Here is a 72089-nt window from a genome sequence, read left to right as displayed (position 1 = left end):
ACAGGCTACGAAATCTAATGAAAAATGAGTATTTAAAGAATTTGCATGTGTGAATGCGTGCCCGCCTGTGGTATGCATGAACATACAAATACATGTTTTACCCCGGTTCTGAGATATTGGGGGGTGCTGGTGTTGCTGTGATTAAATGAATTATAGATCATTATTTTGTCTTCTAGCAAATTGCATTGTAACAGGATGAAGGGAAGCCGGGAGGAAGAGTTCAAAATCTACGACGTTAAAAAAGTAAGTTCATTGTAACGCATGAGGCTATCTGGGCCGCTCTGCAAAAGTTCCAGTGTGACACAGACTCACTGACATTTTAAATCACAAAGAAGAGCCCTTTGTATATTTTGACATGGTTCTGAGTGAATTGTTTTTTAGGTTAAAAGGTTCTTTTTTCCCCCATGTCTTTAATCGGGTGACTTTTGTAGCCCCATCTGCTGTTCATCAGTGGAATTGTTAAGGATTATGAAAAGCCTGACATTTTTTCTTCCTTTATTCCAGTAGCATTTTGGATTTATTCCGCAGAAATTCAACCTAGAGAAATCAGTGACTATGTGTTTTGATGACTATTCAAAAATATGCAACTATGATGGCAAATAGGATGAGAGAACTGCTTTTAAGAAGGAGAAACTTCGATGTCACCCAAGCCTGCCAAATATTTGGTATCACTCAACAAGAATTAGAGCCCTTCTTGGTTTCAGGCGATGGATCCAGGGGCAGACAATTCTTTTTCCCAGAGGCTATGACATCAGAATGAATCCTGAGCCCACGAAGATGTCCTGATTCTAGGTTAATCTTAGAGTTCATTTGGATAGAAAACGATGCTTGCCTCCCCCATGCAAAGGTAGGCTTTGGCAGGCTTGCCTCAGTGGCCCTCCCAGAGGGAATCAGGCTCTCAGTTGAGTATTTGGACCCTCCTCCTGGGTGGGGAGCTCCCAAGGGGAATCCCAGAATGCCTCAGAGCTCCATCCCCTGGCACCCTTTCATCACCACCTGCTGTTGTCGTGTAGGAGTTCTTCCAAGAGCGTCATGAATTGCCCGGCCCGTCAGGCCTCTGATCAAAGAATGCAGTGCCCCAGTTTGGCCAACGCCTGAGTCAAGATGATTCAGCCTGAATTGCCAAGTGTCTCTTCCTCTGGCAATATTTTAATAGACTGACGTTTAGGTCGACATCCTTTGGACAGCCTTCCTCTGGCCCTCATGTTACCAACCCATCTTGTGCTGTTCTCACCACTGAGTTGCACTTTACCAAGCAGATGACCTTCCTTGGACATCATAGAACTTGGTCATTTTGTGTTCGTACTGCAGAGCTGTGACCCCCGCTTTTTAAAATCAATTGGAGCGTAATAGCAATTCCTGAGCTGGAAGGCAGTTGATATATCCTTCAAAATATACATAAACATTGGGTCTCTGTCATGAAGAGAAAACCCAGCACTCAATTTGCTCTTTTCTTGTCCAATATGCACCACTATTGTAAGGACTAATGCCAGTTCAGAAAAAAACCTTAGCTGAAACTCTGCCTGCCCTGAGTCTCATGTCTTAAGAAGGATTCTTAAAGCCATACTCTAGGCGTGGAGTGGAGGTCTCTTTTGGAGAGGGGGTCCAGGACTAGAAATGCTCATCGCCAAAACACAGCTCTGGGAGGAATTATTTCATTTCATCTGTGTCAACTGATTGTTAAAGAATGATACACTTAAACTTCACACACAGATAAAAGTGTATATTTATTAAGGCTTCCTAGATACGCCCTAAATGAACCAACTGTATAACTCCCAATCTTTCCTGCACTGTTTGCACAGTTATGAAACCTAACAATGAATTTGTTTTCTTAACTAAATGCCACCTTGCATATCCAGACCGACATTCCATTTGAAATTCAGGTTTGTTTCTAAGTTTGGGGCCAAGGAACACTTCTCCCTCACCTTGTCTAGGGTGGGGCGGACCGGGAGAGTGCAGGGGTAGGTGTTGATGGTGGGTCTCCTGGGGACTCCCTCTGGCCGGAGCCAAGAGCAACTCTGGAGAAAGACCCAAGGCAGCCGGGCTGTGTCTTTATCCTGTGTCTCTGCAGTTCTCTTGAGATGGCAGAAAAACTTTGGGGTAATTGGATACTTAGAATTCATGTGCCCGGACCGTTTGCAGTGGTTTGTATTTTCCTCGTGTCCATCAGATTTCCCAGGTCTCTTTCGGTCCTGTGTTCCTAACCCTGCAGCATGTTCTTTCATCCGGTCGGTAAACAAGCAGTCCCTCCGGCTCCTGCACAAATGCCAGTGCATGGATTGGCCATTAAGAGAGCCTGTTATGGGAGCTGTCACCGCTCCTTCCGGGAAGGGAACACATCCCCAGGATGTTGTCCCCTGCTCCCCTACCCCAGAGTTGGGACTCTCCTGTCCCTGAGAAGCAGGTCTTTTGATTTTAGTGGTGTGTGTTATAGCTTCATCCATTGTGTTCAGTGATTTGTCTTTCAGTCTCCATTAATGCCTCTGATTTCATTTCACACTTAAGCAAATCGGACTCCTTGGTGGATCCACAAAAAGAAGGGGGTACACTTTGGGACTGTCACACTTTGACAACTGGAGCGGCCTTGAAGGCAAGGCCAGGCCGGTGATGGGCAGGTCCTGTCTGCCTGGAGCTGTTGTCCTAGTGGGTCTGCGAGCAGGGGACCCATGGCCTCCTGGGCCTCTCATGGGGGGAGATGGACGACTCAGCAGCCTCCGTGACGCGTGGACTGTCTGGCCCTGCATGACCCTGGTTGACCACAAACTTGACACTAAAGTTTCCAGAAAACAGTTGTCTGGTCCTATATTTTCCAAACTGTGTTTTCCGAGAAGAATGAAGTCAGATAGAAGGAAAGCTAGATCTACCTCACAGCTGGCTTTGAGAATTAGAAAGGAAGGAAAGGTGGAAAGAAGGAGGGAAAGAAAGAGAGAAAGAAGGAAGGAAGGGAGGAAAAAAGGAAGAGAGGGAGGAGGAAAGAAAGTGGGAAATAGGGAGACGAAATGAACTAAACTCACTAGAGCTAATTAATAATTTATATATAATACAGTATAACTTATATATAAATATTGTATATATTATATATAATAAATGTGCACACCATTTTTAGTAATAGCTACTATGGTTTAGATTTGTGCCTTAATTAAATTTGCAATTAAGTTAATAAGAACAAGCTGGGGTGAACTTGACATGACTTCCATTGTCTAAATTACACAGTCCTCATGTGTGAGGGTATCTAAATACACTTGATGCCAAGGCGGCAGCTACATATATTTCTCAAATCGTAATACTCAATGGTTTCTGTATTGGGGGACCCAGATAGTCAGTACCAAACGTGTGCTATCAGCACTCTTCCAGGTGAAGGCCCCTAGTACCTGGGCCACCTCCAGCATCCTTTGTGAGGCTACTTAGCAGGTCCCTTGTGCTCTGACAGCCTCTTGATTTCGCCTCTTCTGAGCATCCTCTAGATGAGGATTTGCCTTGGGTAAGTCACTGAACTCTCTAGACTTCAGTTTTTTTAATCTGCAAATGATATCGTACAAAACTGCTCAATAAATATAATCTATTTGGCTGGCCATCAACATGTATTGATGATCTGCTCTTAAATATTACCCTGGTTTGTTCACAGGTGGTTTTCACTTAGTTTTTTCTTTTTTTTTTAAATTTATTTTTGGCTGTGTTGGGTCTTCCTTACTGCACGCGGGCTTTCTCTAGTTGTGGCGAGCGGGGGCTACTCTTCGTTGCAGTGCACGGGCTTCTCATTGCGGTGGCTTCTCTTGCTGCAGAGCATGGGCTCTAAGGTGAGCGGGCCTCAGTAGTTGTGGCTCGCGGGCTTATTTGCTTCATGGCATGTGGAATCTTCTTGGATCAGGGCTCCAACCCATGTCCCCTGCATTGGCAGGTGGATTCTTAACCACTATGCCACCAGGGAAGTCCCTTCACTTAGTTTTAATTGGTTTTATTTTTGTATGAGATGCTGTTAAGAAGCCTTAAAATAATATGGCATTCCTAATAATTTCCAAACAAACTGAAGTGCAGTGAGATTCTAGAAAAGTCCCAGATTATTAAAATAATTTTAATGATTTTTTTCTATGCGACTGATTCAAGAGCATATAAATAAATGCATGAATTCATTTTGGCATAATTTTTTATGAAACAATGAACTTAATTAAAAGTATCACTGGTCAAAAAGTTAATTAACATTTCGAGGTTTCTCCAACAAGGTAGAATGAATCAACAGCAAGGACAAAAACCTCTAACATAGCAAGAGAAAAAAAATTTGTTTACAGCAAAAGAAATCTGTGGTATTAGTTATAATTCATATTTTTAGGTAAATTTATTGCCAATCCTCATAAACATCTTGATGAGGAAACACCCCGCAGACAGTATCAGAAATGAAGACTGAATTTCCACTGGCTGGTTTACGAACCAATGACACCTGTGTGGTTAAGGGCTATAAAGACCAGTTCTAGGGGCTTCCCTGGGGGTCCAGTGGTCAACACTCTGTGCTTCCACTGCAGGGGGCGTGGGTTTGATCCCTGGTGGAGGAACTAAAACCCTGCCTGCTGTGCAGTGTGGCCAAAAATAAAATGATGTAAAAAAAAAAAAAACAAAAAAAAACGGTTCTAATCCCGTGATACCTCAAACACTTGGCTTTTTGCAATTTTCTTTTTCTTTTTTATTGAGATGTGATTGACATACACATTACGTAAGGTGTACAATGTGTTGATTTCATACATTTGTGTGTTTCAATCAATACGATTAGCACCTGACCGTTGGCAACCCTTTTATCACCTCTCATAATTATATTTGTCTGTTGTGTGTGTGCCAGGGTGGTGAGACAATTTGAGATCTATCTTCACAACTTTGAGGTATATATTACAGTGCTGTCGACTGTAATCACTGTGCTGTGCGTTAGATCTCTGGGACTTATTCATCTTCTAATTCTGCAGTTTTATCTTGGCAGGGACACTTTAGTACTTTGTGCAGAAAAATGCATTTCCATTTTATGTTAGAAAAGCTCCAAGGAGACAACACCAATCAAGGTGTGGACTGGATCTGAGGTGATACTGAGGCTCCCTGCACAAGAGGAGGCTGCATCCCTGGCATCCTTCACTCCCCCAGCATTTGCTCTCCACGTGCCGTGGACTGGCACAATGCCAGGTGCTGGGAATCCCAAAGTGAGCACGAAAACACCTAACCCGCCCTCGTGGAGCTTCAGGTTGAAAATTTCTTCACCTGAATGTTAAAGAAGTATGAAAATGGTGCACTTTAGACAAACCCCCCCTTATTCCTTCTAAAAATACAATAGAGAAATGATTGATAATAAAGTTGTGTAAAGTACAGAAATCACATCCCATCATCAAGGATTCCATCTCCCCAACAAGGCTTCTCTTTAAGGGTTTCCACTAGGTATTGAAAGCTGGTGTAAAGATCAGTGGATGGGAAGGAATGTATCAATGAGTAAAATTCAATGCAAATTCAGAGTAACCGGACTGCACCTGCCTTATTAGAAAATAGGTCTTTCTCATAGAGTTTGTATAAAAGTTGGCCAAAGGTCTGACCTTGCATTCTTCATACTCTATTTTGTTTCTGGAAGAAATGAAAATATAGATGCTATCGGGGCTCAACAGAGGTTATCAGCATGCCAGGTTTCATCGTTTTGTTCTGGAGGTTAATTTAAAAAAGGAACTGCTGGGGCTATCTCAGCTCCACAGGCAGACAGGCTTCACGTCATGAGTATTACCCGGATTTTCAGTCGCTGTGTCGGGTCCATGGTCACCCATGAATGTCCATCAGGCACTTATCACATAAGGTCCCAGACTCCCATGAGCACCCAGGAGGACTCCCATGAGCACCCAGGAGTCCTCCCAAAATAGGTGTGACACCTGGTCTTGGCCACCCTCTTTCTAAGAGGGTACACTCAAGACTTTTTGGATTTTGTCATATCTTACATGCCGTGTCACTCTTTTCTTGTTTACCGAGTTGAAAGGGACCATCATTTGGAGCTTGGAAACTCGGGGATCTGAGCGGAAGTCTTTGAGTAAACAACGCTGACGGCCAGCATGATGATATGTTCAGAAATCTATTTCTCATTTATTACTGGTGACTTAAAATAGTAGCACGACGCAAAGTCGCTGCTGTGTTTTGGACGCTGCACACCAGAGGATAATCAGGTGACGATCGACTGAGTCTCTTATACAGCAGTGACTTTTAATATTTATCTGTTGATCAAATCCACATTTTGGGGGGTATCTTCTCTTGCCTTTTCCCAAACTGAGGTGTTTAAGAATTTCTGTCATCAATTCTCTTCAGAGGACAAACAACTGCATTTTCTTCCCAATGGTCCTTATCACCGCAAGAGAAATATTTCCCGAGCAGACATACCTTATGCCTACATCTGTATATCCGTATATCTCTCTGTATATAGATATATGTGGGTACAAACACATATATATGTGCACATACACATATAAATAAATAAGTAATGCCCATAGAGGACACTAGGAGAGCCCCTCGAAAGGGATTGACTTTCTTTTTAACATTTTTGAAGACTGCTTCGTGGTCCTGTTGACCTGCTATTAGTGAAAGCTTAGCTTTCAGCAAAGGTAATTAAATTATAAAATCACTGCTGCAATCATCAAACTACTCATAAAATAAGAAATGAAAAAAAGAAACCCGAAATAAAAATCGTGTAGGCTTCTCTTCCTGTAATATTGCTCCCTGATGTTAATTACATTTAAATGGGCGAGGACTATTTTGGTATCATTCATCCGCCTCCAAAAGAACTTTCCAGTTTATCATACCTGTCAACCTCGGTGCATCACAGGCTAACACTTTATTAAGAAAAAAATCATTAGGGAGCCGCTGATCCCATTTAAGTACATTGGGCAGAATGTAAGACTAATTAAAAAGCATATTTTTACATTATTAATTTCTGAGTTTCACACTTAATGAATGTGAAATGACAGGGCTACTATTTTTACATTCAGGCACTCTGGGCTTTCCAGTCAGGGGAATTAAATTCTGGGGATTTTTGCAAAGATGTTGCTTGAGAGAGATACGTTTTCAAGGAAAGCTAAGCTTTTTAGCTCTGCCTTTTCCTGGGAAATTATCCTAGAGCACATAACAGCCGCTTAAAAAGAGTAGTTAAATAGATGTTATTTCTTTCATCCTACTGCTCTAAAAGTATTTTAGATAAGGTATAAAATATGGTTTTTAAATGATATTATGATTTGCAAACACTAAAAAATAATTGCAGTGCAGTTGAGAGAGAGAAAACATCTAATCTTTATTGTGTAAGACAATGTGATAAAATAGTTTACAGCCCAAAGCTCATTTTGCATCTGGAAAATTGTGTAAACGGATGGGGAAAATCTCATTAAAACGAAAGGTTAGTTTTTTAATATTCTCAGAACAAAGCAACACATTACCACCGCATTTTTCTTTTTTCCTCTTTATTGAATCAGTCATGCAAGTGTCTAACGTTCGATATAAATAAAGGCATAAAATGACAAGACCATCCATGTAGATGGACGAAGATGAATTATGTCAGGATGCAAGAGATCCATGTTAAGAAAGATGGTGGGGGTTCTGTAGGAGCTCATTAGCCGTAGGCAGACGATTAGGACTAGGTGTTGTGTTACTTAAAACTGCGCTGGCTGAACGCCGGCTTCCCTTTCTAAGCATCTGTACACACAGCCCATTTTTGTAGGGCTACGGGAGGAGGAGGGAAAAAATCCTTTCTTTTCTTTCCCCTTTCTTTTTCAAATGTGCTTACAATTACCTCTCTGTATTTTTATTGTCTTTTTACAAACCACAAAAGTCACACTGGAGGCAGAGCTTAACTGCTGAGGCTTTCCTCATGTAAATATTAGGAAATTACATTTGTACAAACTGCGGGGCTTTGTCAATGGGGGCTGGAGAACCTCCAACACAAATTAATCAGGATAAAGTTGCTCTGGGTTGAACATGACCAGAGTTTATTTTCTTAAAGTATTAATTTGTCAACAGCTTTCCTGCTCCGGCTTGACTCGTTTGGAGGGCAGAGGAGGAAGGCACATTTGCAGCCTTCCCGGCTCTTGCAGCGCATGGTTTGAGAAACCGACTGCAGTCAGTCAAACCAAGGGCGGGCTTAATTTTTCAGTATTAATTTTCATATAAACATCTGATATCACGGGACAGAGATGTGAATAGACGTGTAGGTGCTTCAAGAAGGTTTGTTTTCAGGGGGGGAAAATGAAACCGATTTAGTTTGATGCTGAATAATTGACATGATGTTGTGTGTTTGAAAGGATTTCCAAAAGAAATGCTTTCAGTCTTCATCTCTAATTTTCCGTTCCTTGTGAAATCCACTCCGTGGGCCCCCGGATCACACCGCAGCGTCAGAGTTACATTCACAGCCTCCTGCCTCCTCGGTTCCGAAGACATGGCGGTATTTTTAATTATATCTCGATTTTCTTAAAATATTTGTTCCTTGTTATGTCTCTGGCGTGGAGGAGTGTGGGTAATGACCTCTATTTCTCAGAGTTGCCAAAACAAATGAAGGACAATGTTCCACTCTCCCCTTGCCAAATGTTTTCATGCTCTTCCATGAAAGCAAGTCTTATTTGTAATGTGTATTAAACCTGAAGTAAATAATGCATCCCGTCAGAGGCAAATGCTATTGTGTCACAGTTAACCAATTTTGCCTTTGATGAAAATAGATCAGATGAAGGATTGTGTCATTTAAAGAACACATACATCCGTGTAGTCTGCGCAGGAGTCCAGCACGCCTATAAAATGTTCCACCCAGGTACAGTGAATTAATGACATCTCTTTGAACCACCTACTTATCAGCTAGTTCTTAAAAAAAAAGAAAAAAAAAGCCTCAAGTATTATGTTGACCAGGTGTCAGAGCTAATGCAAATGAACTCTCAAAAATCCCACTTTAATTTTCCCCACCTAGGATTAAGGTAGTATAACGATGGACTAGTTTCATGGTGATCCTACCCTTTCCTCCCCACCCTCTGCTCCACACGCAAGTGCAGAAGCAACAGGCCCAAGTTCAGAGCTGCCCAGACTGGGATGAGGGGCAGAGGTCTCCTCCCCGGAACTCAGGAAAGGACCTGGCAGGACCAAACGGCTTATTTTCCACAGGTCACCACATGTATTTTGAAGGAAGATCGCCCTTAAGAACAGTTCATAAGAGACGATCCGGTACGTGAGGATTAACTGGCTTCCACCGCCCCTTAGGTCTTCCTGGGTTGTTTATGTTAACAAACATCTTCAAATATTACTGACACTCCCCGTGTTTTACGAGTTTGCATTTACCTTGTTCACCATTTTATTATTCAAGGTTTCCGTCGTCGTTGCCAGGCATTCATCAGTGTTTTACGCCGCTCCGACGGGCTAGCCGTACAGAACAGGGTGCCTCTAGGGTTAACACAGTCAAGAACGAGAAAAGTGTTTTAGACATGGATACAACATGTGGTTTACTATTGTCATGAAATGAGGTGAACTGAGACTCTATACATATGGATTTTGAATTGCATAAATTTTGATTGATATCATTTGAAGACCGAGGCTCTGAAAGCCTAGATTTTGTGAAAGACGATACGCAGACCAGCTATTACCACATACAATCATACCAGGAAAAGCATCTGAAATGAGCAAGACAGCTGGCTTTTAAATAGCTAAAACATAACATCAATACTTATTTTGAATAATGGAAAAAAGAGGTAAAAGACGTTGACCCCTGCCTGACAGAAACATGTTCCCAAAGTAGAACTGGCCCCCTGGGGGCAGCCCCTGCTCCACGGTAGCTGCCAATCCTCCTCTCTCTTTCTTTCTCCCTCTTTCTGCCACTTTCTCAGTCCCCTGCCCCACCTCCATCCTCTTTTCTTTCTCTCCCTCAAAAAAGAAAAAGAAAAAAAAAAAAGGTAAATATTTTTTGGAGCAGGAAGTCACTATGGACAAGCGGCTAGAAACAGAATTTTCACAAATTCAGGAAACACTTGAGAGGTAAAGCCAACATCCTGAGACAGAAGACAGGCCAGCTTCTGACACCAGGTTGGACCTGTGAGGCCTGAAACCTCCAGCCGGGAAGTGCTAGCCACTGGGTCAGGGCTCCAGAGGCCCTGGCCAAGGCAGGGGGACGGGAGCAGAACTTTCCATGCACCATCGAAACCAACAGGCCTCTTCATGGGAAATTGGCTGAAAATGTGCTGACCGGCGTAAAACTTTTATTAGAATCCGAGGACAGGCAGGCTGAATTTCCAGGGAATGATGGTTTGGCGAGGGCGCAGCCAGGACGGGGTGCTCCACGGCCCCCGCCCAGTCTTTCGGGGGTCCTCCCGCCCCCCACCCCGCGAGTCCTTGGCGGCCCCTGCGACCCCGGCGCAGCACACCGGGCCGGGCTCGATCGGGGCGCTGGGCCCCGACCCCAAAATCCTGCGCCCTGGGGGTCGGGGGCGCGCGAACCCTCCTGGCAGCTGAGCTGCCCGACCAGGGGGTGGTGCAGACTTTCTGGAGGGGGAAAGGGACATAAATCAGGGAATTAAAAAAAAAAAGTTTCTGCACATTTTCAAAACCCACGTTGCGCTCTCTGAGGTCCTTTTCATTTTAACCAAATCAGGGGGAACTTGTCCTCACAGCGGCGAGGCAGATGGAACAATAAATCACGGGCGCCGTTGCCGGCCTGCAGCGCTCTCTCCACAGCTGTCACTTTTTTGTCTCTTTGGTTTTAGCTGACACGGTTTGAGGTCCACGGTGAACCAATCTGGACCTTTTTTTTACAGTCATATCCATCAAAACGACCAGTGGCCATCAGCCCGCTGCGGACATCGATCCGGTGGCCCCTGCCTCTCCGACCGCCCCGCGCCACCGGGCTCCTAGGTGAGGCTGGGAAGCAGCACCTCGTTTTGGCGTTTTTTTTTTTTTTTCCTCTTCCCCCCCCCCCTTTGCCTCCAGCTACAGCTGTGATTTTGTGAGCAGCCTTGGCTAACGTTATTAAAGTTGCATCACGATAGATACAGAGCAAAGCAGAGCCGGGCTTCCGCGCTGGAGCAAGGAAGACCGGCTGCCTCGGTTGCAGTTGTTTTTTAAGTGCGCGGAGGCGCCGGCGATGCTCGGAGTTTCCAACTCGTTGCTTATTTTGCAAAGTAAACAAGCAAATGTTATGTGCATAACCTTAGCTGTCTCGCTAAAGGTCAGCGCGCCCCTGCTCATTTCCCGGGCCGCCTTTGGGGGGCACTCTGATGCCGAGGATTTCCTCGGGTGCTGGGGAAACAAGACGTGCTCGCCTAACAAAGACTCAATCTACAAAGACTGCAAAAACAAAACAGTGATTACATATGAACTGGAGCGCGGAAGTTTACTTCGGTGTATGAAATATCAGCCCCGTGAGCGCTAAATAGCGAGCAGGCTGGGCTGGGGGCCAGGGTGTCTGGTGTTCCCCCGGGCGCATTCCGTAGACTTTTCTTGGAGAGGGAGATGCCCCGTGGCGGGCTCCTACAATAGTTGCCCAGGACAGGATGCCACCGAAAATTCAGGAGATTGGAGGCTAGGTTAAAATAGTCCGTTCAAAGTTTCTTTTAGAATTGCATTTTCTTCCAAAATGGCATCTCCCCTTAAAATCTTTGAAAGCACTTTCATGTAAGCAGAGCTAATGTCACAAAGGTACACAAGTTTGAACTCAAGAAAGAACGAGCCAAAAAAAAAAAAAAAAGACCGTTTATATGCAGGCATAGGGAGCTCACAGATAGACAATTAAAAAAAAAGGGCTGCTTAAAAATCCCCAGTTAGGTCAGGTTAAATTTATTATATTCTTTTATAGCTGAACTCTATGGTTTTGACTTGAGGTGACAGCTGAAATGCACCAGAAACCTTTGGAATTTCAGTACTATATATTACTATAAGGAAGAAAATAGTTCTACCATTAGAAGGTAGGGGTTTGCCTTAAAACGTTCAAGGGAAAAAAAAAGATGTTAATTTTTTCCTGCAATTCTTTTTTTTCAAGTATGAAGTGAGTTACGTGAGCAGAACAGCCAACCAAGCATAATATAAACAACTATGAAACACTGCCCTTGCTCCGGATTAGAAATATTCGGGTGGCTATAATGCAAAAGGGAAGGATTGCTCCTATTTTTAAGTGAAAACACCTAATTGGGTTAATGTGTATATTTGTTCTTATGAAAAACATCTTCTGGGCAGGACCCTCAGCAGCTGTTCCTGTGCTCTGAGCACGACTGACCACAGATATCGTCCAAGAGGACAAAACATGAATCTTTTTATATGAGGCTGCCAATGGCTGTCCACAGTTCGATTCCAAATGAAATACAGAAAACTCTCTACATTTTAAGAGGAATCTATTCATACAGTTTCTTTTTTTTTTTTTTTTTAGCTTTCCTGTTAAAATCACTTCTGACTTCAGAAAAGAGATTAAATATGGAATCCATTCTTGAAATAATATCTGTGTCGGGTGGCAAATGCCTTGCCCTATGTCAGGTGTCTGCAGCGGATTTTGTACTCCATACCCTCCAGGCGATCGCAATAAAGAGAACCTCTTAAAGTACCCGGAAGGCCATGAGCAGATGCCAGGAAGAAGTTACCCGACTGTTGTCTTATGACTGGAAGTAAGAAGTCGCAAACTGAACGGTCCTAATGACATTGAGCTAGGCAATGTTGCTGCAGTCCGGCTGAAGGTCATAGGTACTGTTTTCCGTACCGTTTGTCAGGGGTTTTGTCTTCCAAGGGTACAGCCAACCTCCGGCCAAACTGTGTAGCTGTAGCATAAAGCAGTTTTATTTGGGCAACAATGGAGGAAAAGAAAGGCAAAACTAAAAAAAAAAAACATCAAGAACAAAAAAACTGAATGCAAGTCCTAATAAACTAAGGTCATATTTCCTTGTACTTTCTGATTTGTATTTGATGGAAATCTGGCAGAAATGGTCAGTTTTCAAACTCCAGAGGCAGAATCTTGAAGGGCCAGTGTCCAGAGCTGCAATGTGTGTGTGTATAAATGCAAGAAATTAATGTCCTCTTCCTGGGAAAGGCATGAGAGCAGGGTCTGTATTTTTCACTCTCGGAGTGCATTTGGCACAAAGAGTGGAAGAAATTCTCGAATTCTGCCCTAACCACAGAGTCACAGAGCTTTCCAGCTGCATTCCCAGCAGACAGGGGTGTGCTTGGTGGCAATTAAGGAATCTTCTTGGTTTGCACAACAGATTTTTCAAATCATACAAACCATTAAAAATAAACAAAACACCTTTGCCGCCAGTGCTGTCTGGTGCTCTGCTTTCGCCGCCATCCTTAAATCTGCATTCTAAGAGCTAAATAACCAGGTTGTCAGCTCAAGATGAGATTGTATTTTTCACTGTGGCCTGAAACACTCCCAGATGATACGGCTGAGGGACAAAGCCTCCCTGTGGTTGTGCTATTGTTTGATTTCTAGTTTTCACTTGACTCCAACCTCTACTGCAAAAGTACTGGGAAACCAGAGAGTCGCTGGGGCTTGATGTTTCTTGCATTTGTCATCCCGAGGAGAGGATTTTACTTGCTTCTTTAACCAAACAGTTTAGTGCCTTCTAGGGCTGCAGAGAAACTCCTCGAAGGGAATTCTGTTTATCGACAACACCACTTTTAGATATTCCACTGAATTTTGCAGTATCCCTTTTTCAGCTGGCTTTTTTTCCTTTGCATTTCTTTCTTGTGTTAAATGCACAACAGAAAAAAAGACATTATTTAAATCTCTGCACCTCCGTCTGTCAAGACCTAAGACTTGATAAGGACATATTTTTCTTATTTTAGGTCTTCAAAGGAGCAAAACGGAAAAAAATAACATGAATACTATATTTCCTCAAGCTTTTTTCTCATGTCACCTAAATCACTCACTATTTATTAAGTATAAATCCTGCCGTGGGCTTCTAAGAAAAATACCCAGGAATGGAAAAAAAAAAAAAAGGAATTTACAAATAAGTATTATCCAGGATGGGAGATTAAGGTTAACGGCCAAGATTATACTGATGTGTTGTAGGGTGATGTGCCCGGGTGACCAGCTGACCTGAGCAATCTGTCCCCTTTCAGGAATCACAGCCGGGCTTGGCCAACCCTACGGGTGGTTGGTGGTGGTATTTTTAAGTTATTCACATTTTATTGTCTATTTCTTTTCAAAGAGTATGACCAGCAGTGCTCAGTGATTGCCTATCTTTGTTCTAGAGGTTTTCTAAAGAGCACATGAATAGGTAGACATGTATTTGCAGAATCATCCCACCTCAACAAGGGAGTGGCTCCGTGGGCTGAGTCCTCTCCCCTGCAGACCTCACTGCTGTAGGAAGTGGAGGGTCTGTAGTGGCGAAGAGGACTGGCCTGAGCACAGAGCTGGCCTTTCTCCCCACACCATTTGAATGTCTTAAGTACAGAGCAGCTGTGAGCAGAACAAAACATGTCATGTGCCCGGGTGACATTTTGTAGCAAACAAGCAAATCACAATCCAGGAAGGGTTGTATTTTACGCCAACAACAACCTGACAGTTTTCTCTGTAAAGAAAACATGACACTTTTCCAAATATCAGAGGAGGCGTCCTCTGCTCAAGGGATTCCTGTCCTGTCACTGAGCTGGAAGGTCGCAGGCTGGCCTCGTGATTTCTGTGGCTTCACGAGGTGATGGTGGAGGGTTTGCACGCTAAATGCTGTAGGCTAAGGGAAATCTTTCCCTTCATCTCTGAAAGCAGTGACAGGAGGAAAAAGGTCCTTGGTTGACAGCAAGTAACCTCTAGGTGTAGAGGCTTTGCCCTAAGCAAGGGGAAGTAAAATCGCCCATGTTAATGTGTGGCCAGAGATGCCCCACATATGCGAGGGGCAGGGATGCCATGCATACTCCTCCCCGACCCAGGTGCTGCTGTGGACCTTGGCGGGAGGAATTCCTATTATGTGCAAAAAAACAAGAAAAATACCCCCAAACATGTTTTCATAACAGCCTGGGACTCCCAGTCCTTGCAACCTCCACTCTGTGCTGGAGTTGATCACACGGGCTCCCTCTGCCCTGTGTCCTGCACACAGCGGGGTGGGGAGCTCCCTGGATGGGGCCCCACACTGAGGTTCAAGGGAACTTGCTCCTAGGACACCTTCTCTGTTGAACTGCTTTGAGGTGTCTTCAAGTGCTAGTGGTTACTCTGTGATTTCCAAAAGGTGTGCACCAGGAGAGAGCCTCTGTGGGCGCGGGTACCGGGCAGGTGAGCGTGATGTAACAGGAACCGGAGAGCATCCTAGGAGGCACAGGAGACCAGGGGAAAGCAGCATTAACAAGAATACAAGGCTGACAGTGAAGACACACTTTGGTCCCTTTCACAGTCAGGAGACTCAACTTTGAACCCTGATAAACATTGATGCCCTGTTTTTATCTGGTCTCAGCTGTGTCGAGGATATAAAAAATTCTTTCAACCTATTTCTTTTAAGAGTGGGGTTCCATTTTCATCAGTAGAAAGGCAAAATGTCGCTTGCCATGTCAATACATAATTCTTTGAGTTAAAGGCAAACAGGCTCTGCCCACAACGAGAAAGGGAAAGAAATCCAATCCAATCCCAGGCTTGAAAGCAGAATGGAAACCAGTGTGCTCCCTGACCCCCACTGGCACACCACCCCTGCCCCCTGCCCTGCCCACACCTTCCACTGCTACTTATATACTTCCTGTTGCCCCTTTTATAAGCAATAAGAATTTAATAACTGAGGGCAACTCTATAGCAATATTTATATGGGTCAAGTGGCTTAAAAGTATGCAATAAATGTAAAGTTATGAACCACATTGCCCCTTTTTAAATAATGCAGTGAGCATGGAGATATTATGTTTCGTATTCTGGAAAAAGGTGTTTCGGGCTAAGCTCCTGGCGTACGGCAGACATGAAAAGTTACACGGAGCCCATAACAAAGTCACTGCCTCCTTAATAAGGCGTGTTATGTCAGTTCCTCAACCTAATCTCAGCCCACAGCAAGAAGGTCCCAGATGGTATCAGCAAAACCTCAGCTCTTCTCATTAGCAATCAGCAAATTCTCCTGGTGTCTGCAAGTTTCAAATCAAGGCAAGTGCCTCTACCCCTAGTGTGAAGCCCAGTAGGATAATAGAAATAATGTTGCCTGATCAGTGGGGTCCCACATTCATAACGGGCTGGAGTGAATTTGGTGAATTTCCATCGAGCAGCTTTCACAAGTTCCAGGGGCCCCAGGAACCCACGGGGCGCCGGGGGCAGGGGCAAGGCTGAGCACACACAGCCCCTGCTGTGGGACCTGGACGGCCCAGCCACTGTGACACCCTCCCGGGCAGTGGTGGGAGGGCAGCTTCATTGTTCAGAAGTTTGCGGAAGTTAGATTTCCCGAGATTCCCTCTCTAAACTGGAGTGAAGCAAGTTGCCTGGGCTCGGGTCTGTGGATGGAGGAGATGATGACTCTGTAGTTGGCTCTCCCTGGGGCTGCAATTCTGCCCTGATGCCTGGGTCTGACTGGTTCTGCCCTGGCTCTGTGAGGAACTTGACAGAAGCCAGCCAAGCAGGTGCTGGGCGTAGTGATCTCGCCCGGGTCAGGAGAATACCTGTGCTTTACCCTGAGGTCTGCGCCCCTGCACTCGGGTCTGCACAGCTGCCCTCGGCTCCAGGAAAGCAGTGCCTGCAGTGGTGAGACCTTTTCTTTTAGTGAAAAACAAAACGTCAAATCAAATCACAGTCTTCACCAGGACAGGCCTCATGTGGGCAGGCTTCAGGAGGGATAGACTTTTCCAGAGCTGGACGGGCAGGCCTCCCCGCCAGCAACCTGCACGCTGCCAGTACCCACCCAAGATCTATGGACACCAGGTCAGGAAGCAGATCAGAGGAGGGCCCCTCCCCCCACCCCACCCCCTGGCGCCAGTGGGCAGGTCAGTGTAGAGCAGGTGAGGTGCCCAGCTGTGCCTCAGTTTGGGGGGATGGGGTGTTGGAGCTCTGCTTGTTTGCCAGCCTCCCAGTCCTTGCTGCCAAGGTGACAGCCCAGGGTCCCTGCCTTCTGTTTGGAGAATGGGCATCTGTGTGTCTGCACCACTGGGCGCCTTCTCCATGGTCAACACGAGGATGCTCTGTACACGGATTAAACACGTGGTAGATTATCAGCGAAAACACTCTTCTTTCCCAACCAGCTCCTTTGCTACTTCGGCCCTAGTTAGCACCCCACACTCTGTGTTAACAGCAAGAGCGCTCATTTGAGAGAGTCTGAGCCGGGCAAAACTAGGAAGGTGGTGATGGTGACAAAAAAGCCATGGACTCGAGGTCCAAGCCTACCACGCATGCCACGTTGGTTTTCATTGTGCCTGGATTATGGGGTCGGGGTCGGGGGGACAAAGCTTCTCTCATGCAGATAGACTGCCTCCACTCTCTATGTGTACCACAGACATTTTATTACTCAACTTCCTCATAGCCTGAAAAAGGAAGGAGTTGGACGGACAGAGCACAGAGGGAGGGAGGGAAGGGCAGGGAAACTACATTAGCTGCTTACAATGTGACTCCGTACCAATATTTTCTTTCTTCATGTAGTTTGAAATCATTTCTATTTGTTCTGATGCAGCAGCTCTGTCCCAACCTACTTGCTTTTTCTTTTAAACAATAAGAGTTTGCCATACAGAATACATATCTACAATTTTTGTTGTTTGTTTTTAAGTCCCACATTTTCTTTCAGTAGGCAAAGGTAGGCAATGCCATGGGAGAGCTCTGGGCCCGCAGTACCTCTCCCCTCCCATTTCCTCCCCAGCAAATTAAGGTCACTGAACTTCTGAGAGCATCTGCAGTGGGATGAAGACTGAACTTCTAGAAACACCTACATCCTTCAAAGAGAACGGCTTAGCTCGAGTCCAGCTCATGACCCAGCATCTTTGCCATGTTATGAGGCATTTTTAGACCTCCCTGAGCGTGAATCAGTGGAGACCAAAGATACAATCCTTACTCTATGGACATAGATTTTTCAGGGCATCAGGAATGATACTTTTGGCTCTGCTTTTATATCCTGGCAACCCTAAGAGTTTATTTCCTCCACGAAATTATTGACCTCGATGCTTGGGAATTGAATTTAATTCTGAAGGGTGGCTCGATGGAGGTGAGTTGGAAGTAGCAGAAGAGGTTTCCACCCTGCAGATGCAACTGAGATGAGGGAGGACCCTCCAAGAGGGAGCAGTGCGTGCTCTCAGCGCTCACAACGGAACTGGATCCAGGGCGCTCGCAGAGGGTGTTAGATGCACGTGACCTGGGTCCAGTCCTATCTGATGGTAACTCACCTTTGGAACCTTGAACGTGTCACCACCTTCTGTAGAACCTCAGCTTCTCCTGGAAGTTGTAGACACTAGTAATCCTACATTAAGGGTTAGTTGAGCAAAGGTTTGCAGAGCACTCAGTATAATTCCTGCATGTATAATTATAACATGTATAACTCTATACATGTTCATTCTTTCTTTATTTAGTACCAGGGCCATACACTTTTTCTATAAAGGGCCAGAGAGTAAGCATTTTCAGCTTCCTGAGATATGATCTCTGTTGCAGCTATTCAACTCTGCCACTGTAGTGTGAAAGAAGCCGCAGACAATAGGTCAATGAATGGTGTGATTGTGTTTCAATAAAACTTTATTTACAGAAACAGAGAGAGGGCAGGATTTGCCTGCAGGCTGTACTTTGCTGACTCCTGATTTATATATTGTTACTTCTATCACCACCACTGCCCCCTTGATAGAAACTTGTGTGCTGTTTTCCAGTGGTCCCAGGCTGCTCTTGGCCAGCCCAAATCCTGCTGTTGGGGGAATTTCATTGTCCCTGGAAATCAGTGTCACATTGATCTTAAACACTTTCATTTTGTGTCTTACTCAACTCAGCTTTAAAAGCACAATTGTGAAAGGAAAACAGTTTTGTTACCACTAAAGATAGTGGTACTGATACAATAATGTCACTACTGCTTAAGATGATGGGCCAAGCTCTCTGTCTACATGACCTCATTGAAGTTTAAATTGAACCCTTGGTTGTCAGGCACACAATGAAGGAAAAAGTCACATTTCATATGTGGAGGAAGAATTTTTTTTTGTATCTATTTATTTTTTAAACATCTTTGCTGGAGTATAATTGCTTTACAATGGTGTGTTAGTTTCTGTTTTATAACAAAGTGAATCAGCTATACGTATACATATATCCCCATATCTCCTCCCTCTTGTGTCTTCCTCCCGCCCTTCCTATCCCACCCCTCTAGGTGGACACAAAGCGCAAAGCTGGTCTCCCTGTGCTATGCAGCTGCTTCCCACTAGCTATCTATTTTGCCTTTGGTAGTGCATATATGTCCATGCCACTCTCTCAGCTTATCAGCTTCATCCCAGCTTACCCTTTCCCCTCCCCGTGTCCTCAAGTCCATTCTCTATGTCTGCATCTTTATTCCTGTCCTGCCCCTAGGTTCTCCAGAACCATTTTTTTTAATATTCCATATATATGTGTTATAACACAGTATTTGTTTTTCTCTTTCTGACTTACTTCACTCTGTATGACAGACTCTAGGTCCATCCACCTCACTACAAATAACTCATTTCGTTTCTTTTTATGGCTGAGTAATATTCCATTGTATATATGTGCCACATCTTCTTTAACCATTCATCTGTTGATGGATACTTAGGTTGCTTCCGTGTCCTGGCTATTGTAAATAGAGCTTCAATGAACATTGTGGTACATGCCTCTTTTTGAATTATGGTTTTCTCAGGGTATGCCCAGCAGTGGGATTGCTGGGTTGTATGGTAGTTCTATTTTTAGTTTTTTAAGGAATCTCCATAGTGGCTGTATCAATTGACATTCCTACTAACAGTGCAAGGGGGTTCCCTTTTCTCCACACCCTCTCCAGCATATATTGTTTGTAGATTGTTTGATGATGGCCATTCTGGCTGGTGTGAGGTGATATCTCATTGCAGTTTTGATTTGCATTTCTCTAATAATTAGTGATGTTGAGCATCCTATCATGTGTTTGTTGGCAATCTGTATCTCTTCTTTGGAGAAATGTCTATTTAGGTCTTCTGCCCATTTTTGGATTGGGTTGTTTGCTTTTTTGATATTGAGTAGCATGAGTTGCTTGTAAATTTTGGAGATTAATCCTTTTTCAGTTGCTTTGTTTGCAAATATTTTCTCCCATTCTGAGGGTTGTCTTTTTGTCTTGTTTATGGTTTCCATTGCCGTGCAAAAGCTTTTAAGTTTCATTAGGTCCCATTTGTTTATTTTTGTTTTTATTTCCATTTCTCTAGGAGGTGCATCAAAACGATCTTTCTGTGATTTATGTCATAGAATGTTCTGCCTATGTTGTCCTCTAAGAGTTTTATAGTGTCTGGCCTTACCATTAGGTCTTTAATCCATTTTGAGTTTATTTTTGTGTGTGTGTATGGTGTTAGGGAATGTTCTAATTTCATTCTTTTACATGTAGCTGTCCAGTTTTCCCAGCACCACTTATTGAAGAGGCTGTGTTTTCTCCACTGTATATTCTTGCCTCCTTTATCAAAAATAAGGTGACCAATTGTGAGTGGGTTTTTCTGGGCTTTCTATCCTGCTCCATTGATCGATATTTCTGTTTTTGTGCCAGTGCCATACTGTCTTGGTTACTGTAGCTTTGTACTATAGTCTGAAGTCCAAGAGCCTGATTCCTCCAGCTCTGTTTTTCTTTCTCAAGATTGCTTTGGCTACTCGGGGTCTTTTGTGTTTCCGTACAGATTGTGAAATTTTTTGTTCTAGTTCTGTGAAAAATGCCATTGGTAGTTTGATAGGGATTGCATAGAATCTGAAGATTGCTTTGGGTAATATGGTCATTTTCACAATGTTGATTCTTCCAATCCAAGAACATGGTATATCTCTCCATCTGTTTGTATCATCTTTAATTTCTTTCTGCAGTGTCTTATAGTTTTCTGCATACAGGTCTTTTGTCTCCTTAGGTAGGTTTATTCCTAGGTATTTTATTCTTTCTGTTGCAGTAGTAAATGGGAGTGTTTTCTTAATTTCTCTTTCAGATATTTTATCATTAGTATATAGGAATGCAAGAGATGTCTGTGCATTAATTTTGTATCCTGCTACTTTACCAAATTCATTGATTAGCTCTAGTAGTTTTCTGGTAGCACCTTTAGGATTCTCTATGTATAGTATCATGTCATCAGCAAACAGTGACAGCTTTACTTCGTCTTTTCCAATTTGGATTCCTTTTTTTCTTTTTCTTCTCTGATTGCTGTGGCTAAAACTTCCAAAACTATGTTGAATAATAGTGGTGAGTGGACAACCTTGTCTTGTTCCTGATCTTAGAGGAAATAGTTTCAGTTTTTCACCATTGAGAATGATGTTGGCTGTGGGTTTGTCATATATGGCCTTTATTATGTTGAGTAAGTTCCCTCTATGCCTACTTTCTGGAGAGTTTTTTTTTTATCATAAATGGATGTTGAATTTTGTTGAAAGCTTTTTCTGCATCTATTGAGATAATCATGTGCTTTTTCTCCTTCAATTCGTTAATATGGTTTATCACATTGATTGATTTGCGTATATTGAAGAATCCTTGCATTCCTGGAATAAACCCCACTTGATCATGGTGTATGATCCTCTTAATGTGCTGTTGGATTCTCTTTGCTAGTATTTTGTTGAGAGTTTTTGCATCTATGTTCATCAGTGATATTGGCCTATAGTTTTCTTTCTTTGTGACATCTTTGTCTGGTTTTGGTATCAGGTTGATTGTGGCCTCGTAGAATGAGTTTGGGAGTGTTCCTCCCTCTGCTATATTTTGGAAGAGTTTGAGAAGGATAGGTGTTAGCTCTTCTCTAAATGTTTGTTAGAATTTGCCTGTGAAGCCATCTGGTCCTGGGCTTCTGTTTGTTAGAAGGTTTTTAATCACAGTCTCAGTTTCAGTGTTTGTGATTGGTCTTTTATAGTTTCTATTTCTTCCAGGTTCAGTCTCAAAAGGTTTTGCTTTTCTAAGAATTTGTCCATTTCTTCCAGATTGTCCATTTTATTGGCCTATAGTTGCTTGTAGTAATCTCTCATAATCCTTTATATTTCTGCAATGTCAGTTGTTGTTACTTCTCTTTCTTATTTCTAATTCTATTGATTTGAGTCTTCTCCCTTTTTTTCTTCATGAGTCTGGCTAATGATTTATCAATTTTGTTTATCTTCTCAAAGAACCAGTTTTTAGTTTTATTAATCTTTGCTATTGTTTCCATCATTTCTTTTTCATTTATTTCTGATCTGATCTTTATGATTTCTTTCCTTCTGCTAACTTTGGGGTTTTTTTTGTTCTTCTCTCTCTAATTGTTTTAGGTGTAAGGTTAAGTTGTTTATTTGAGAGCTTTCTTGTTTCTTGAGGTAGGATTGTATTGCTATAAATTTCCCTCTTTGAACTGCTTTTGCTGCATCCCATAGGTTCTGGGTCATCGTATTTTCATTGTCATTTGTTTCTAGGTATTTTTTAAATTTTCTCTTTGATTTCTTCACTGATCTCTTGGTAATTTAGTAGTGTATTGTTTAGCCTCCATGTGTTTGTATTTTTTACAGAGTTTTTCCTGTAATTGATATCTAGTCTCATAGTGTTGTGGTCAGAAAAGATACTTGATATGATTTCAATTTTCTTAAATTTACCAAGGCCTGATTTGTGACCCAAGATATGATCTATCCTGGAGAATGTTCCATGAGCACTTAAGAAGAAAGTGTACTCTGCTCGTTTTGGATGGGAAGTCCTATAAATATAAATTAAGTCCATCTTGTTTAATGTATCATTTAAAGTTTGTGCTTCCTTATATATTTTCATTTTGGATCACCTGTCCATTGGTGAGAGTGGGGTGTTAAAGTTCCCTACTATGAATGTGTTACTGTCGATTTCCCCTTTTATGGCTGTTGGCATTTGCCTTATATATTGAGGTGCTCCTACGTTGGATGCCTAAATATTTACAATTGTTATAGCTTCTTTTTGGATTGATCTCTTGATCATTATGTAGTGTCCTTCTTTGTCTCTTGCAATAGTCTTTATTTTAAAGTCAATTTTGTCTGATATGAGAATTGATACTCCAGCTTTCTTTTGATTTCCACTTGCATGGAATATCTTTTTCCATCCCCTCACTTTCAGTCTGTATGTGTCCCTAGGTCTGAAGTGGATCTCTTGTAGACAGCATATACATGGGTCTTGTTTTCATATCCATTCAGCCAGTCTGTGTCTTTTGGTGGGAGCATTTAATCCATTTACATTTAAGGTAATGATCAATATGTATGTTCCTGTTACCATTTTCGTAATTGTTTTGGATTTGTTATTGTAGGTCTTTTCCTTCTCTTGTGTTTCCTACCTAGAGAAGTTCCTTTAGCATTTGTTGTAAAGCTGGTTTTGTGGTGCTGAATTCTCTTAGCTTTTGCTTGTATCTAAAGGTTTTAATTTCTCCGTAAAATCTGAATGAGATCCTTGCTGGGTAGAGTAATCTTGGTTGTAGGTTTTTCCCTTTCATCACTTTAAATATGTCCTGCCACTCCCTTCTGGCTTGCAGAGTTTCTGCTGAAAGGTCAGCTGTTAACCTTATGGGAATTTCCTTGTATGTTATTTTTTTCCTTGCTGCTTTTAATATTTTTTCTTTGTATTTAATTTTTGATGGTTTGATTAATACGTGTCCTAGTGTGTTTCTCCTTGGATTTATCCTGTATGGGACTCTCTGCACTTCCTGGACTTGATTGACTATTTCCTTTCCCATATTAGGGAAGTTTTCAACTATAATCTCTTCAAATATTTTCTCAGTCTCTTTTATTTCTCTTCTTCTTCTGGGACCTCTATAATTTGAATGTTGGTGTGTTTAATGTTGTCCCAGAGGTCTCTGAGACTGTCCTTAATTCTTTTCATTCTTTTTTCTTTATTCTGCTCTGTGATAGTTATTTCCACTATTTTATCTTCCAGGTCACTTATCTGTTCTTCTGCTTCAGTTATTCTGCTCTTGATTTCTTCTAGAGAATTTTTAATTTCATTTATTGTGTTGTTCATCATTGTTTGTTTGCTCTTTTGTTCTTCTAGGTCCTTGTTAAAGGTTTCTTGTATTTTTCCATTCTATTTCCAAGATTTTGGATCATCTTTACTATGATTACTCTGAATTCTTTTTCAGGTAGACTGTCTATTTCCTCTCCATTTGTTTGGTCTGGTGGGCTTTTACCTTGCCCCTTCATCTGCTTCACCCTTCTCTGTCTTCTCATTTTGTTTCACTACTGTGTTTGGGGTCTCCTTTTTGCAGGCTCAGGTTCGTAGTTCCCATTGTTTCTGGTGTCTTGCCCCAGTGGGTAAGGTTGGTTCAGTGGGTTGTGTAGGCTTCCTGGTGGAGGGGACTGGTGCCTGTGTTCTGGTGGATGAGGCTGGTTCTTGTCTTTCTGGTGGGCAGGACTACATCTGGTGGTGTGTTTTGGGGTGTCTGTGACCTAATTATGATTTTAGGCAACCTCTCTGTTAATGGGTGGGGTTTTGTTCCTGTCTTGCTAGTTGTTTGGCATATGGTGTCCAGCACTGGAGCTTGCTGGTCATTGAGTGGAGCTGGATCTTAGCATTGAGATGGAGATATCTGGGAGAGCTTTCGCCATTTGATATTGTGTGGTGCCAGGAGAGCTCTGGTGGACCAATGTCCTGAACTCAGCTCTCCCACCTCAGAGGCTCAGGCCTGATACCTGGCCAGAGCACCAAGACCCTGTCACCCACATGGCTCAGAAGAAAAGGGAGAAAGAAAAGAAAGAAAGAAAGAAAGAAAGAAAGAAAGAAAGAAAGAAAGAAAGAAAGAAAGAAAGAAAGAAAGAAAGAAAGAAAGAAAGAAAGAAAGAAAGAAAGAAAGAAAGAAAGAAAGAAAGAAAGAAAGAAAGAAAGAAAGAAAGAAAGAAAGAAAGAAAGAAAGAAAATTATTAAAATAAAAATTATCAAAAAATTAAGAAGTGATAAACAGAAAAGAAAAAGAAAGAAGAGAGCAACCAAACAAAAAAACAAATCCACCAATGATAACAAGCGCTAAAATCTATACAGAAAAAAAAAAACAAAAAAAACCAGACAGACAGAACCCTAGGAGAAATGGTAGAAGCAAAGCTATACAGACAAAATCACACAAAGAAGCACACACATGCACACTCACAAAGAGAGAAAAAGGTAAAAAATATATATCTATATCTATATATATACATAAAACAAAAAGGAAGAGATCCACCAAATCAATAAGCAAATGTATCGATGATAGTAAACTCTAAATAGTAAACTAAGATAAACATAAAACCAGAAACAAATTAGATCCAGAAAGCACACCCCAAGTCTACAGTTGCTCCCAAAGTCCACTGCCTCAATTTTGGGATGATTCGTTGTCTATTCAGGTGTTCCTGAGATGCAGTGCACATCAAGTTGATCGTGGAGATTTAATCCGCTGCCCCTGAGGCTTCTGGGAGAGATTTCCCTTTCCCTTCTTTGTTTGCAGAGCTCCCGGGGTTCAGGTTTGGATTTGGACCCGCCTCTGCATGTAGGTCGCCTTAGGGTGTCTGTTCCCTGCCCAGACAGGATGGTGTTAAAGGAGCAGCTGATTAGGGGGCTCTGGCTCACTCAGGCCGTGCGGAGGGAGGGCGTCTGTTCCCTGCCAAGACAGGACGGGGTTAAAGCAGCAGCTGATTAGGGGGCTCTGGCTCACTCAGACCGTGGGGAGGGAGGAGTACGGAGTGCGGGGCGAGCCTGCAGCGGCAGAGGCCAATATGACATTGCAACAGCCTGAGGTGCGCCGTGTGTTCTCCCAGGGAAGTTGTCCCTGGATCACAGGACCCTGGCAATGGCGGGCTGCACAGGCTCCTGGGAGGGGAGGTGTGGACAGTGACCTGTGCTTGCACACAGGCTTCTTGGTGGCTGCAGTAGCAGCCCTAGCATCTCATACCCATCTCTCGTGTCCGCACTGATAGCTGCGGCTCACACCCATCTCTGGAGCTCACTTAGGCGGTGCTCTGCTACCCTCTCCTCGCACACTTGGAAATAACAGTCTCTTGCCTCTTCGGCAGGTCCAGACTTTTTCCCAGTCTCCCTCCTGGCTAGCTGTGGCACTCTGGCCCCCTTCAGGCTATGTTCATGCAGCCAACCCCAGTCCTTTCCCTGGGATCTGACCTCTGAAGCCCGAGCCTCAGCTCCCAGCTCCCGCCCACCCCGGCAGGTGAGCAGACAAGCCTTTCAGGCTGGTGAGTGCTGGTCGGCACCGATCCTTTGTGCAGGAATCTCTCCACTTTGCCCTCTGCACTCCCGTTGCTGTGCTCTCCTCTGTGTCTCTGAAGCTTCCCCTCTGCCCATCCCCTGTCTCCACCAGTGAAGCGCCTTCCTTGTGTGTGGAAACTTTTCCTCCTTCACAGCTCCCTCCCACTGGTGCAGGTCCTGTCCCTATCCTTTTGTCTCTGTTTTTTTCTTTTTCTTTTGCCCTATCCAGGTACATGCGGAGTTTCTTGCCTTTTGGGAAGTCTGAGGTCTTCTGCCAGCGTTCAGTAGGTGTTCTGTAGGAGTTGTTCCACATGTCGATGTATTCCTGATGTATTTGTGGGGAGGAGGGTGATCTCCACGTCTTACTCCTCCGCCATCTTGAAGGTCTCTCCGGTTTTTGTATTTAGAGTCTACCAGACTTTTTAAGACTAAGGAAGCTTCATTGTTCTTGAGATGAAATCTTCACCTGGCACCTTGGTCCTATTCCATTTCCTTGCCTTGGTCATCTGACTTCAGAACAGTCCCTTGGAGATATCTGAGAGGCTGTGTCCTGGGCTCAAGTTCTCAGCCAGTGTGTGCTGAATGAAACATAATTCTCAACTTCCAGGTTGTGCATTTTATTTTCAGTCCATATCCTCTAAACAAGAAATGCGAAGGCCAAAAGCACATCCAAAGCCAGCAAGGAGCAAACCACAGAATCGTATTTATCTGGCGTCTGACGCTAGATGCTTTTTGGAGGAAGAATTGATATAGCTCATAATTTTCAGGTCTGTCTAGGAATATATTCTGCCTAAAAGAGTCATCAGTTTTTTGTTTTTTATTTGTTTAATATACTCTTAAACAAGTAATCTGTGTGCCTTCACAAATCAAATCAATAGGCTCTGAGCCAATGTAAATTCTTCAACTGAATTGAAGTGTTATTGTACAGATATTTCCCATGGAGTTTTCCAATGAACTAATTTGTGGTTGTTTTATTTTGAGGCAAATGCAACCATCTGCCCCAACCCCAGTGCTGGATGGTGGATGGACTTGAGAAGTTCCATGTTCAGGTCAACAGCAGTCGTTGAGGCCACTGGTCTGCAGTCCTGAATGTAAAAGATGACAAAAACATGGTGCTGTCATCCAGGGAAGGACCAGTGTCGGAAGATGTTCAGTAAGACAGGACCAGGACAGGGGCGGCTCTCGGTTCCCTAGTAGAGGAACCCGTCAGAAAGTTCCAGATTTCCCCAAACTAAGGGCACTGAGGCCCTTGGTTCTGGTCTGTCATCTCCTCCTCCTCATCCTCCATCAAAGCTTTGCACATTGAAGCAACATTCATCCATCAAATTAAGAAGATTGAGCAGCTGCCATGCTCGGGGCAGCCCCCAGACTTTTTCTTCCTCCTGCAGAGGAAGGGATGATCTTCCACAAAGATGGAAAGTCAATTTCCTGCCTGTGTCAACTCAGATGAGGGAGTCTGGTGTTGGAGAGAATGGGAGTCTGCTTTCCACTTTTCTGCTGTGAGGCTCTGTGGGCTTGAGGACATCCTTGTAGCCACCCAGGTGCTTCCAGGTTGCCATGCCTGTGCTGGAGTGTGAGAGCCTCAAGGGCAGGGCAGGCTTAGCTCCATCTTTGTATCTGCTGTGCAGGCAGAGTGCCTGGAGTGTTGGGGATGGGCCCTGTATTATTCATGCAACCACACTGAACATCCTTGTGCACCAGGCAATGGATGTACAGAGGGAAACCCAAAAGCCAGGCACTGCCCCAGGAAGCCACCGCACAGGAAACCTGCATTGACAGGATGGATGGCCTCGTAACTGAGAGGCTTTGGATACAGGTGACTGCATGCTTGAGTCGCCCAACCCTCCCTCCAGGCCCGATTCCATGCAGCAGAAGCTGGTATAATCTTGACCCCCCACTTCCAGATGTGGGAACTGGGGCAGAGGAAGGTTAGGTACCCTCTCCAGGGTCACATGTAGCTGACTTGGGGTTTAAACCCAGCATCCTGACTTGAGAACTCACTCCTCTAACTACCGCGATGAGCACATTGCCTGAAGTCATGGAAAGATTTCTGATTTTGCTCACAATACCAACCCCACTTATGGGAAGACTTAACTTCTCTTGAAAGCTTCCTTTCCATAAGTTGGGTGTGGTGTGTTCTGGAGCTGTGGCCAGACTTCTTCACTCAGGTGGGTCGGCTCCACCTGGGGAGCCCCCCACCTCTCTGACTATCCATCCAGGCCAGAAATGGTACAGAATGGGGTGATTCAAAGTTCTCCATCCAGGGCTGGCCAGAGTTGTGCAGGAGAGGAGGATGTGGTAACTGGTAAAGATGCAGGAGATGCTGCTAGAGAAAGGGACAACAGGTGTGCATTCATTGCATTTCCTTTGCCTCTTCTTCAGTCCATGACCACCTTGAACAACCACCTAAGGGATCTCCTTGTGGACCAAGGGCTGGACAACCTTTTTGTGGTCGCGTTGGTGGAGCTTAGCCCAGCGAACGAACCAGGAGTCTTTCTTTTTCTTGAAGAACTCACCATTTTGTCAAAATCAAGTAGAGCAGACTTTGGTGGACACAAACATTTCTGAGGAGGACAAGACACATGTGCTTTGAAGTAGTTGTCATCCTAATATCATGAGAACATGCAAATTTAAATGTTAATTAAGTCTCCTGTTTGCTCTTCATTTGTTCCTTCCCTACACATCTATAGTTACTAGATTTTTTTTTTGGAGCGTAGTGATGGACCATACAATTGATTCATATTTGCAAAAAAAAAAAAATGTCTGGCTCCAGGCTGTGCTTGGAAGCTGAACTTGTGTGGGCTCACTCAGACCTTTCTTTACAAGGTGACAAAGAGGTGGACGGTGCATAAAGCAATGAGACTTGGTTTCAGTCCGTGCTCTGCCATCACCAGCCAAGCCACCTTGGGCACAACACTGAAGGCATTTACTTATCCCATGTCATCTCTCTGGGCCTTGGTTCTATCTCCTGGAAGATAGAAAATCCAAACTGTGTGAGGTTAAGAGATGGGGCCAGACGATCCTCGGACACTTTTCCAGCACATGATTCCATGAACAGATGCATGTACAATATCTCGGCGGACCTTCCCTTAATTAAATCTAGGGAACCCTTTTAACTTTCTCCCTTCAAAAGTAGGGTTATCATTTTGACACAAAACAGACATGGAAGAAAAATGGTATATTCAGTCCCTTATACAGAACTCCATTGATGCCAGAGAAAGTTGAGAGCAAATCTTAAAGAAGAGAATTTGGTCTGTTGAGGATTTGTGCCCGGGAGAGATGGGGAGAGATTAATGACCAAGAGTTAGAGTGCTCATTTTGACAAAAGAGGGAAGCTATTGTAAGTGTGGCCCGTGGGGTGACGTGCATGACCACAGCAGTGCTGCAAAGAGCCGCAGACCGACTGACCTGCCAAGTGGTTTATTTTGAAGTACAGTGTCAACCGCTGAGAGGAGAACATTGGAGAGAGTGGGTGTCTGAAGCTGAGGTGACCCTCAGCCATGTGGTGGGAGATGAAAAACTGGTCCTTGAATGGAAGGCAAGGAGCAGAATGTTGGAGAGAAACACTCATCACCAACGGGGTGGCAGGGGGGCGGGCGGTGAGGAAGACCTTTGCTGTTCAGGAACCTGAGAGGCATTTGGGGAAAATAACAACAGGTTTACAATTGGGAAAAGATCTAGCTCAGAACCTGTTGATGGTTCAAGTTTGCCAATTTCTCAGCTTCTTAATCTTTTAAGGACAATTTAACAAAATAGCACATGCAACTCTGAGCTTTCAAGAAATCAAAGCTGTGTGCTTAAAGCATAGGATTCTGTCTGAAAAAGGCACTTCTAACAGCTGAGCCTGAGACGCCTGGGCCAGACGCAGAGCACTCGGCACGTTCCACACAAAGACACAGCCTTTGAGGCTGAAAACCTTCTGAGCTGCTCCTTTATTTTATTGTTTTTTCTCATCAAGCCTAAAATGTTATCACTAGTAACAGACTGATGTGTCCCTAAATTTGTTTCACTTCACAAGATTCCTTCCCAACTAATTTAGAACAAAATGTGTCCAACATTTGCTCTTTCCTTGATTTCACAAAATGTCATTTTTGTCCACAGGAGCCTGCAAAACACTGAAAAGAGAGATTGAAGCCAACTCAATTTACATAAATGTTTTTCCACTTAATCAACAGCCATCTTGCAGACCAGGGCTGATGGAGAGTTGAGTCCAAGACCCACGGACAGCCAGCAAAGCCCAGGGGAGAACGGCTCTGACCCCCTTCAAGGCTGCTGGGGGCCTTGTCCCATCCTGGGTCCTTGGGTGTGGACCTCAGTTGGAGGAGACAGTGGAGGCATCGGGAATCTCAAGGAAACAGATCTAGCAAAAGCCACCGCAGGTAACTGGCTCGGGCTGCTGTCTCCACCGATGTGAAATAGCTACAGTGAAGACAGAGAAAGTCCCACACGTCACACAGACATTTGAAGGATGCTCGTCATTGGTTCTGATGGGGGGGGATTGTCACAGCATTTATCGAAAGAAAAGGGAGAGCCAGGGGGATGTGTACATCCCAGTAAGTTCAGTGGGCACCACTACACCCACGCCCTTTGAAGCCCATGGACTATAACATTTTAATCCTTAGCAAGCCCCGGAGAACTGGAAGCAGAGCTGTGAGACCCTCTCCTGCAGGAGCCGTAGGGCAGCAGTGGTCTGGCAGGGGTGCTCCTGTCCTGCACGGTGTGCATTGGGATGATGAGAGGGCAGGCCGGCGGGAACGCTCCCGGCTAGACATACGTCCCTGGAGATGGAAGCCATCAGGCTGGGGACACCTAACCTGGGATGGGGTTCCTTCACCCAGAACCTCTCCTTCCCGATGCGAAGTCAGCAACTGAACTAATGAATGATGTTTGGGCAGTTCGAGTTCTGAAGGAGACAAAGCAAAGTCTTCGGGGTAATAATATGATTACAAAGTTTCCCCAATAAGCCTGCTCAGGCCCCTCATTACGTGGGCCCGTAAGTGCCAGCTGTCACTCTCCACCCAGCCTGCCATCTGAAAACTAACCTTTCTGTCACCTCCTCTTGTCTCCCTCGTTTGTCCTATTATGCAGAATGGCGCTGAGTCATTGTTTCAAGCAGGGGGTGACATGGTAATAGCTTAATAATAGTATAATCTCACAAATCATCATATGCTGTCACCCTGTCTGAAGCACAGTGTTTACAGGGGATGTGGTAATGTATGATGACAGTAATTTGAATAAAAACGAATTTACTGCTCTTGTCTCATTTGCAGTAAATTTTCGCATCTTTCATGCTCCCTGACCTCGCTCGTCACTGTGTTGGCGGCTGGCTTGCAAGTGAGAGGGGGTCGCAAGAAACAGAAGCCTGCAGCTCGCACGGGCTTCCCGAAAGGAGCTCACACTGGCTTCCAGAAAAATCTTGCTTCACTTGTTTCCCAAGATGAGGCGGCGCCAGCCAGATGGTTTCATTAATCCAGAGCTGATGGCGGAGCGGACATGGATGGATGTGATTTCGGGTCGACAGTGTACGGAATTATCGGAGGGGGTTGCGTGGAGGATGGGGGAGCCCTTGGTGATGGCTCAGACTTGGCCAGTTTGCAGGAAAGGCCCCCTTCAGTCCCATCACTCTACAGCCCCTCCCTGGGGACCCCACGTCAGCTGCTGCAGCTTCATACACACACTCTCCAGGACCGTGACGGCAAACCGGACAGTTGAGTCTGAAAAGGCACGCACCAGTCCGTGGTCACCTAGATGTGCCGTCCTGGACACCATTTGCAAAGACTCGCCACGGGCGGTCCCTGGCTACCTGGGATTACCGCCTTCTCAGTGGAGGAAAATTAAAGTGTGAATAACTGGTCTCCAGTGAAGCTGTGAGTAAGTAATGCTGAGTGTAGACAGAAGAACGTTTTGCCATCAAGCTCACGGGCTTGTGCTAGACACGATTGGATTGAATGAGGGCAACAAACTGGAATTTGCTGGGACTTAAAGAGTGACAAGGAAGCGTTTCCAGAAATGTTCCAAGCTTTAGGCATGGCAGACGTGTCGACAACAAGAAGAGATTGAAGGCTGGGGGTAAACATGGGATGGCGGGAGCCCCCTGGGGCAGCTACCTAGCAATCCTCCCGCCCAGGGAAGGTCCTCCTGGGGCAGATGAAGGTGCTTCTAAACTGGAGGCCACCGAAGAAGAATTTACCTACATGCCAGAGAAGGTGGCAAAGGTTCGTGCTCCATGACGGAGGAGGGTCTGGAGCGGCCTGCGGAGTTAATTTGTGAGTCCTGGGATGGCATTTTGACCCAAGCACGGTACCATTTAAGGCCTTTAGAACGTGTTACCAGAAAACGCTGAGTCATTTTGTAAATGGGTGGAAAGAAGCTTGCACTTAAAGCGGGCTGAGTGGAGAGACAATTCATTAACAAATTAACCTTAAAGGAGATCGGAGGCCTTTCACAAGTTGCCTCAACATGCATCTTGGCCATATTCTACCCCTGGAATTACTGCAAATCAGGTAACCCAGCCAGCAGTGATTCTCCCAGAGTGCCCTCCTTGGAGAATCTTGCTGTCACCATGCCCCCGCCTGCCCCAAATCATGCCATTTCTTTTTTGAACATCTTTACTGGAGTATAATTGCTTTACAGTGTTGTGTTAGTTTCTGCTGTATAACAAAGTGAATCAGCTATACGTATACGTATATCCCCATATCCCCTCCCTCTTGCCTCTCCCTCCCACCCTCCCTATCCCAGCCCTCTAGGTGGTCATAAGCACCGAGCTGATCTCCCTGTGCTATGTGGCTGTTTCCCACTAGCTATCCATTTTACATTTGGTAGTGTATATATGTCCATGCCACTCTCTCACTTTGTCCCAGCTTACCCTTCCCCCTCCCCATGTCCTCAAGTCTATTCTCTATGTCTGCATCTTTATTCCTGTCCTGCCCCTAGTTTCATTAGGACCATTTTTTTCTTTTTTTAGATTCCATATATATGTATTTACATTATATACCATGTACCAAATACATGGTATTTGTCTCTCTCTTTCTGACTTACTTCACTCTGTAGGACAGACCCTAGGTCCATCCACCTCACTACAAATAACTCGATTTCGTTTCTTTTTATGGCTGCGTAATATTCCATTGTATATATGTGCTGCATCTTCTTTATGCATTCATCTGTCGATGGACACTTAGGTTGCTTCCGTGTCCTGGCTATTGTAAATAGTCATGCTATTTCTTTAAACACAAATGATGTAACTGACTGTCAGATACACAGGATTGTAATTTCTAGTATAAACAGCAGGGCTTGTGCTGGTGTTTTGCCCTGTGTGGTAACAGTTGCTGCGTTTACACGGACAGGGGAGTATCTACAACAAACTTTCACTTTAAGTTTTGCTGAACGTGTCACATTAATGTCACTTAGTCGCAAGTACCCATGACACTGCAATTATCAGTAGTTTCCAGTTCTTTATTTTCTGTTACCTGTTTCTACTAGGAAATTTCATAGATGCTACTGACTTTTCACTCACTATAATAAGTCAGCTGATCATCATGTCAATACTCACTCATAAAAATGAGAAAACAGGTAACTATCTGATTAAGAGTGATGTCTGTCCCCTGAATGCAGCAGGCAAAGCTGAGGTTCCCATCACATAATTTTATTCGCCCCAGGCTGAAGTAAACCTTGCGATCTGACTTCTGAAATGATTCCCTTGAAGACCAGATGCCTAAGAAAATGCCAGATGCGTGGGCCCCTGTCTTCCCTCAGGTGGGAGGCTCTTGGAGACTTCTCAGAGTTCCGTTTCTCCTCCGCTTTGCCCATCCCTGTCCTCTTGCTCCCCAGGGACCTATCTCCCTGACACCCTTTGCTGCCTTACCCCCGCCCCCGGCTCACCCTGGGTTCCTAGTTCTGCAGCCTCCATCAGTGCCTCCGGCCCCACATCCCTGCCCCACCCCCACCCCCAGGACTTTCACTTCTCCCCCTGCCCATCCCGAGGGGGACTGTCAGGTTAATCACCCCAATAATCGCATTCACTCCTTTTCATCTGCCAGGCAAGTGGGAGCCTTTGCAGGTTTTGGAGAAGACTTCAGGGCTTCAAGGACTGCCAGAGGCTTCCCTGCAGATTGGAGTTTCTTCTCTTCTCTCTTCATATTGACCTCCTGTCTTTGCTGACTGTCTTCCACCCAAATACACGCCACTCTTCCGGGAAAATGCACCATGCTTTCATGTCGCCTCATACGTCCTCAGTGGGTAGTCTCACCCCTAACCCCCCGTTCCCTCAAACTGGAACCCTCATTTAGTTTTCATCCTCTCTGAAGCTACCTCGATTTGCCTTTTTTTTTTTTTTTGGTATTTCCCAGCATTTAAAAAGTTTAATACCTCAATTCCTTAACAACAACAGCAAAAATCATGTTATTTTCCAGTTATAAAGGTAAAATGTAAATATGATCTAGATTTTGGAAAGTACAGAAAATTGAAAGAAGAGGGGAAAAAATCACTGATATTTTCACCCACAGATGAGCCCTTGTTATTTTTTTCTAGCCTTTAAAGGTTAGAGTAAAAAAAAATACAATGTTTTTTTTAATATTTATGCTGTGAGTTTTAGGTTCTGTGTCAGTGCTTGTACTTTTTTTTTGTTGTTGTTGTTATTTTAACATCTTTATTGGAGTATAATTGCTTTACAATGGTGTGTTAGTTTCTGCTGTATAACAAAGTGAATCAGTTATACATATACATATATCCCCATATCTCCTCCCTCTTGCATCTCCCTCCCTCTCCCCCCCCCACCATTCCACCCCTCTAAGTGGTCACAAAGCACCGAGCTGATCTCCCTGTGCTATGCGGCTGCTTCCCACTAGCTATCTGTTTTACATCTGGTAGTGTATATATGTCCATGCCACTCTCTCACTTCATCCCAGCTTACCCTTCCCCCTCCCCATGTCCTCAAGTCCATTCTCTATGTCTGCATCTTTATTCCCATCTTACTCCTAGGTTCTTCAGAACTTTTTTTTTTTTTTAGATTCCATATATATGTGTTAGCATACAGTAATTTTTTTTCTCTTTCTGACTTCACTCTGTAACAAATTTTTATATACAGTATGATTTCAATCATTTTCTATCAAAGGCTGTGTTTCTTTTCCTCTTTAACAATTATTAGAATTTCCCCACATCATTAACTCCTTATAAATATTGCTTTCAGTGGCTTCATATCGTTCCACTGGGTAGATACTCTAAACTTATGAACCCATTCCCCCATGGCTGAACAGTTAGGCTGATTCCAAACTTTTGCTTTTATAAATAACTCTGCAGAGAGTAAGTGTGAACACAAACCTTTTGCTGAATTTCAGATTATTTCTGTAGGACAGAGTCAAAGAAATGGAATTGTAAAGGGTAAAGGAAAAAATATTCAAAGTCTACAGACATATATTGCCAAAAGGCTTTTGGAAAAAATAATATATATACCAGTTTTGTAATAATGAAAATGACTTAATATCTTTTTGTATCTGAAATGTTTACTTTCCCTAACCCTCTGTGCCCTGGTAGTTAGGAATGTTCGTTTTTCACTGCCACACCATTTTGAGACGTTACCAATGGTTTATTTTCAACATTTAGATGCCAAAGAACTTTATTTTGAGAGATGTGCGTGTGTATATATGTATGTGTGTGTGCATATATATACACACACATACGTATATACACATTTTTTTTTACTTTTTATTTTAAGACGTTTTCAGACACAGAAAGGTTGCATGAACAGCACAAATAACTCTCTCATATCCTCCCCCCCCCCACTCACCTTTCTCCTTGAATTGGGTCTCTTAGGGCCAAACGGTCCGGGCTGCATCCTGGTGTCCTGCCTGTGTAGCCTCCTTCAATCTTGAACGGTTACTTGATCTTTGATCTTTATGGCCTTAACACTTCAGCTGATCATGGACCAGTCATTTTGCAGAGTATCCTTCCATGTGTGTTTATTTAATGCTTCCTCATGCTTAGACCCCTGTTTTGTTTTGTTTGGCCAGACTATCACAGTAGCCCTGCTGTTGCCTTGTCAGCCTGGTGCACAGTGTTGATTTGTGTCATTTCTAATCACGATGGTGGCCTGATTGAGGTGGCGTCTGCCAGGTCTGTCCTCTGTACAGTTGCTCTCCCCCTTTCTCACGGGTAAGTGCTATGGGAGGAGATGTTTGAGGTTTTGTGAAACACATTCCTTATCCCACTTTTACTTACTTAACCTCCATGCGTGTTTCTGGCCTGTGTGAATTATTGCTACGATGTTTTCCCATCGATGGCTTTCTACCTCCACCTTTCCTTCTATGTTTAGCAGTTGTCATTCAAAGGAGAAGAACTGTTTTCTCTTCTCCCAAGTTATTTGCTTGTTTCTTTATGTAACTGTGGGTTCATTGATCTGCATTTCATGCCGTGGGTTATAATTTCTTACTATTTATTTTGCTACTCAAACTGTCCCAGATTTGGCCATTAGGAGCCCTTGAAGTTGCACCTTTGACCTTTAGATATGTCCTCCTCATTCTGTAAGCTCTTCTTTACTTTCTGGCACTTTTAAATGATATTCTATGATAACCTAGTTCTTTTCCCAATCTAGCCATTTCTCCAAGAAGAAAGAAGGCCAGGATATTTTAAAGCAAAGAACGGTATCTAGAAACCAAGATTTGGCACTAGGTGTGCTCATTGTTAGTGGGGTATTGCTGCTTCCAGCCCCCTCAGTGGACAGAGCTAGGAAACATGTGTGTACGTACATGCAGGTGCATCTTCATCTATATTTATTTTTATACCTATCCATGAAAACCGTGTGTTTACACCAATACCTCCAATTCCAATCCAGCCTCAGGGTACACTCTAGCTTCCCTATTTTTTTTTATAATTGTCTCTCTCTTTTTTGACAGTGAAAACCTGACTCCCATTACCCTTAATATATTTTCTTATTTGCTCAATTCTCTCTACTGAAGCTAATTTATTTACCTAGCCAGGCTGCTGCCCCACTTGGATTCCCTCCTAGAATGTCCCCTGGGTGGCACTGGTTGCCATCTCCTCCCTCCCACCTCACCTGGGTTGCTGTTCTCCCTCCTCCCAGCCCTCCTACCTGCTGCTCCAGGACCTGGTGAGCTGCACTGCAGCTGCCTGGACAGCAAGGTGGGTGCCTAAATTCCTTCCCAGACCACAGTTTTAAAATCCCACCTCACTTCTCCCCACCCCATCACAACAGGAAAAGGGTTCATTGAACCGTGAGTGGCTACTGGGGCTGTGTCCTGCAAGATGTGAGCTTATAAAGGCTTGCCGGTCCAGATAAGAACAACTGATTTTTGACAGAGACATTTGAAGTTGGGGGCCTTCTGGGCATCTTTCAAATTATAGGATATAGGAGACAAAGCCAAAGATTGGGGTGCCCTGAGATACTAGAGCTGCCGCCTGTTATAGACTGAATCGTGTCTCCTGCAAAGTCACATGTTGAAACCCTAACCCCCAGTACCTCAGAATGTGGCTGTATTTGGAGATAGGGTCTTTGAAGGCCTTTGAAGGAGTAGCTAAGGCTAAATGAGGTCTTTAGGATGAGGCCTAATCTGTATCACTGGTGTCTTTACAAAAAGAGGAGACGAGGACACAGACACACACAGAAGAAAGACCACGTGAGGACACAGGGAGAAGGTGGCTGTCTACAAGGCAAGGAGAGAGGCATCACAAGAAACCAACCCTGTCCACATCTTGATCTCAGACTTCTGGTCTCTAGAACAGTGAGGAAATAAATTTCTTTTATTTAAGCTGCCCAGTCCATGGTACTTTGTTAAGGCAGCTCAAACAAACCCATATACCTACCAACTCCTCTGTGACCTTGGGTGACTCATCCAGGATCTCTGAGGATCAGAGACGTTCTGTGTGCAAGGAGGAATTTATATCCCTCTGGCTCTCATATCCTACACTTCTGAGGCTCTACTCCACATAGCGTGTAACTACTTTTTTAATAGGAATCCCAGGAAAATCATGTAAAGGAACTAGATCATAGTGTCTTGACTGGTCCTGTGCTGTCTATATTGAGCTGCTCAGTGACTCTGTGGAACAGTGGAAGAAGTTAGCAGCCACTACATAAGGATGAATTTTTATTAACTTATTTCTTAATTTGTAGTTCTAATACCCTGACACGTTCACAATCATTATCTCTCCTTTTGTTTATTTTTAAGCAGTAATTGCTGGTATGTATGTTACACTTGTGTTTAGCAACCAGTTTTCACAGCACAGACTTGTTAGCACAGAAATGTCATATGGGGGTGCTGTTTCAGAGGCTGGGGGTGATTGGGTATTTCGGGTGCTAGTTAGTGCTAATTGTAATCCCCTTGTTCTCTAAAGGAAATAGATACTAAACAGGAACCATCTGGTAATGCATTCTGTATCTCTTAATTACAATGTTTTGAGTGGCACCTAAATAAATTTCATTTACAAGCACATGACTGCTTGTCAAAACTCTGTTGATAATTTTATTATTGCAATATACTTTCTTCCTTAATTATTTAGTTCCAGTAAAGTCAGGAATATTCATTCTTATGGAAATTACCTGCACAAACCAACCTGAGCCACAAGCCTGCTTTTATTCACATCTCTAGATTTAGAAATGCATTTCCATGCATGTATCCATAACCCATCACAATGGCTTCCTCTGGGCCATTCGAAATTTGTGCTCATCTTGACTTTTTAGATGAAAAATGGAATGGCGTCAAGCAATTCCTAGTGATTTGGGAGTTTGCCAGAAAGTCTTTGGAGGTAGAACCTTGCTCCGCTGCCCTGTTGTTACAAACCACCCCTGGAGTCAGCTAGCCCATTCAGACCAGGCCCCCTAAACACGTTTTCCTTGGCGACCTTGAGGTTTTCACATGACCCTCTTTGAGGGATGGAATAACTGCGCCAGCGCAGACTCGTGTCCGATGTTTAGTGTCTGTGTGATTTTTGTTGCAGCAGGAAAGGAGGCATCATTGAACATGGGCTTGTGTGATGGATGACGCATTTCCGTCCAGTGGTTTGGTGTTTAGATCTCTGTGTCAGCTCTTCCCCTTGACGGTTCCTGTTTATCCATTCCGATCATAAACAAATGTGATCACTATGGCTGGAGTCTGGTTTTCGAGGAGGATGCATTTATGCTATAAAACGCCACAAAATTAACAGCACTTTTCTCCCCGGGGCGGTGCTCTGGGAAGCCTGGAATAGTAGCTGCCTCTCCCACACCTGTGGCATCTATCTGAGACCAAGTGAATTCAAAGTGAATCCTGGTGCCGTCACTCACCAGAGAGGTTTCTTACCCCCTCGGCGGCAGCTTTTTGCTACAGAAGCCTGATGGAGTGGGGCTTATCTGTATGCAAAGTAGAGCGTGTCTTTAGGGCCCCATCAGAAACCAGGGCTTGGAGCACGTGCGGGTGAACGCGCGTGCACACGCACACACACACTCACACAGGAGGCACACATGCTCCTACAGTTCTCGTACCCTGGCAGGCACCCCTACGAAGTCCTAGAACCTGCAGTTGCCCTCCTGTCTGTGAGCTCCACCCTTGCATGGTTCTGGGGCCCTCCGGCACCTTGAGGAGGAAGCAGAGGAAATGAGGGAGGGAAAGTGAGGAGTGATCCTGGGAGAAGAAGGAGATGCAAAGGAAGTCAGCTCCGTAGGTCAGACCTTGCGCATCGCCTGGCAATGTGTGAGCCGTGCCGTCTCCTCTGGGCCTCTGGACAAAAGCCGCCTCCACCCCCTTGGGTCTTCCTGCTTCTCAGCACTGCAGCTTCAAGGATGGTGGCCCCAACTTACTCCTAGGGCGGCTGGAGGGACTCGGGGAATGGGGGCAGCTCCAGGACGTACGACAGGTGAGGGCTTTCACTGGTTCGTGCCCAGATGCTGGGCGGCTACTGGAGGCCCTGAGGTCGCTGCCCCATCCCAGTGGCCCCCAGCTGCCCTCTGGGTGGCAGGCCGAGGGGCCAGGGACCTCAGGTATGAGATGACAAAGCCCCTCGGAGGTGTGCCCTTGCAGCTGAGACTCACTCAGGGCCTCGGAGATGAAAGGCAAATTCCTACTTTAAAAATAAAGCCACGCTGTGTTTCGCACCTTTTGACACTTATTAACTTCGGTCATTAAAAAGGAGGCTAATTAAAAATGGAGTAAAACAAAAGAGTCATTTGTCGAGTGTGAAGCCGGTTATTCCTGTGCCCCCAGCCCTGGGGACAGGGCAATCCCTCCTCCCTCCCTGCCCTGCCTGGGGAGCTGGACCCTGCCGAGGCCATGGGCTGCCTCATCACGCACCTCATAAACGACGGAAAGCACTGTCCCCGCAATTAGCCGAGGCTGATTCCACTCCCTGGAAACTTCGGTTTCCTCACTGTCTTTGGAGACCATTACCAGCTGCCGTTAGAGGAAGCGAAGTCCGCTAAATGCTTAGGACTTCATGGAGGTGGTGCTGAGCAAACTCCGTCCCCACTAAGCGACGTGTGAGGGTCACGCCAGAGGGCGGCCCCATCCTGGGAGTGCAGCCCTGTCCCGCAGAAGGGCCACAGGGCAGCTCGCCTTTTAAGATCACAAAACACAAACTAAACAGTGAAAAAGGCTGCTGTGTCCCGCCGTTCCTCTCCTCCAGGGAAAGGACGATTTTGCTGAGGTACCTTGAACACGGTGCCCCTGACCCGGCCTTGGCAGTGGGGTATTTCCGGAGACGGGGAGAGATGACATTTCTGGGGACCCTTGGAAATCCCAAAAGCCCCTGTTTGCCGTCTTGTCCATAACTGTGTCCCGGTGGTTCCCATGGTCATTCTCTCTGTCTCCCGGGCTTGGAGGGTGACCCTGCCCTGAGCGGACACTGCTGTCCCCGCTCTGGCCTCTCTCTAGCACTTCTGGCATCTCCTTAGCAAGCATGGCCGGAGTTTGGGAGGGTTCCAGCGTCTGGGGGTCTCTCCCCGACGCCCCAGTTTGGAGGTGTGTCTGGTATCAATTTGGAGGCTCTGGGGAAGACACCTATCTGCCGGGGGAGGAGAGCCACGCCTGGCACTTTGTTGCTTGTACCCAGGATCGCAAAAGGGGGAGGAAGGACTGTGGGCAATAACTGAGAAAGACTCTCTGGGAAATAAAATATTCAGATGCCGTTATGAAACCCACTGGAAGCACGTGTGGTCACATTAAAAATAAACCAGCGGCATCCTAGTAGGACCAGGGAGGGACTCTGCAGGTGGGTGAGCGGCCGGGGCGCACCCGGCCAGGGAAGGAGCTGCCCCGCGGCGGGGGGCTGGGGGCCTTTGCAGCAGCATCGGTGGCTCCGGGCTCCTGGAAGTGAGAGGACAGAGCCGCCAAGCCGGGCCCAGACCCCGGGAGTAGGAGGGCACGGCGAGCTCTGGACAAAGGAGTTTTCACCTTGGCTACAAACAAAGCAACTGTTGCTGTGACTTTCATTTTGAGCTGGCTCTGGCGGCCACTCCTGTATCCTGCAGGAAGCAGCCACTTCCAACAAATCCTTTCTAGGTTCGGGGATGTAATGAACACATCAGGTCAGGCTGCGTGCGTCCTGCCAGGGGCGTGTTTCTCACATCCGCTCTTCCCAGAAGGTTCCGGCCCATCCAGGAGGCCAACGCCTGTGGCTTCTCTGTCAAAGAAGCCCCTGGAAGCAGCAGCACTTGATATCTGTTTGTGAATATTCACGTCGACGGAAAATAATCACAACTGTAAGACTGCTGTTGAAATCTTCAGGGACCGGAGCTGCCAGGGAGCCAGGATTTAGAGAAGACTCCCCATCGCCCTTACTTCCCGAAACCTCTGAGACCCACAGAGACGGGGGCCAGGTTTCGTTTTTCCTGCCTGTGTGTTTGCTCTAAAGCCATAAATGCGCAACAATGAAATCTTACTCGAAGAGACCCCGTGATGCCTCGGTGCCCTTAAGCTGTCGAGATGACACCACCTCTTACAGGTGGCAGAGAGAGTGCGGCAAACCCCCAAAGTCTCGAGTCACAGCCGTCAGTTTCAACTCCCAAATTGTCCTGGAAGGAGAATGGCATCGGATTTGTCTTTGGCTGTTTGGCCAAACTGGGGCACAGATGGGATAATGACTTTTACAAACAGCATTTTGATGAGAGGAGGGGAGAAGGAATCATACGTAAAATGCACAAAGGCTGCATAAACACACTGATGCCTGCAGCTGGAACAAACTAAAAAGATGTTTAATAATTTAGAACCAAGCAGGCAGGGCGTGTGCAGCTGTTGTGTGCAAGGGACCATGAAAGTCTTCCATTTGACAGCTGGCCCCATCTTTCCCCAGTTGCTACGTGGAGAAGAGAATGCAGATCTGGGATTAGCCAATCCCTGTTACCCTTGCCCATCTGCCACCAAGACCCCCAGCTCTGTCTCCCCTCGCAGAGAGGGGTGCACATAAAGAAGGCCAGCCTTCCTGAGCATATGCAGGCGTCGCTATTAGCCGTCAGGGCCGCCCGTTCCCAGGATCTGTTGACATGCCGCCAGTACATGGCTGCTGTCGTTTTTGCTGGAGGGCACATTTTGCATTTCACACATTTGCAGAAATACAAAATGCTGTTGGATGCAAACAATTCAGGGCCTAATTGGCTGAATTACTTCAATGTTACCTTGTGTCCCCCACCTGATTAACATAGCTCAGCGGGGAGGGCGGAGAGGGAGAAGGAGGAGAGAGGGATCTGGAGGGCAGGTGAAGCTGTGTTTGCCCAGGAAAGCAAGATCCTTAGTGAAGTCCCAGCTGAGCGCGGCCGGTGCCAAGCAGAGAGCTGAGCGCGGGAGGGGCCGAGCCGCCTGCATTCTTCCACACGAAGCCGGGAGGATGGGGCTCTGGTGAGGACCAACCATGTGTCGGGGCACAGAGGAGACGGGCTGTCGGGGAGCAGTGGGGGTGGGCGGGGGTGGCGGTCAGTGTCCCTTTGGCGAGCCGTCCAGGGCGGTGCCGCCTTGCCGTCCCCTGGGTGGGCACTGTGCGAGGCACCCAGCAGGGCCTGCCAGAGCCGGTGCCAGGAGCCTGTCGCAGACACAAAGACGGGCCCGCAAAGCCGGCCCGCTCTGCTGCCCACCTCCTCTCCCTGCCCAGTTCCCTGTGTTGCCCCTGCAATGGAGAATAGGCTCCCTCAAATGAAAACAAAATTTGTTCTTCAAATTTGTTTGGCTTACTTAAAAATGGAAAGCCCGGCTAATCCCAATCTCACATTAATATCAGAGTGACAAAAACCACAGAGGAGCTAATGATCATTATTAGAGAATATTCTGAGACTGCAGCCTATCATTATTAATGAGACAGATTAGCATTTTTTTTGTATTTAAAAGAACTCGGGGAGCTGGGGAAGGCTGTAAAAATGATGAAACCGAAAGACATTTTTTTTTCTTCCCAAAGACAAACATGCTACTGTGAATAATAGTGTTTGTGCTCTTTTCAATAAGTTATTTTATATCGAGGCATTTTCCCATCCCAGCACTTGCAGAGAGATACTGACATTATCAAACTCTCCACTAATTGTTCGTTTTCGGGGAAGAAGCCTCTTGTTTTAGAGGGGAGGGAAATCGTTTTCAATCTGTTTTTTAAGGCCTCCTTTCACTCAATATAAACACTTCCGACAAAATCTGACCTACAGTCTAAACTGCTGCTGCCCTGGGAAGTGGCTGAGTTGTGGCTGGATTTTGCCCTTGTCACTGGCTGCATGGGCTGTTCCCCTGCACACGCCCCTCTCCCAGTCCGGCACCCACCAGGATGCCTCTGAGCAGCTTGGGGAGGGCGGGGTTGTGTGCCCTTAGCTACAAGTCTAGACAAACCCCATGAATTTGTCGCCGGCAAGAGACCCCGTAAGGAACCATGCTCTGGACGCCTTCCTCTGTCTTTATGGAGGAATTCCTTCTTCACAGCTACAGCCTCACACCATCTGGAGGCAAACGGCCCAAAGCGGAACAGAGTTGCAGCCTCCAGGAGAAGCCTGCACCATGGAGAGGACAGGCTGAGCCCAGCCAGGGAAGAGCCTCCTCCTGACGGCAGACGCATGCGGTCTCAGGACGTGGGTGCGCGTGATGCCCAGCCTGTGGTCCTGCCCCTGTCTCTGAGGAGCAGAGTTTCCTGAGTCATGTGCTGCACACCTGGTGTGCAGGGGTGGGAGATGGGGGGATGCTCCAAAGGTGTCAGAGAGAGTCCTCTCCCATCTCTGGCACCCAGAGTGCCCGGAGCCAAGAAAACAGGAGCGCACGCCGACTTACCGACAGCGGGGGGACCTGTGGTAAGATGTGCTTCCAAACACGGATCTCAGAGCTGGGGTATCAGACCTGCTGGAATAAACAACAAAGAATGATCCAGAAGGTTGGCACGAGGCTGTCTTTCCTGGGCACACTGGAGCACAGGCAGCATTTCTTCTAGATGGCTCTGATTCTGATTTTGCCCACATACTGACCTCTGTCTCCATCGCAACTCCTGGCCACGTCCACGGAAAACTAAGTCTTAGCATCTTCATGTAAGATTTGTGGCTTTCACGCAATCTGAGAACGGCATGACGGGCACGACCAGGAAGGGCTGGGGGGCCTTGGGCACCTCCTCCCGTGGGACAGTGCGGTGGGCTCCCCTTTTCTCTCTGGAGCAGGACTGCTGTGAGTCAGTCTTTTGCTCAATCTTGGGGAGCACCCACTTCCAGCAGCGTAAGGGACACTTCCATCACTGGGGGGAATTCTGCTTGAAGGATGGAAGTATTCTGCTACAGCTATGAAGATCCTCTGAGCTGAGTCTAAACTGTGCAGTGATGGCCCTTAGGGGCTGGGCAGCTAATGCCGGAGGAGAGGACCCTGGTATCCCTTCATTTATGTTTCAGACAAGCCACTTTCTTAAGAACACCTCTGACCTCCGGATTGCTGATCTGGCTCTGACTTTTGGTCCACCCTCGGCCTGCCCCTCCCTGGATCCACAGGTAAGTTTCAGAAGCAACGCCGAGGTTTTGGCTCAGAGAAAATCCAGGGTGTCTGAAGTGGAGCGTGGGTGCTCCTTCTCTGTGCTGCTGCCTTTCCCGGACGAAGGGCCGGCTGCAGCTGGCCACCAGGGAGGCATGCTCCCTCCTGGGCCTCCACAGCCCAACGGGCAGAGCCTTGCTTTGGGAAGAACCTGGCCTGGCCCTGCCTTCATTCCGTGAAACTGTCATGAACGTATAAAACAAAACACCTCAGTGAGCTCCAAGGAGGCTTTCAGGAGAACAGAGGAGAAGAAGGAACAAATGACTATTTGCGTTTGCCACGCAAGTAGGGAAATTAACATGAAGTAGTGAAGCCGTGGCATTAAATCCAGCCTGACGGCTTTATAAGCAGATGTTCATTCCCTCTTTTGTTCATTCATTCCGGAATTATTTAGTTAGCATTTAGCGTGTGCCATGTATGTATATATACACATATACCTACATATGTACTCGTACGTATTTAATACATACAACGGTAATTCTTGCCTGCACTGTGGTTCTTTGAGTTTTGCCAATCAGCGTATGTCAAGTTTAGGTGCAGATGTAGCTCATTTCCCCAAATCTATCATTTCTGTTTATGAACAAAGCCATGTTTAAGATATTGAGTGTTTGGGATCATTGTTACAGTTCCACCTTTCTTTTAGAAAGGCCCAGATGTCTCACCCCCAGCAGTGATCTTTCACTTGACTCCTCTAATTGCTTCAGACCTTGGCACCTGGCTTCCTAAATCTGTTTGCTTCTCTCCCAGGTGCCAGGCCACAGGCGCACCCGCCCTTCCTTTGGCTGTGTCCGTGGAGGCCCGTCAGGGCCGTGTGGGAGTTGCTTGCAGGAGGGCTTGGGATGTTCTAGGAGGTAAGTCAGGCACCCCGCAGCCCCAGGAGTGGGCCCCGGCTCCAGCAGTGTCGGTCCCCTCGGAGGGGCAGGTGTCCGGGGGGCCGGCGGCTCTGGGATGGGGTTAGGGCGTCAGCACAGCGGTCTCTGCAGGGTGGGAGTGGGTGTGAGTCCCGGCAGTTCCCCTTTGCAGTCGAGGTGATCGTGCTGTTCTGCCCCATCCCCAGGACTGGCCGAGGGTCCCACGAAGCGCCGCGTTTTCCCCATTTTAGGGTCTGTGCTGCTTGATTCTGGAAGGGGCAGAGTACACGTGTTAGCACGGAATGGGTTTCCAGAGGGCGGGCCCCTGCCCCAGGTGGGACAATCCCAGGGCCAGGCCTGTGCCTCTAGGCGTCCTCCTCCCGGGCCCCCCCACCCCCCCTGCCCCCCCCCCCCCGCCCCGGTCTAGCGTCTCTTCTCCTCTCTCTGAGTATTGACCCAGTGTCTCCACCGAGAGCCAGGCTGGCACAGGAGTGGTCTCTGCCCTTGGGGAGCTGTCTCGAAGGATGTCACTGGGATCGCCATCTGTCTCTCTAATAGGGCAGGGAGTGGAGGCTCGGAGGGGCTCCCACAGCCGAAGCGATGCCCCCGGGGTGGATGCCCACCTTCCCGTGCAGCTGCTGGGCCCGTGCTGTCGGCTGCCAGCGCTCTGCTGGGGTCCCTCCTCGCCCCCGCCTGCCCCTCTCGGCCAGAGGAGACCACGTGCTGAAGGAAGGGTGGGGGCGGCAGTGTAGGGGTGGCCAGGCCTCTCACCTCCCAGGAAGGCCAGCTCCGGGGTCCTGGCTCCCCTGCACCTCTGGGTTCTGGGGTCCCCTGGGCCCTCCGAGGATGGTACACATGATAAGGCAAACAGGTATTTCAGGCCGGGGTGCGAGAGAGACAGAGGAGAAGAGAGACCTTTTGAGGAAGTATGACATGAGATGGGGAGTTAATGAGGGGAGGCACGGGAAGGCGGTTCCAGATGGCAGGAGAGGCATCTGTGCCGCGGAGGTGAGGGCCGGGGGCCGGGGGCTGGCAGGACATTGCTGGGGTGCTGCCTGGAGCCTTGTTTACTGTGTTTCAACCCAGAGGGAAAACCCTCCAGCCGGGCAGTGCAAACACCCTGCAGACTCCGGCACGGTGTGGTGCCCGGCATTGCTGGAGCCTCGCCCTTGACGTTCCAGGGAAGGGCTGCAAGTCTAAGAAGAAGCTGACATTGACCCTGTCCTCCTCCAGCACCATATTCACAGCTGGGCACACAACATGGCCGCCGCGTAGATGGGAGTGGCGTTTAGGGACGCCTCCCGACCCTGCGTTGAAGGGGACGATGTCCCTACCTGGCTGGGTCACTTTCTCCCTGTCTGGGCTCACTTTAGAAATATTAAAATGCAAACTGTAGCTGCAGATTTCCGAGTGCAGGCGATGGAGCTCCCTGATCTCAGCCGGGCTGGGTCCCTCTGGGGCCACCTGCAGTGTGGCCCGAGGTGGGGGGACCTCCAGAGCCCCCCCCCATATTCAGGGAGGAGAACACAGCCTTCGCATCCATCCCCGTGGTTCCGATCACATTCCTCAGTTCAGCTGGAGCTCCGGCTGTGTTGGTGAACTCCCTTCTGGGGAAATGTTTTCTAAAATTGGGAAGCGGGCATTTAATAAAGACTAGGGGAACTGCCTTTCCCTGTGGAACGTTGATTTCACAATTTCTCCCATTTGCCCACCACGAGGAGTGTGGAAGACGCCCGTGACACAGGATAGCTTCCATCAAACTCACCTTCCCCGCTACTATCTTAATTGTTTATTGATGCTAATCATTTTCTCAACAATAGGAATTCCCCTGATCTCCATGAATCTGAATAAAATGCATAAAGAGAAGCCGGTGTGAGAGAAACAGTTCATGTTTTAGTTATCCAAGTGAGCTGCGCGATGAATATTTTTTCTTGCGCTACAGAAGATTAAAAAAAGAGGGAAAAAAAAGAGAAGACACAGTCCTCTCCGTTTTCACGAGTTTCTTCCTCCTGTGCACTTGTGTTTACTTATAAATGAAATAACAGGATTGTGGGTCTGTGTGTATTTCTATACTACATGCAAACAGATTTTCTATGCATGGGTGTAAGTATACATAAAGAGTGAGAGAATGAGCGAGCGCTAGGGGTGTATTAAAAAAATTCCCCAATGCTTCCTGCATCTCATATATAATAGTTACATTTTTTCCCAGGGTTGGGTGGGGGAAAAAAAAAGCGAGAGAGAAAATGAAATCCAGATTTGTAATTCCTAACAGGAGAAATGTGATCCTTTTCAATGTTTAAGTAATATTTCCTGTAAAACCTACGAGGCCATCTGCAAAGCTGTTTCCAGACACACCCTGAAGTGGCAAGGGCAGCTGAAGGAGACAGGCGGCCGCTGATTGCCTCAGGAAGGGAAGGTAGCCGGCAAGGGCTTCGGAAGCTGGCGCTCCAATTTGGCAAAGTGTTTCGACTCCTGCCTAGTTCATAATCGGTTTAATTTACCTCCATTTTACAGACTGGGAGGGGGCCTGAGAGAGCTAGTATAAAAGCCAAGACAGTTGTGAAAGGGCAAGGACCTTATCTCCTCTATCGAGAATGCCACGCAATTTCAGGCGCCCCGACGGCATCTCATCTTAACGGGGCCTGGAAATGAGGCCATCCAGGGAGCCATCCCTGGAACGGCGGAACCAAGGGGAAGCTCTTTGGCTAGAGGACGTGGATGCTGAAACTTTCCGCCTATTTCAGCCCATTATACAATTGTGTTTTATTGTTGATCTCTGGGGTCACCTTATGAATTCGTGTTAGTAAAATGTGACGGCCCTGGTATAATAATCACTTTGTGAAAGGTCCTATTTTTTCCAAAAATCTCATCGCGTCTGAAGAGTCAGGAAATAAACATCTCTCCTCTAGGAATTTCTGTTTAGTTTTGATTATTTTTGAGAGTATTAATCTATATCTCCTACACGGAATTCTAATTTTAATACCAGCATTTGATTGATTCCCTTCCGAGAGAGTTAAATTTTCATGTTGGTACAGATGGCTTTAAGTGAATGTTATATATTCTACAGATCGTATCAGTGCATGAGGAAGTTGTTTTTTTTTTTTTTCCCGAGGTCTCATGTAAAGTTTTGCCAGACCTGATATGGGTACAGATCAGCAGCTGGTTGTGATTTATTTTTTAATGAACAGCAGGGTGTTATTTGGATTATACATTCACGTTTTTAAAATAGAACCTTAGACATAGAGCTATTGAAAATATTCTCCCAAGTGGACACAGCAAGAAAAAATCTTTGATTCCTAGATTGGGCTCCTTATTTGAAAATGGTAGTATAAATAACATTACTTTTACTTAAAACGCTTTTCTTCAAGACAGCACAGAGCTCTTTTCCTGGGGCGTCCAACTTCCCTTGTTTATATATTTTTTTCTTTATTGCTCACCCCTCCTTTTGGCCTCTCCTCTGAATTTTGATGATGTCTTCTCCTCTGCTCACATAGTTAGTGTGAGGGTGAGTCACTAAGTTGAATATAAGCACCGCTTTGGAGTAATTTATTCCAGGATCATGAAGACACGCTTCTTGGCAACAGAATCTCTTCTTAACCCACCACACAGATGAACACAGGAAGCTTTATCAGCTGCTGATATCCCACTTTGGAGTATCCATATCGTGTTTTAACTTCTGCTCCAGAGCACATCTTTAGTAGCTGAGAAGTGTGAAAATGAGAAGCCTCAGAGCCGGTAGAAACCAAGTGCAAATTCACTGGCGGCCTCACTCACTACAGAGACAGTTGTCTAACACTTCCTGGCGATAAAAATGGTGACACGTTACTGCTCAGAGAGGTGCCCTCCGACACGCTTGCAGCAGCGGACTCCCTGATTTCAGATGCAAGGAAGCAAAGGCTTCTCACCGAGGGTCCACGCAATTTGGGGTGCGGTCCGAGGACGTCCTCCTGGTAGGTGCTCACCCAGCTCTCTCTCCAAGATGGACAGGGCACGTGGGTGCCGGGGAGCCCTGGGAAGTCCTAGGGAAGAGACTGGTAGCTTTTTCCAAATTCATGGGCCAACGGGTCCTCTCTTTGGAAAGGGGAACGTGCAGGTCAGCTTTCCTCGAGTAAGAAAATCCAGCTCAAGGAGGCTCCTGACATCATACCACTACCTCATATTGTCAGCGTGGATGGTAGATGGTCATTTTCAGTGCAAGACGTGTTATAATTATGAAAAATGAAAATTCACCCGTGATGGGCTCGTCTTTACGCGAGAGGATGGGGGCTTGTACTCTGCCGCCAACTTCCAGGGAAACTCCTTTATGCCTGGGCCACTCCTTTAGCTCTGCCTCAGGGCTGGGTTGCCTCCTGTTTTTCCCCTTCAGAATGAGGTTCAAAACATTATCCTTCAGATTCGAATGAAAGATATTCCTTAAATGACTAATAAAAGTAGCTTTCTTTAGACCAGAACTATGAAGTCCGGAAGTTATTTTGTTTTCCTTTCATCATTCAAGGAACGCTCCATTCAAGGCACGAGGGAAATGTCATTGATGCTGATGGGCAGGTTTACCTCCACCGGCAGGCAGTCTGCTCGGGAGCTGCCCCCATCCCCCAAGGCCCGGCCTGCAGAGGCACCCAGTGGGTCTCCCCTGGCAGAGTGAATGGACGAACAAAGCAAATTGCTATCAGCGTTGTCAAGTTGTCACCGGTGTCCCTTTCTCTCCTTCCAAGGCAATCCTGCTGTGTTTTCACATATGAAGGGTTGTCTTCAGAAAAGCCATCCCAGAGAATTAAAACTCAAGAGGTATTTTCCCCCTTTTTCCGAATGTACATAGCAAAGCTTGGCATGCTTATTCTTTTTTTTTTTTTTTTTTTTTTTTTTTTTTTTTTTGCGGTACGCGGGCCTCTCACTGTTGTGGCCTCTCCCGTTGTGGAGCACAGGCTCCGGACGCGCAGGCTCAGCGGCCATGGCTCACGGGCCCAGCCGCTCCGCGGCATGTGGGATCTTCCCGGACCGGGGCACGAACCCGTGTCCCCTGCATCGGCAGGCGGACTCTCAACCACTGCGCCACCAGGGAAGCCCGGCATGCTTATTCTTATTTGCTTTTCCTAAGTCTCCGGCTTCGGGGTTGCTGTTTGAAACATGCAGTAACCATCTGGCTTTGGCCCTTGGACTTCATTCCATCCGTCCTTGGGGAAGGAGCAAACGCAGCAGTGGGCTTGAGGTTTGCTAGGAGAGTCCATTCTTGCTTCCCCAATCAGACTGGGGGGTTGTCTCAGGGGTGGGAGTGGGGACGGTTGGCTGGCGTCCTGGGCCCCACCCACCTCAGCTCATGACAAACAAGGTCAACCAACAGTTTTAAGTCAGGTGCCGAGTAAACAAACGTAACTGTTAAATACGGTGATTTATGACCGACCCTCATTAAGTTCTTCCTTAGGAGGCGAGCATTTTATGGGGCACTGGGGACCCTTAGAATGGGTCAGATGTAGTTCTAAAATAAGACGTATTAGAGCCATTTTCTCACACATCCAGCTTCACCATGCGGAGCCCAACAGAAAAGTCTACTTTGCTTGGAAAGTGTCACCTAATTACATGGGTGGTACTTCCCCGGGCAGGAAGGGGTCAGGTGCTTCTAAAGCTGAGAGAGGTCACGCAGGTGCTGACAAGACATGGACCCAGGTGGCCTTCGGTGCTTGCCTGCCCGGATTCTAAATGTGAACTTAATGGAAATTAATTCATTTATTCCATCTTTATTTGGAAATTTTCCTCATTTGCTTTCAGAACCTCTAGTCTCCTAAGCAGAGTTAAACTGAATCTCCATGACACCCGCTGAAGGATTCGGCCCAGAGAACTGTTGCCAGATACCCAGAAAACGTTTTCTCCAGCCAGGGAGACCTTGGACAGACCTTCTCCAGCCAGGGAGACCAGGACAGACCTTGCTGTGGGCGGCCTCTGGCCTTCTCCAGACTTGACCATCTCACCTGCCAGGTGATTGCAGCCCAAAGGCTCAGCCTGGATGCTTGGGTGATGCATTACTGAAAGTTCTCACTTCTGTGGTCCTAAAGAGAGGTACATATCTGAGAAGTGCCTCTTCCTTTATCCCTTTAGACCCCTCGCCAGGTCCTTCCTAGCTTGGCCTTGAGGCTGGAATTTTGTCCATCTTTTTGCCCCATGTTGGCCCTGGGCAGCCCCTTCCTCCAGTGGCCTCAGTGCTCCTGGATCCTGGGTATTCCTCCCTCCATCCTTCTTCTCTACTGGCCCCCAACCCTGCCTCCTCCATGACGGGCACCTTCTCAGCTACCTTCCCTCCCTGACTTTGCCAAGAACACTCTGGAAGAGGAAACTTGAGCCATGAAAAGTATGAGCCCAGAATTCATAGAGCAGAAAGTAGATTGGAGGCTGCGAGGGGCTGGGAGCTGGGGGGGGGGGGGTGGAATCTGGAGTTATTCCTTAATTGTTACAATTTCTGTTTGGGGTGATGGAGAAGTTTTGGAAATAGAAAGTGGTGATGGTTGCATAACATTGTGAATGTAATTAATGCCATGCATTGTACATTTAAAATGGTTAATTTGTCCAATTTGATGTTATATATATTTTTACTAAATAAAAAAAAAAAGTTCTGTCCAGGATGATCTCTGAGGTACTGGCCCACAAAGCCCCCGATTCTGTGAAGCTGCCTCAAACCTGTGTGAGCCTCTCCTGGTGGGGAAGCCTCTCCTGGGATTACGGCCCGTCTCCCTCTGGCCTCAGAAAAGCCAGGCCTCTCCTGACTCAGACAGAGGACACGCTTCCGAGTCTACGTCAGGCCACTGGCCAGCCAAAGGGGCGGGTCCGTTTGGGGCCTGCAAACCCCATCTTAGGGAAGACAGGCGTCTGCCCTCCATGCTGGCCCAGCAAGTGGGTGGACCTTAGGCTGCTGGAGGTGCTGTCCATGATGGTACCAGTGGATGCCAGCCTTGAAACTGATATCAGAGGAGCAAGTCTTGCCCAGATGGGGAACCTAGTACTTCTGTGAGGTTGGGTTCAGCAAACAACAGGTGCTTGAAAGCACATTTGCGTTGTCACTGTGTTTACTTAGATTTTGATCTCATTACATTTTTTTTTACCTATTATTTACCTGTTCCTCATTATTATTTTATCTATTAGGTAAAAGGATGAAAATAAGGCAGCCCTGGAAAGGCTTTTATCTGAACGGCCTCACCTGGAGTCCCAGTGAAATATTCATGTGCAATATGATGGGTCAGACATTGAGTGAGGGTGAGACCCTGGATCGCGGTGCTCTTGTCACACTAGGTTTTGTTCACTCATTTTTTCTGGCCGAGTGGCTTGCTTCCTGCTTACCCGGCTGCACACTTACTAAAGACCTCCAGGGTGGGGCTCTGGGCTGAGCCAGCCCCAGGTAGGCTTATAGCAGCAGATGCAAAACCCTAAGAAATGCAAATTTTCCCTTCAATTTCCCATCATGGAGTAAAATAGGAAAAGAAAAAGAAAAAAAAAGAGGTTACGGTATACTTGAATAAAGCAATCTGGACTTACCCAGTAACCAAGCAGTCAGAACTGCAGCATGAGATCAGGTCGCCCTAATTAAAATGAATCATAGGTACCCAAATGAGTGAAAATTTTGCAATACCTATTTTTTTTTTTTTTTTTAATAATTTGCCTTCCAGATTCCTGGTCCAGAAGCTTGGTTTAGGAATTGTTTTTGGTCCCGCAAGTCAGCTAACCTCTCAAATGAGATTAAAATCTTCAGGTTTGGTAAAGTTTGCATAAATATTTTACATGGATCCATCTTTAATTAGGTTATAACATTATAAAGTGCCACGAAGTGTTCTCTTTCCTCAAATTAGACCTGAGCCTCACAAACATTGACTGGGCCTCTTGGCTACACTCCCTTTCTCACAAGGACTCCTGACCCTCTGGATTTCAAATGCCTGAGGGTAAAAAGCAATTATAAAAGCATGACTCTCCCAGATCAGCTTTCGCCTCTGCCTTGTCTGTGTTTTATTGATGGGAGATTGAAGGAAGATTCAAATCAACCATCCTTCAATTCCTCACCAGCAGCAAAATGCAGAAATCATTAGCTTTTCCCGTGTAAAAGACTTTGTCCTGCCTTATTATTCAAAACTGCTTGCTTGTATGACTCAAAAAGGGCATGTTGAATATTTATTTCTAATTTTCAGCACTGGTAAATATTATATCGCTTTGTTCCCAATGTTCTTTTTATTTTGCAAATTATATAGCGATTAATTAATGCAGCGGTGTTATTAGCAATATCGTCCCAGTTTTCACTGCCTGCATTTAAGATGATATCGTTCATAAGGACTTTGCGGGCGAGATTTCACAGCCAGAGTGTGTTTGAATTATAAGATCAGTTCTAGGTGAATAGAAACTTGTTCTCAATGGAGAAATCTTTTATTGCCACTGGAACGCTGTATTGCAAAGCTTGCCTTGTACCATCGCGGCTAATTTTCTTTAATGATAGCTCCCCCCCCCCCTCCTCTCCACCCCCGCAAAAAAGAAAAGAAACTTGGTATAAAAATAGCCAGTTGTCTAATTTCAAAAAAAAGAGTGAGGAGGAAGGATCTGGAGGCTGACAGATGTAAAGGAAGGCTGATGGTGTCCCTCCCTGTCACCAGGGCCACCCAAAGGAGAGCAGAAGAGCAAAAACAATTTTCATTATTTGGCAACATGTTTCCATTTATTCACAAGGCTAATTTTAAATGCTGCTCTTCCGATTATATTGGCGAAGCGGTTTTCTGTCTCACAGAAACCTGAATTCTGTTGATCAATAAAAAATAATGAGTATGTTGTTGCGGGCAGGGTAAATATAATTTCCATTTCGCTCATGAGTAGAACCAACATCTGCAGCTAAACTCTATACTTAGGCAAAATATATCTTTTATTTAAAAATGCATCTTAAAATGGTCTTCATTTTCCTTTATTAATTCAGTGGGAAAAGGATAAACTCAGAGACTTCTGAGAGCAGGGGTGTGCGGAGGGGAGTCCAGGCCATCTGGAGGTGGTGGGCTGTGCGGATGCCTGGGGCGAAGGGCCTGCCAGGGCTTTGGTGTTGAAGGAAAGTCCAGAGCCCAGATGGGAGCCCCAGTTCACTTGGGGAAGGCGTTTGAGCTGGGAGAGCTGCGCATCAGAAGAGGAAAAGGAGAGAGGAGAGGGAGAAGCAGACAACAGACAAGGCAGGAAGTACGCTGGGACAATTGATGGAGCGTAGGAGGAAAGAAGGAGCCAGGGAGCTCCCCGGAACCCCGCAGCGCTTGCCCTTCTTTGTGCGTGATAGCCTTCCTCTCCCGACGCCTACGGCAGTTTATGGTCATCATGGGACCCATCTGTGGTTCCCTTATCCTGGGCCAAGCACGTGCACTGAGCGGTCAGCTCATAGGGATTCTGGGAGGAATGGAATGCTCGAAGGACCACCCACTGCTGAGGGTGGGAGGGCTCAGAAATTGCAGCAGCCCGCAGTTATGCCTGCCTCTGGAGCCCACACTGACCCACATCCCAGGGTGCTGGTCCCCAAGAGGCAGTGTGGGCCACACTGGAAGGGCGCCGCACTCACTGGTTCCTCGGTGAGAGGAGCGGGGCACGGTCCTGGGGGGTGGACTGGGGCATCCCAGGGAGGGCAAGGGGAACCGGCCAGCCCCAGCCAGGATGAACCTGCACAGTCCCTGCTGCTGCCACCTATTTCCCCAGGGTGGGGAGGAGGAAGGAATTTTCCGGGTCCACTAGAGCCCAGCAGAGGGGAGCAGACAGCCCTGCGTGCGCCTCGCCCCGGTCTCCAGGGCTTGATTCCGGGCAGTTTCGTCAAGCTGCAAGTTTAAATAGCCAGTGCTGTATTTTTGGAATCCCAGAATGTGAGCTGGGTTTAATGAACCTAAAGCTATAATGTTTTACTTCTCCTTTGATAAAAATTTGTATTTCATATTTTAAAAATTGCACTCATTCTGCCAGTTGGTGTTACCAGCCAAGCATGACCCATCCATGCAGCTTTCACAAACTGTACATTTTCTTGGTCACGATGTCTTTGGAATAGTTTCGCCATATGCTGAGTAATCAGAGTGAGGTTGGATTAATGGCCAGGTGGCACTCCCGTGAATTAGAGGGTAGGTCACTCTGGATTTCCTGAGTACACCCACGATCTTTCCTGCTCCTTGTAAATTCACCCCCGTGTTCAGAATGATGAATGCAAAAGGAGGCGATACTCACCAAAGACCCCACTCCGCAGTTAGGTGGGAGAAGGGCGGGCGGGATGCTTTCTTTATACCTCAGAGCTATTTTTGTTAACATTGTTGAGGTTTGGACACTTACAACCACTGTATGGAGAAAACATTTGGTGCTCACTGAAGCAAGATACACTTCTAGTGTGTTTTTCCATGCAAATGTACTTGGTGATTTTAAAAAAGGAGATATATGACATAACTGCCTTGTAACACTTGTCTCGTAATATATTGTGAAGCTCTCTCTCAGTGTCATTGTTTAAGCAGTCCCTATGCTATTGATTGTCTAGGCTTTTCCTTAACCAGTAAATTTTTATTCTTATAAATATCCCTTTGAAGAACATCACTTTAGCTCACTCTGTGTGCCCATGATCATTTTCTTGGGGAAAACTGACAGGAGTGAAATTGCTTTTTATTTCTCTTGCCAAAATGTCTTCCAGAAAAATTGTATCAATTCACCCTGCCAGTGGCAGTGCCTGAGATGCTCTGTCCCTGCACCTTTATCCTCACCAGGAAGCATCTGTCCTTCTAACTACCTTGAATATTTTCTACTGTATGGGTGGCAGGGGTGGATGTGTTACTGGGCTAAATTGTGCATCTTTGAATATTACGGTTTGTTAGGAATTTGTGATTCATCTTGGTGAATGCCCTGTTCCTTTGCTCATTTCTCCATTGAGGCTTTAATTTTTTTGGTATCAATTTGTCAAAGCTCTGCTTTTCTATTTTAGCATCCACATTTTCTCAACTTACTGTTAGCACTTTAGGTTTTCTATGTTATTTTCTGACCACCGGTAGTGTAACATTTTTATACAGTTAAATGTACCAATATTTTCCCCTATAGTTTTGCCTTTGGTGTTATCCTCAGATGGGTGTCCTGATACTCATATGGTACAGATTTTTTTAACATGTATTTTCTGCTATTTTGTGATTTTTATGACAAATTTAAATCCCTTTGGAATTTATCTGAGGCCTGAATCTAATTTTTTTTTCCTAAATGAATAGTCATTTCCTCCAATACCATTTATTTCATCTTGATTTGAAATGTCACTATCATATTCTTGGGTCTGTTTCAAGATGTTCCATTCTGTTTTATGTATCTGTCTGTCTCTGCAGCAGTAAAACACTGTTTTTTAAAGTTCACTGATGTTTTCTTAGGCAGGTCCCCCTCATTCATCTTTTAACTCTAACATGATCATTTTTTCAAATGAACTTTAGGATTATTTTATTATTTAAAAAAATTCCTGTTGGGAATTTTATTGAAATTACCTCAAATCTATAGATTAATTTGGAGGAAGGATTGACTTCTTCAGCATTCTGGGTCTTTTATACAGAAACATAGTTTGTGCAGATTTTGCAGATTTCATACTGATTCCTAGTTATTTTTTATCTTTTGTTGTTAACAGCAAATTTGACGTTTCTCCCCAGCCCATGGGATAAAAAAATTCACCACACTTTCATTCCCTCCTTTTTTTTCTACCCACCTCTCAGTTTTTGTTAAAACAATTGGATTTTTCATGCAGATAATTATTTCTATTATTGTTATTACATTACTTGACATTGTTTTTCTACCAGTCAGAATTTTTTGACATTTGCAATTAGTTTTATTACCGTATTCAAACTGTTTAGACATTAACTTCTGAATTTTTGTAGGTTTTTTTTCTATCTTCCATTTTTTACACTATGAATTCCTTTTCCCTGAAATAATTATTTTGATTTATTTTTCAGCTTCCTGAAGTTCATCTTCAAGTGATTTTCCTTTAGCATAGGTATGGGTATACAAGTTATAAATCATAAAAATGATGGTTTGGGTGCCCATATAATTTCCATCTAAACTTTGTAGATGATGTTCTTTTGTGTTGCAGCATTTAGGATATTTGAAGACAAGACTGGTTTATTATTAGAGGTTATAAGAGTATAAGTAATTTTCTTTTTCCCCCTGCCTATACACAGAAATATTTAAAATTTTTACAGGAGTATGTCTCTGTAGAGCGTGTATTATTATCACAATTATTATTTTGATGCTGGGGTGTTCATTATCTGTAAAAACTTTCATTTAAGGAAAAGAAGAGTTTCTTCAGCAAAAAAAAAAAAAAAATTGTCTTTTTACTAATAGTTTTCCTCTGCATGCTTCCTATGGGATTCCTAATATATACATGTTGAATTTCCTGAAACTTCTTCCATGTGTGTCTACTTTCCTTTTACCACATTCCACTCTATTATTTAGCTTTCAAATCGAGAAAATGAAAACAATGAATAAATCCTAGATCGTTTTTTGGATTTTCCAGTATGTTTTTTGCTAGTTCCTTAAACACACACACACACACACACACACACACACACACACAGATGTCATTTCTTTTTATTCCCTTTTCGTAGATGCATGCTCTCTTTAGTGTAGAGAGAGGGAATTAGACACTCCGTGTTGGACAGACCCTACAGAGGACCCATGTTCATGCCCCATGTAATCCCCACCCCTTGAGTATGGGCAGAAACTAAGACTTACTTTTAACTATATTATAGGGTAAAGGTGAGGGGATGCCCTTCCTGAGACTGTGTATATGTGTCTGTGAGGCTGCGTGTGTGTCTGTGTTAGTTGCGTGTGCGTAGTTGTCGTCTTGACATGCACTTGAGCGATTCTCACTTCTGGTGCTTGAAGGAGCAGGCAGTCACGTTGTGAACAGCTTCTGGAGGGGCCCGCAGAGCAATGAACTGCGGGCAGCCCCTAGGACCCGAGGTTGGCCTTGGACCAATAACTAGAAACTGAAGCCCTCAATTCAGACACAAGGACATGATTTCTGTCAATATCGTGAGTGAGCTTGGAAGCAGATTCTGTACCAGTCAGACCTCCAGATGAGAGTACATCCTGGCCAGCACCTCGTCTTCAGCCTTCTGAGACCATGAGCAGAGGATCCAGCCATGCTGTGATCAAACTCCTGACCCACAGAAATGGTGATATAATAAATGGGCACTTTTTTAAGCCACTAAATTTGTTACACAGCAACACAAAAGTAATACACTCTCTAAACTTCCCTGCTATATCCTCATCATCTTGGTTTTCCAGGCAAACATTTGCTGTGAATTTTCAGCTTGGTCTCTCCCTTTTGAAATTCTTAATCTTTTCATAAACCCAGTGATTATTCACTGCATATTAGCCTATGCTAGTGTAGAGCATTCTGGGAGGGTTGGCCTCTGTTAAGGTATTCTAGGCTCAGATAAACAATAATGAGAACCTCCTAGATTTACTGTAGTTCAACTTCATCAAATTGAAGGACCAAATCATTGCTCCGCTGGAGGCTTTCAGTCCAGAATCACTCCCCCTCACTATTCCTAAGGCACTCTTTCACGTTTCTTGGGTAGCCCGGAGTTAGAAAAGAGGGTTCTTGTTCAGCTAACAAGCACAGTTTCCGTCATTGGGAACGTGGCAGCAATGCCCTACGCTGGAAGTTAGAGCCTCCCCAGATTCTGACTCTGGTATCATCCTGAGACTCTGTGGATTCTGCAAGTCTGGAGGCCACCCATATCTCAAGTCTCCAGGGCCCTGGAACCCTGAGGAAGCCCAGAGCATGGGGGAGGGTCTGGTTGGAGGAGTGGTACCCACTACTCTCTCCCCAGATGCTCAGCCACATCTCACAGAAATCCCTCCAAGTCTCTAGGGCTCTGACGGTGCCCTTCCATATTTTCTATCTTTTCCTCCCATGTTTATATTCCTTTCCACATCTGAACTTTAGATGCATAGGAACAGTTCAATCACTCAGGAAATAGTCATTAAACCCTAGTATGTGAAAAGAACCTAGATAACAATCTTGCATTTTAATTACCTACAACTTTTGACAGACTATCACAAATGGAAATAGCTTCTCTTTCATGGTCTGAAACGAATGTGAGTATGAAATGCACTAACATCTTAGTTTTGGCACATTAATTTTTTTCTTAATTTAAATATTAAGTCCTGCTTAAATCTCAACTATGATATTAGTGGATAATCTGGTCATTGTTTTAACACCCCCTTTGACCATGGGTTGGGTTGGAACAGTCCAGAAAAAGCAGGGAGGAACCACTCGTTTATGCCGGTCAGTCTGATGTCTTCCCCAGAGTCCTCACCGCTCTTGAGCTTGAAGTCTCTCCTGTTACTGGGCTCTGTGGTCCCAGTGGGCAGCAGCAATGCCCTCAGTGGAAGTCTTTCTGATACACAGAGCCTTTCCCCCTTTTCACCCTTTCCCTTTGCTTTTTCTTGGGTTATTCTTCCCTCAGGCAAGGTCCTGGTGTGCAAAAATTCCAGTTCCCGCTCTTCAATTTGCAGCTTTAGAAAGCCAATTTAGGGTGGAGCCTTTCATATGCATCCAGAAAAAAAGAAAGAAAAAAAAAAGAAAGAAAGAGAGAGAGAGAGAGACAGACAGACAGAATGCAGCCCTCCTCTTTTCCCTTTAGATTTATCTCTGATTATTTCCACCAATGGCCTTGGCTGGGATGAGGGCTGTCTTCAGTGCGGTTCTGAGATACAGAAAAGCTTCTGGTCATCACCTTCTAGGGAGCCCAGCCTTCTAGAACTGTGCCTGAGAACAGGGGGAACCTCATGAAATGTTCATCTCTGGTCCATAAAGAGGAAAGTGTAGAAACTTAGAAGCAGTGCTTGGAAAACTTTATGACTTTTTGACTGAGTAATACAGGTCTGTTGACTTTAATAATTAAAACTGACTTTTTTATACGTTTGGTTTTTCATTTTTTTTCTAGTAATTCGTTTTTATTTTACTCTACAGAGCTCCTTCACCACAGAGAGTTTGAGAACAGTGTCCAGAAAACAAAACCTGTCTGCTCTCCCTGAGGATTTGGGGGTCAAGGATGGGGGAGACCAAGTTCCATTTAGTTCTTTCTGAGTCTAAAGCATGAAAAAAGGAATCACAACCTAAAAACATCAGCACCTTGTGATTAAAGCATCCTATTAACCAACCAGCCACTGTCAGACTTGAAAAGGAACAACTGTTGGGAAAGCTACCAGCACCAAAGGGATCTCAACACGACTATTGCCACTTCTGAAAGGGTAAGCAAATGATACTCTTTATAACCTGATGTCTTTTTCTAAAATATGTCCTCATCTGAACAGTATGAATCATATTTCCATAGCACTTTTTTTGCACCTTTGCCTGATATGAAACAGAGTCAACAAATATATGTCTTGGTCATGTACAGGTTGTGGCTAAATCAGGTTTTTCTTACAGCTTTAATTTCCAAAAACTAAGACCATTCTCTATTAGGAGACAAGTTATAAAAATAGTTTCTTAAGTTGTCAATCAAGAAAAAATTAATACAAATTCCAATCGTCATTACTATTTAGACTGTATTATTGGCAACACTCAAGGGAACCACTTGATCTCTTTACCTTCAAAATCGAACTATTCATATTTTAAAAATTGTGTTTCTGGTATTCCAGCTTGGGGCATAAACATAATTAGGATAATTTTAAATATATTAAAATTTTTAAAAATACTAAAAACAATGAAAACTAGTGGATATAAATAATATATATTGTATAAATGGTGGTGGTATAAATGGTGATTAAAGATACAAAATTATTTAGGTGGATCGTAAATGTTTTCGTATTTGGCAACCAATAGTTGATGATTTGAAAATGACCTATGCCCTAATTTTAGGGAAAAAATCCTGCTTTGTACTTCTTTCTCTAATTTTACCCTTTTTGCTCACATGGCCCCTGGTTTGCCCATGTTGATACCAAAGGGTTTGCCCATGTTGATACCATGTTTGTGCTGTGATTCCAGGTGACGTCATTGTAGCCACAGCACCTTCCTGCTAGGCGGAGGGCGTGTTCGAGTTTCTTCTTAAAGAATATGGTCTTGCCTAAGGTCAGCCTTGACCACATGGAGTTACGGGGAGTCTGCTTTTCTCCCCCAGCACAGTCGTAGTTTAATGAAAGTAAGTTCTTCCGAGGACAGGCCACATCACCTCAAAGCCCCCCCACCCCGGCCCCCATCAGAGATCCCTCTGAGTCTCCTTTTGGCTCCACTGCCCAACACTTTCAATCATGAATAAATCAGCAAGGCTATCTGGACAGAACATGCTCACGATGCTTTGGAGAAAACAAAAGAAAGCCAACTGGCACTAGGCTTCAGTTAAGTGCTTCGAAATCAGCGCAAATCTAGTATTTCAACTTGGAGCTTCACCTGGGAGGTACAAAGCTTAACTTGTCATCACAAGACAGCATGGATAATTCTCAAGTGCTTTGCTAAACTCTCAAGACCATCAGGATCTACTTTCCTCCCTCCTGTTCATCAGGAACAGATTTCTGAGTTCTTACTAGACTTGTCATTGAATCCCAAGGAGAAAAGCTCAGCTAGTGCCCTTGTTACTTACCTGGCAGCCCTTGGAGGTGCCGGTCATGGTGGGTTCATGCTGGTGATACCCTCCCATGTAACAAAAATGGAGAATATATAGACATGTATAGGTGTTTCTTTAATCTGGGAAGTTTCCTTTTTTGTCTGACAATATCCAGTAATTCCAACAGTAATAGGTGTACTTGCCTTTCATACAAACAGATGCAGGGCAAATGACTGCTGCCTGGCCTTAGGTACATAGACTTCTACACCACGGACCCAACACCAGATCGACTCTGCTTAGACACAAGCTTTGAAGTCACATTGCAGGGGTTAATAGTGGGTGACAACTGAAAGGGTCTCTGTGCCAATGTATTTATCAGGATAAGGGATTTAACCTTTGGCCAGATAAGATGACATTTTTATAGCATGGAAGTTCTGACACATTTACAATGTTCTGTTGTTTTCAAATCCACTGAAATTTGTTTCTCCTTTCATGTCTGCCCAAGCAGAAGAAACACGTGGTAGAAAGAAATCTTATCAGACTTCAAGTTAGTTACTTTCAGTTCCAATAATTGTAGATTTCAGAGTATCAATTTCTGGTGCTCTAAAGCATGTCCACCTTTTTGCTCCTACAAATTGATTAAGCTTTTTATTTGATATCACAGGAGCCTCTGGAGAGTTCTAACCTATATTTCAACCTTTGAAGAAATTCATACCCACAAGATAGTTCTGCTGGACAATCTTCAAGGTCATTAATGTAATGCTTAGAAATTTTCAGCAGAAAGTGGATTTAATCAGATTCTTTCTCTATGAGTCTCCTTACAGCATGATTCAAAAAGTGTTTTGCCTTTTAAGTTCCTTAGAAAGTCAGCATTTATTTATTTTCTTTGCACCTTTAAATGCAGACAGTCTAAGGGATTTTATGACAAAGTATGATACAATCGATACAGTAAAATCATAACATAAACTAACTCAAAAGGGTAAAAATTGTAAATGTTGGTGGAAAAAAGTGGAAGAAACATTTCTAAAGTGCTTTAAGTGGTTCTGTATACAAATATATCCCAGAAATTTTGATGGGAATTTACTTATATAATATATATGTATATATATTATATATATATATACACACATACATATATCTGTGTTTACATGTTTAATATACATATGCATACATATATATTTATATATATATATTTTATGTAGAAGCCATTTGAGTATGAGAATGGTAAAGAGAAGCATTTGGAAATGTCTGGGTCACCTGTGTCATACTCTTTCATAACACAGGATACAGTAATAAATAAGGTTGCCTACAATTTCGGGGTCAGTTTATCAGTTCAAAATGACCTGAGAAACAATGAAAGGTAACGAATTGAATGTGAGTCTGGAAAGCTAGAGGCCATATTTTAATTACTATGACCATTCATATTTCAGAGAATAAAACCTTACAAAACAGCCCCATCACCAACTGCTGATGGCGGGGAGAATACTGAGAAGGGTGCAGCTGCTTTGAGAAATGTCATCATCTATCACATAAAGTAATGCAAGGCACTTCATTTCTCATGGAAACGTCTCACCCACCCTTCTTTAGACATATCCAGATGAAGACCAACAATGCTTAGAGGAAAATTAACATCAAAAGCCACATTGTTAATAATAGACCTTAGATTTTAAGCTCATCTAACCTACTGAAATGACAGGTTCTTAAAGTGATGTAACTGTTATAAGATAGTATCTTTTTTTTTTTTTTTTGCGGTACGCAGGCCTCTCACTGTTGTGGTCTCTCCCTTTGCAGAGCACAGGCTCCGGACGCGCAGGCTCAGCAGCCATGGCTCACGGGCCCAGGGCCCAGCCGCTCCGCGGCATGTGGGATCTTCCCGGACCAGGGCACGAACCCGTGTCCCTTGCATCGGCAGGCGGACTCTCAACCACTGCGCCACCAGGGAAGCCCCTTACTTCACACTTTTATCTTTCCATTAGACACCTCACGCTTCCCGCTCCCTGCTACAAACTTCATAGTTTACAGTTTAAAAATGTAACAACCACACAATACTATAATTCTATTCTATCCTCATACTTTGTGAAATTGCTGGCATACCTTTTATTTACACACACATTGTAAACTTCATCTTACAATGTTTTTATTTTGGCTTTAAATGTTTAGTTTTCTCTTAAGTAAATTTCAATAAGAAAGCTCAATTCTTAAATGTTTACTCATTTGTTTACCATTTTTGGTCTTCTTGTTTCTTTCTTACAGATCCAACTTCCCATATGGTTCCGTTAGCCTAATGAAGATCCTTTAGCATTTGTTGTAGGAAAGATTGCTGATAAGGAGATCTCTCAGCTTTTGTTTATCGGAAAACATCTCCATTTTATTTACAGTTTTGAAATATATTTTCAATGGACAAAGTTGAGGTTTTCCTCTCAGTTCTTGAAACCATTTTATCTCATTGTCTTTTGGCCTCTATTGTTTCTTGTGAGAAATCAGCAATTTTTATTATCCCTGTTCTCCTGTATATAATCTATCTTTTTTCCTGTGGCTGCTTTCAATACTTTTTGTTTGTTTGTTTTTCTTTTCAGCAGTATAACTATAATTTGTCTAGTTGTATTTTTCTCTATATTTTGATGCTTGAGGTTCACTTAACTTCTTAAATCTGTAAATCAATGTTTTTTCATCAAATTTCTCACACTTCTAGTCATTATTTCTCCAAATAACTTTTTCTGCCCCAATCTTACTCTTTCTTTTTCTAGTTTACCAGGAACATCTGATATTGTCCTACAGATCTCCAAGAGTCTTATTATTTTTCTTTAATAAATTTTCTCTTTCTGTTCTTCATATTGGATCATTTCTATTGATTCGACTATACACTCACTGACTCTGTCTTCCTCTGCTATCCCTAATACGCTGTGAGGTCCAGCCAGTGAGTTTTTAATTTTAATGTTTACTTTTCAGGTCTAGAATTTCCTTTTGGATCCTTTTTGTAGTTTCTACTAATCTTCTTAGAGTTCTTATCTGTTCCATCATGAAGACCATATTTTTCTTTAATTATTTGACTTTTCTTTTCATTTGATTCTTTGAACATACTTATACTAGCTGCTTTAAAGACTTTGTCCCCTAAAATTAACATCTAGCCCATCTCAAGTTTAGTTTCTATAGACTGGATTCAAAATTTCCTATTTATTTATATATCTATTGCTTTCTGATTGAACACTGGACATTGGAAATTATTTGTTATAGCAACTCTGGATTCCCTTATCTATCCCTGAAGAGAATTGACTCTTGTTCTAGCAGGCAGTTCAATTACATGTTGATCATGTTGACTTGTGTATGTTTGGTTTTATGCTTGGCTTGTGCAGGGCTGTGGAAAACCTAAAGTGTGTGCTGAGCTGGTCCAACTTGTTAGAGAGGATTAGAATTAGAATTCAATATCCAAATACTGTCTTCCTGCAGATGATGGCTGAGTTTGGTTTTCCACTTTGTTGGAGTGGTCTAGAATAGCTCTCGCTCTAGGGTGTAGTCTTTACTCCCAAGGAGAGGTCTTTGTAGTGGCTCAGTTGCATGCTTGTGGCATCAAATAGGTGTCTATGAGGTCTCTCCACTCTGGCAGGACCAAAGCTCCAATGTTCCTGGTACTGACTTTCTCCCCTCACTGCTTGACCTCTCATATCTCTGTGCTATGTTCAGTCCTGTTTCATTTGCTACCTGGTAAGCTTCAGGTAGTCTCGCCCTACAAATGTACAGCCCAGCCCTCAGCCTCAGACTTTCAAGGGTTTCCAACATAGATTCTGGAGTTCTATCTTTGCAGCCCTTCTTCCTGTCTTCTACCATCCTCTGCTGTACAGATTTGAGCCATTTTACCTGCACTCTGATGTCTGTCCCTAAGCTCATTGGGATTGCTACCCTCTGCACCATGGTTGACAACTGTGCCTTGGAAGCATACCAGGGAAGCTGTGGAGATCACTTCATGAATTTCCCATCTCTCAGAGATCCTGGTCTGGTGCGGTCACTTGTTCAATGCCTCAAAACAATTGCCTCATATATTTTTTGTCCAGGCTTATGGCTGTTTATGCCTGCAAGATTAGTTTGGTACCAGTCACTTCAATATGGCTGGCAGTAAATTGGCTTCAATATCTTTTAATAAGTTTCTTAAGTTATTTTATGCACACTAAAGTTTGACAAATATAATTATAGATAAATCATGAATGGCAATTATAGTTATAGGACAGAGTGTAATTACTGAAAATATTGACAATGTGTACAAAATAATTTAACAAAATTCAGAGGTTAGGATAAAGAGAAAGAGAAAAAAGTGATTATATTCTAATTTCCTGATTTTCCTGGCAATAGAGTTCGATAGATAGTACCTAAAGTTAAGCTTTCAAGATTTAGATATATTATTAAAGTTACAAATGTATCCTCTAAAAGAGCCAGTGGAAGGTAGAAAGGAAGGGAAGGTGGAAATAATGGAAGTAAGTTCAATTTATAATTTTACATAAAGTGAAGTCAGTAGATACTATATGATAATAAGTAAATCTGGAAACAAGAGTTCAACTACATTATATAAAGATAGTGGTAACTTCCAGAAGAACCAAAGCCACTGAAACTATTAAAAGTGGCTACTTCTGGAGAATGGGGGTAAGGTAGGGGAAGAAAGAATTATTTTAATTTTGAGTTTTTCTATCATTTGAAACTATACCAATGGAAAATATTTATTTACTTCCTTATTTATTTTACTACTGTAATATGTATTCACTTCCTTCTCTATTTTACTATATACAACGTTATAGGTGCATGTGTGTATATTTTAATTTAAAAACATAAAAGAATAAAGTTGAATATGGGCTGTGTTCAATTCTCAGTGTAAGTGAGACATGTTCTATGAAGTTGAACACCCCATTCAGAGACTGGCTCACTGCACATCTCCTCAGGTACATCACTGTGCTTCAAATTGTTGTGATGTCAACACAGCTTCAAAGATCCGAAGGAAACAAATCCTCTAAGCACCCAGACGTCTTTTACTACAGGATGTCAAACATTTAGATTCTGAGAAATATAAAACATTTTAACGGAGTTCATCACTTTTCAACTGCATATTTGAAGACTCAGACAGAGTGTGAATACATAATTGTGTCTTCATAGCTGCTTCCCTTTCTTCTCTCTTACACATCACCTGATTCCTTGCTCTTCCTGGAGCCTCTGAAATAATAATAAAAAAAGGAATGAAGAATCAATTAAAAATGCCTTTTACTGTGTGTCTGTCCTTGACAGGGGCAACACAGCATTCTGTCCTTAAACTGAAACTTTAGGAAGGCTGTTCAGGTTTAGAGGTCAAATTAAATGTTGTGAATGGTTTATTCTCTGGCAATGTGGTTAAGCGACTTTGTATTTAAGGTGGCATCAATTGTTTATGGCTTGAAACTTGGGTTGGAAGTAGAGGTTGTCATTGAAATAAAACAAGAGTCTTCCCGGGCTTTATCAGGGAGTTTTTTTAGGGTTTGCCATTCTTTTCACCTTGACATTTATGCTAACATTTAGAATGCTCGATCTTTCCCGCTCTACGTCCTGTTTTTGTACTAAATGAGGGAAGATGATAAAATCCTTGAAATAGTTGTGAAGAGGAAAAAAAGAAAAATGCAGCGTTAGAGCTACTTCCCCATTGCTCAGTGCAGAGAAAATGCAATGTTTGGCAACTGCAAAGTCCTTGTGGGGTAGGTAAGAATGACACTGGAGAACTCAAGTCCCATAGTTTTGATAATGATGTTAAAAATAATTATTCTGTATGCATTTCGAATTAAACCCATGTCTATATTTACCTTTATTCTAATAAAGAAGATGTGCAAAGATTCTGTTGGTTTTGTGGGGAAAAATAATTATAATCATAAATAGTCAGAAATCCATCAACACTTTATTATCTGGAGAGTAAGTTTTATTTGACCGCCAATGTCTATCAATGTGCTATTACCTGAATGTAATTAGTGATGGGATGCTTGGATAGAGAGCTCTGCATTATTTGTGTGTTCATAACCACATGTAAATGTCCTGAAGATGAAGCGAGACAAACTGCTCATGGAGGAAGCTGCAGAATCACTTTGCAGAAGAGTCAGAAAGAAAATTGACTTTGGGGTGTACTTTTTAGAAGGACTTCATAACAGACAGAAACATGCAGGAGCAAACGGTCTTCCTAGGTGACAACCTCTTCTACATTGTGGCCAAGCCTGATGAAAACCACTGGTGCTCAATTTTGAGAAGATCAGGATACAAAATTCAAAATGAAAACAATAGTAAAGCATAAAACACAAGCTTATATGCATGCTGACCTAAACTTAGTGTCTTTCTAGATTTTCTAATTGAGAGTTCTTGGGTAAATTCATTCAAGAGCTCTGTTTCTGCCTCTCTGTCTGTCTTTCTGTCTGCACATATTTGTCTGAGTTTGGGGTAAGCCAGCACCAGTTGTGGGTTAATGTCAATAAACTGAGGGCAGCAATGGTAAGGTGAGACCAGACATTTCCCAGAGACAGTGCATATCTGGAAACACTGATAAGCTCACGAAGGCAAGGAGGCTGGAGGGCAGAGCCACGGTTTACCGTCCTGGCTGAGGCCTCCTTGCCTGGCCGCTTTCCGTTCTGCGGATGGGGTCTCTATCTCAAGAGAATCAGGAAATGGAATATAATCTATTGCAGGGTGCTCAGAAGGAAGCATGCAGAATGTCCACTTCAAGGTACAGAGAGATAAAGAAAGACATTTGAAAATAAGAATCAGAGCTGAACAGGAAATGCTAAAGGGTTAAGAGCAGAAGTATGCTTTCAATTAGAGACATGGCATCCCCAAGATCATTTTCTCTTCAACGCTTTTATAAATCTATCTTTTTAAATTCTGTCTTCTAGTTTTAGAATTGCTTCATTACTATTTTATATGATAAAAGTAATACATGGACCTGGTTAAAATTCAACCTGAACCAAAAAAAAAAAAAAAATTAAAAAAGAAGGACTCTTTCTGTCTTGATAGCTCCAGTCCCCCTCTGTACATTTAATCACTGTTCATTATTTTGTTTCGTGAGTAAACTCCCAGAAATTTTATGTTCTTACACATGCACACTCATACTCTTACACACACACACACACACACAGATTGTTTTTGGAGAAATAAAAGCATATGATCAAACCACAATATCACTAGTAACTTGCATTTTTATCTGACGTGGGTATCTTTGCATGCCAGCTAACCCAGCTTTTTAAAGGCACCATAGAAGAGAGTGGATAATTTACCATAAAGCATTCAGCGTTCAGGATTTTCTAATTTTGTTGCCTTGAACATCCATGTCTATATGTCTTTGTGAACTGTATCTGTAGAATAAATTCCCTGAAATGGAACTGATGGGTTAATTTCATTTGAGAATAATAATAATAATAATAACCCTACTTTATGATCCCATATCCTTATAACCCTATCAGTGAGGCCACAGGAGAGAGTCTAGTTCTCAGCCCCTGGGCTCGACAGGTAACAGTTGTCCTCTAAATACAGTTTCAATTGCATTTCTTTAATTATAAATTGAGTGTTGTCAGATTTCACAGGCCATATGTATTTATTTACCTTTCTATCTGTAGCCTATGCTCGTTTTTCTAATGAATTATCTTCCCTTTTTTCTGATAATTTATATAGAATTTTACCATTCATGTTACAAAATATTTCTTAATTAAATATCTTTTCTTCAGATTTTTTTTACTTGCTTTATGATACAATGTTTGAAAATTTATATTATTAAACATGTGGTTGACTGGGTTGAACTGGTCCTTTTTGGCTTCTGGATCTTGCGTTTTGCGAAGAAGACTTTGCCAGATAATAATATGAAATGCTCTCAATTTTTTTCTTCTAATAGGTTTATACTTTCATTACTACATTTAAATCTGTGATTTATCTGGAAATCATTTTGGTGAAAAAGGAGAGGTAGGAATTCCAAATGTCTGATCTTTGATCTTTTCCTTACGGATTTGAAACGCCACCTTTATCACATTTAAAATTCCCAGATGTAGTTTGTTTACACTTGGCCTTTTAAAATCTCTCCTCCTAATTTCACTGCCTATTTCTCAGTCAGTACCTGCTTTAATGTTTTGCAGTTTTCAAATGCATATTACTCTATGTGAAGGTTAGTATGCAGCAATTTTTCTTTTTGAGAATTTCTCATACTCTTCTTGTATTTTGGTGTTTTTAAATGAACATTGGGATAATTCACCAACTTTCCCTCAAAAATCTCATCGGTGTCTTGACTGGGATTGCAATGCATTTATAGATTAAGTCGGAGAGAACTGATATCCTTACGATATTGGATTGTTCTAGCAAAGTACAAAGTATATGTTTGAATTTATTCATGACCTTTTTCATGTCTCTCAGTTGAAGTTTCCTTTTATTGTTGTTAACTTTCTTGCTAATATTAAGGAGTATGATTTTCCCCTCATTTGATTTCCTATCTGATTATTCTTCACATATAGGGAAGGTACTGTTTTCACCTGTCAATTTCCACTAGTTCTGAACTAAATTCTCTTACTGCTTCTACTGGTTTTAACAGTTGCTTTTCTTTGCTCTTTCAGGAATATAATCATAATTTGCAAATGACCTCTTACCTCTTCCTTTCTGCCTTTCATCTCTCTATTGCATTGATATTTTTAGAACAATATGATATGGCTCTTATTTGTTTTAGTAGCGGTAGAAAGTTTATGAAGAACTAAAGTGTCCCAGTGCCTGGTACACTGTCTAGCCCAGAGGGGGCACTCAATCAGTGCACAATGAACAAATTAATATCACCAGTCTCACCATCGATGGAAGGAACTAAAGTCTCCAACCACATGTTTGAACTTAGCACCTGCTCTCTACCTGGCACTGCTCTCAGTACCAGAACCCAGCGGTGGCAAGACAGAATCTGTGTCCTGCCCATGGTAATGTGGACCTTATCCATGTAAACTACAGGAGGAGGAAATTACAGTTCTTTCTATTTTATTGATAAAGAAACTGGACAAACCACTTAACCTCTTTTAGGGTGTTGAATTGGAACTAAAAAAGACACATTCTCTATCAAGTCAATGCCAAGACAAGATTGCAGAGTAACATCTCAGGGTCAAGTATTAATTTTGCTATAGGATTTTGGTTGACTATTTGGTATTCAGTTCTTCATTTATTATGTTTGTATTTTTGAATCTGGAATGGCTGTGGAATTTTATTGAACTTTATATTCTGTTCCTAGTGAGATGAATATATATATATAAATATACGCACACATATATATATTCTTCTGTACTTTGTTTGTGAGGTGAATAACATCAACAGTTTTGATCAAATTAAATCATCCTCATATTTCTGGGATAAACCTTACTTTGTCAAGACATGTTTTTTTAATACAATATAATATTCACTGGTTAATACTATACTTAGGATCTCGAGTCTGTGTTAATAAAAGGCAGTCCAATTTTCTCCTCTTCAAGTGTTGCTTGCTATTGTGGTTCCAAGGTTATTCTAAACTCATGAATGAGTTGGAGAGCTTTCTTTCTATTTCTATTTCCCAGAATAGTTTGC

The sequence above is a fragment of the Leucopleurus acutus genome (assembly GCF_964270905.1).
Source record: "Leucopleurus acutus genome assembly, chromosome: 14".
Taxonomy (NCBI): domain Eukaryota; kingdom Metazoa; phylum Chordata; class Mammalia; order Artiodactyla; family Delphinidae; genus Leucopleurus; species Leucopleurus acutus.
The sequence above is the reverse complement of the archived record's forward strand: the minus strand, read 5'-3'. Positions refer to the sequence as shown.